At 37.9% G+C, this 70,790-nt stretch overlaps 6 protein-coding genes across 12 annotated transcripts; 3 read left to right on the forward strand and 3 right to left on the reverse strand.

Annotated features, from left to right (window-relative positions):
* Positions 1-3,547: 3,547 nt before the first annotated feature.
* On the forward strand, positions 3,548-8,863 carry LOC125199113 (ferric reduction oxidase 7, chloroplastic-like). Of its 3 annotated transcripts, none has more exons than XM_089063001.1 (7): positions 3,548-3,812; positions 3,947-4,017; positions 4,096-4,296; positions 6,472-6,706; positions 6,785-7,112; positions 7,622-8,106; positions 8,175-8,863. In XM_089063001.1, the coding sequence occupies exons 1-7, from the start codon at positions 3,564-3,566 to the stop codon at positions 8,772-8,774; spliced, it is 2,169 nt and encodes a 722-aa protein (XP_088919127.1). In that variant the 5' UTR covers positions 3,548-3,563; the 3' UTR covers positions 8,775-8,863. The 3 variants fall into 3 exon arrangements, with proteins under 3 accessions (XP_088919127.1, XP_088919121.1, XP_088919125.1); XM_089062995.1 differs by having other exon boundaries at positions 3,550-3,786; positions 3,925-4,017; XM_089062999.1 differs by having other exon boundaries at positions 3,550-3,786; positions 3,973-4,017.
* Positions 8,864-16,479: 7,616 nt separating this feature from the next.
* On the forward strand, positions 16,480-22,482 carry LOC125185605 (ferric reduction oxidase 7, chloroplastic-like). The gene is made up of 7 exons (XM_089063003.1): positions 16,480-16,787; positions 16,904-17,000; positions 17,079-17,276; positions 20,006-20,240; positions 20,319-20,646; positions 21,156-21,640; positions 21,709-22,482. Exons 1-7 carry the CDS (start codon positions 16,565-16,567, stop codon positions 22,306-22,308), a joined length of 2,166 nt encoding a protein of 721 aa, XP_088919129.1. The 5' UTR covers positions 16,480-16,564; the 3' UTR covers positions 22,309-22,482.
* A 138-nt stretch (positions 22,483-22,620) lies between these two features.
* On the reverse strand, positions 22,621-26,095 carry LOC148934030 (endoglucanase 25-like). The gene is made up of 6 exons (XM_089063009.1): positions 25,533-26,095; positions 24,914-25,218; positions 24,184-24,636; positions 23,726-23,861; positions 23,456-23,628; positions 22,621-23,361 (listed from the first exon to the last, which is right to left on the reverse strand). The coding sequence occupies exons 1-6, from the start codon at positions 25,900-25,902 to the stop codon at positions 22,960-22,962; spliced, it is 1,839 nt and encodes a 612-aa protein (XP_088919135.1). The 5' UTR covers positions 25,903-26,095; the 3' UTR covers positions 22,621-22,959.
* Positions 26,096-33,268: 7,173 nt separating this feature from the next.
* MLO13 (Seven transmembrane MLO family protein) lies at positions 33,269-36,245 on the reverse strand. Its single transcript, XM_048126299.2, has 13 exons — positions 36,092-36,245; positions 35,957-36,014; positions 35,676-35,869; positions 35,491-35,607; positions 35,179-35,239; positions 35,000-35,085; positions 34,776-34,850; positions 34,552-34,690; positions 34,417-34,457; positions 34,133-34,333; positions 33,966-34,033; positions 33,831-33,891; positions 33,269-33,761 (listed from the first exon to the last, which is right to left on the reverse strand). The coding sequence occupies exons 1-13, from the start codon at positions 36,212-36,214 to the stop codon at positions 33,546-33,548; spliced, it is 1,440 nt and encodes a 479-aa protein (XP_047982256.1). The 5' UTR covers positions 36,215-36,245; the 3' UTR covers positions 33,269-33,545.
* Positions 36,246-36,671: 426 nt separating this feature from the next.
* LOC125222393 (uncharacterized) lies at positions 36,672-45,831 on the reverse strand. Of its 5 annotated transcripts, none has more exons than XM_048124967.2 (14): positions 45,651-45,831; positions 45,186-45,225; positions 44,908-45,116; positions 43,635-43,764; positions 43,449-43,551; positions 42,434-42,557; positions 41,500-41,565; positions 40,972-41,010; positions 40,457-40,537; positions 40,308-40,355; positions 39,155-39,205; positions 38,978-39,046; positions 37,578-37,820; positions 36,672-37,200 (listed from the first exon to the last, which is right to left on the reverse strand). In XM_048124967.2, the coding sequence occupies exons 3-14, from the start codon at positions 45,052-45,054 to the stop codon at positions 36,949-36,951; spliced, it is 1,353 nt and encodes a 450-aa protein (XP_047980924.1). In that variant the 5' UTR covers positions 45,055-45,116; positions 45,186-45,225; positions 45,651-45,831; the 3' UTR covers positions 36,672-36,948. The 5 variants fall into 5 exon arrangements, with proteins under 5 accessions (XP_047980924.1, XP_088919144.1, XP_047980925.1 ...); XM_089063018.1 differs by having other exon boundaries at positions 45,186-45,253; XM_048124968.2 differs by having other exon boundaries at positions 45,186-45,281.
* Positions 45,832-47,647: 1,816 nt separating this feature from the next.
* Positions 47,648-54,229, forward strand: LOC125220477 (uncharacterized). Its single transcript, XM_048122649.2, has 14 exons — positions 47,648-47,779; positions 47,839-47,923; positions 48,029-48,068; positions 48,154-48,402; positions 48,695-48,794; positions 48,898-48,972; positions 49,052-49,150; positions 49,297-49,413; positions 49,493-49,608; positions 49,710-49,809; positions 49,892-50,229; positions 50,513-52,229; positions 52,924-53,061; positions 53,136-54,229. The coding sequence occupies exons 1-14, from the start codon at positions 47,648-47,650 to the stop codon at positions 53,934-53,936; spliced, it is 4,107 nt and encodes a 1,368-aa protein (XP_047978606.1). The 3' UTR covers positions 53,937-54,229.
* The last annotated feature ends 16,561 nt before the right edge of the window (positions 54,230-70,790 follow it).

Raw genomic sequence — 70,790 nt, forward strand, 5'->3', positions numbered from 1 at the left:
GCGGGCTTGACCCAAAGCGGAAAATATCAAACTAATGTTTGTCGACGCCGACAATCCTGACAAGTGGTATCAGAGCCAGGTTGGCGTCGGGTCTGGTCCGATTTGCGAGACCCATGTTTGAGTGGGTCCGACGATTCGTCTGAGTCGGAGCCCATTATGTGTTTCGATGTGGTTTCGGTTTGAGGGGGAGATTTGCTAGTACAGACCTATCCCACATCGGACATTTGAGGGAAGTTGGAAGGTGTATATAATTCCTGTCCAACCCCAATTAATTTGAGGTCTTTTGGGAGTGACCCAAAAACAAATCCGTGCAGATTTGATCCAAAACGGACAATATCAAACTAATGTTTGCCGATGCCGACAATCCTGACAATTATTCTTACTAATAATCACTTACACAAAACAAAAATTACATTAACTTTAGAATTTTATATATACCTTTTCTTTAGTCACAGTACTCAGATTTATATTTTTGCCAATGATGAAGAAGTAATATTATGTGATATAACGGAAGCTTCTGGATTTTATTTTCTCTCACAAACTCTCTCCATCGCTACACTGTAACACAAATATTAAAACAAGCGAAAAAATTTTGTGTGGATCCGAAAAAATGGTGTCTCTATTCAAATTCAATTCGATTCAAATACAAGAATCGTCAATTTTGGGTAGAGTAGTCACAATTACGCATAATTGAAAACTTGAAGTTTATATTTAAAATCAAATTATTTATTTTAACTAATTGAAAATAAATTAACCCTTTTGCAATCGTTTAAGAAAAAGATTAATTTTTTCATATTGATATCTGCATTATCACTAGGAACATCTAAAATTAAATAAAGCATCGTGGAAAAACTCCATTACTTCTGATTAACAAATATATATACTTCGAAACATTCAAAATTCTAATACACCTATGAAAACAATTTTCCACGCCCCACATACCCATCCCACATGCTTCGAAACATTTAATCCAATCTTGTTTTTGAATAAAGTAATATGTATACACATGTTTTTAATTTAATCCATATTCTTACGCTACCAAAAAAAATAATTAAAAAAAATAAAATTAAGGACACAAAAATCGAGACACAATTACTAGCGCTTAAATTTTTTAAAAATTGTCATAATTTTGGACGCAAAAGGAAGCGGGTCTAAGTTGAGTGCAAATTATCTTAATCTTTTATTTTCTAGTATGTTTCTATTTGTGTCTCCTAATTTTAGTTTGGACACCAACAATAAAGACATTTTATGAAGCTTTGTTGATATAATTAGACACACAAATTAGCGTCCTTATTAGTATTAAAAAATGTCCTTGGCCATTCTTTTTATTATAGTGTTACTGTCATACATTAGAGATAGAGGAAATCTTTATACACTTATGTTCATAAATAAATTGTACTTCCTCCGTTCCTCAAGAATATACACTGAGTTGGGCATGAGTTTTAATGAATAATTGATAATGTAAGAGAGAGACAGAAAGCAACGACGGACTCAGGTGGGGTCGCCCGGGGTCGGCCAACCCCACCACAAGTCCATGAATGTCACCGTGAAGCTAAGAATCGGCCACCAACTAAGGGCAACTCCGTCTCCCGACCCCATGAAAAGTAGCTTCATCTCCATTAATGAAGAAAAATAAGGAAGAGAGTAACCGGTGAAAATTAAAGAAAATAGAAAGGAGATGAGAGAAATACAGAGAAAGTATTATTGTGGAAATGAAAAAGAAGAATAAACTTGGGAAAGTTAAATCCAAGAGAAAGCTTGATGAGAAATAGTTGCAGAATTAGGGAAAGGGAATTGTAGATGAAGATAGGGAGCCGCTGTTTTGCAGCAATGGATTTTATTTATTAATTTAATTTATGTTATAACAAGGTGTACTATATTTAGTGGAGTATATGCTAATTTAATTTATGTGTAGTTGATTTGTAGATCTCGTGTAAAATATTTAAAAAACTTTAGTTAGTGTGTAGTTAACAGTTCTTTTTGTTTTTAGTTGTAGTTAAAAACAATAATAATATTTGTAAAATAACAAATAAATTAAATAATACGCACAACATATCAGAAATTAAATATAAATTGAAATATTAAAAAGTTTAGCACACACTAAATAATTAAATTATACTGCGAAGTTGTATGATGTGTTCATTATTTCTACATACATATTTATTATAATAATTATTTAAAAAAATACTATATATTTTGTAATGATAATAATAATTTAAATATTATATACTATATATTATATATTCTTTTATTCGGCCCCACGAATTCTATTTCTGGTCCGTTATTGACAGAAAGAAAAGGTAAATAAAGTATTGTTACTGAAAATGAGTCTCACCATATTAAGAGAAAATAATTTTCAAAATTAGAAAGAACATATTTTTGTGGGACGAATTAAAAAAGAAATAGTGAAGAGAGTATTTATTAACAAGAGACTTTTTTTTATAAAAAATAATATAATTATAAGAAATTCAAATTAAAATACTGCTACCTCCGTCCCTGAAAATTTGATACAGTTTACTATTTCGGTCCGTACCTAAAAATTTGATACACTTCACTTTTACCATTTTTGGTAGTGGACCCATATTCCACTAACTCATTCTTATTCACATTTTATTATAAAACTAATACTTTAAAAGTAGGACCCCACATCCCACCAACTTTTTCAACTCATTTTCTATTACATTTCTTAAAATCCGTATCGAGTCAAAATGTAGCAAATTTTGGGGGACGAAGGTGGCATGTAATATAAATATAGGTAGTGGGGTTCACCTTGTTGAGTATTGTCATTCTGTGACATTTGACATGGCCGACACTCTCGCTCTCTTGCCATCTTATGAATAAAAGTTCTTCACATCATTATTCATTTAATTAATTATTGAGGTACAATAATATAGTAGGTTCTTTTTACTTTTTTTTTCTCCTTTATTTTATTGGCGTCATATATCTATGTTTAAATAAAATCAAGGAATAATTGCCCTCCATATATTCCCTTAAAAATTCATGCGGTAGTGCTCGATAAACGTTAAAATAATATACTACCTCCGTCCACTAAAATTTGTCTCATTTTTCCATTTCCGTCTGTCCCCCAAAATTTATCCCATTTCACTTTTATCATTTTTGGTAGTAGACAAATATTCCACTAACTCATTCCTACTCACATTTTATTATAAAACTAATATATAAAAGTAGGACCCGCAATCTACTAACTTTTTCAACTTACTTTCCATTACATTTCTTAAAACACGTGTCGGGTCAAAGTGGGACAAATTTTGGTGAACGGAGGTAGTAAATAAAATCATTTATAAGTTTATGTGGTTCAATTTTATTTCTGTCTTTTCACAAATACACATGATGAATATGGCTTGATGTTGTTCGTTATCCCGCCATTACTACATACCAAATTGTATTTTGGTTTTTACTTTAATTTCGAAAATTGTAACCATTTTCTGAAAATAATAGTAATACAGAATTCTTTCTATATATAGATGGAAGCTAGTGGTAGACGAAATTCCATATCCTAGAAAAGCCCTTTTGGCATTTCCTTGAGATTTTGTTAGCCAAAAATGGAGGAGAAATCAAGCACACAGCCTCTTCTCTCAAGAAATGAGAATTTGAAGGCCACATCCAATTTTCTTGTTTCATCAACAAAATGGATCTTGAAAGTTTTAATGTGGGTGATTTTCATTGCATGGGCTTCTCTCATATTTCTCTATCCATCCGATGCTGTCCATCGAGCTTATCTCAAATTGATTCAAGCTATGAACACCCCTATGTTCGGAGTGTCAGGTACTGTGTTTGCACGTGACAGTTCAGTTGGAAAGATAAATAAACAAAATATAATTAAAAAAAATTAAAAATTTCAAGATAGATAGTTATCTACCATATCAATCTGATTATGCGATTTTTTAAATTTTTTTTATGTAGGAGGTGTATTCCTAATTTACAGTGCTTGCTCATTGCGTTTCTTGCTAGCGCGTACATCTATTTACGAGACGAAGAAGACGAGAATGATCACGGGTATGTAAATTTATATTGGAAGGATTAATTGAGCTAAGTGTGTGAATTGGAAAAGAATTGAAGGGTTTAATTATGCAGGAAGAAGAGTAGTGGAAAGCAGGCAAGGCTGAGGCTGTGGACGATGCCGATTCTGGTGGATGGGCCGTTTGGAGTGGTGTCGGCGGCGGAGGTGATCGGAATCGCGGTGTTTACGACCTACATAGTGTGGTCGTTTTATGCAGAAATGGTGAAGAATTTTGAGGTGCTGGCCTTTAAACATATGCCTACTCATGAAGAGAGGTAACCTATCTTCGAATTTTGATGCGCAATTTTCGTCTTGCAATTGATTGTGTCCCTACGGGATGGATCAATTTCACTTTCAAATCACACCTTCGCCCCGCCCCAATAAGTAAGAGATTAAATATATCGCATTTGTATCAAAAATAGAAATGACTCAATGGTAGGGGTGCTTAAACAGTTCTTCGGTTCTCAGTTAACCGGTTCTAAGTTTTAAAATAAAACAGGTTCTGGTTCTAATCGGAACCTACCAGTTTCTAATCGGGAACCGGATTATAATTCAATATTATTTTTTTATTGTAATTTAATATAATATTAAATCTAACTTAATTGAATTGAAGTAAAATAATTTGAAACATTGAATGCTGTTTTGATTTAAACAGTGTTAAATTTGTGAGCTTTGTTTTCTAAAATATATAAAATGTTTAAACCGTGGTACTTTGAATCTACAATTATTTCCCCAATCAATTTTTGATGAACTAATTACTACGAGTAGAGCATCCTAAGTTTGTTACAGTATTAATTTCCAAAAGAAATTATACAAATACAATATCATTTTATATGATAGAAATTTAACTTAATAACTCATTTACGATTTCAACATGTTTGTGAATAATTAATTAAATGTTCTATTATAAACTAATAAGTCACAACAAGATCAATTAGTATTGGAAATTCCATCAAATATTTGTTTAGCCAAAAAAAAAAAGAGAAAATAGAATTCAATTTTAAAACTCATTTTTTAAAAAAATTGCTAAATTTTAGAACACCTATTTTTTATATATAATAATTGACAACGTAAACTAGTCCAACCTACTCACTTGCATCATTTTGACCCATGCATGAATATTATTGCATTGTTGGTTTGTATTTTTTTTGTATTAATTTGAATTTTTAGGTATTATTTTGTTATATTTCTAGATATTGGTTTATTATTTTTTTAGTATTGAAATTTTTAAAATTATAAATAAATTCGGATTAAAATTATGCATCGGTTCCGGTTCGGAATTGGAAGCAACTGGTGCTTAACCGACCAGTTCCAATTCTGATTCTAGGATTTATGAAAAATTAAACCGTTAACTGGTCAACTGGTCCGGTAAAAACAGGAACCGACCGAATAAGCAGACCTACTTAATTTTAATAAAACATTCCAAAAATAAATACTAACTCAATACTAATGAATCAGATAAAATATGAAATGTCAACATATTTATATGATTACAAAATAGTTTAAATTCCAAATAATAAACAAAATATTTATCAAAATACTTTAAACATAACAATAAATTGAAAATTATAAACATAAAGTATGATATGCACTACTAAAATATTTCATTTTCATTTCCAACTTCAATATTACTCCAACTCAAATCTGTCTTTGTTATTTAAAAAACTAAAAAGGCACTAAAAAATTCAAAAGTTGATTCAACTGCGCGCTAAGCCATTTCACCACTGAACTAGCCAATTTTTGGGTTCATAAGTCCAAATGGTGAGCGGTTTATATATTCGAATCAGATCAACATTGAGACGGTTCACGGTTGAACTGGTCTGTTCGACTCGATTTTCAAAATAATTATTGTTTTTCCCTGCTGCTTCATAAATACACCATATTTGTTAATTAATTCCTTAGTTTTAGATATTTCCTCTATTTCATTAAATTTGAGAATTTGGAAGTTTAATGCGAAATTAGTAAAATATAAAAAATAAAAAATATTTCATCTGTCCGCGAATAGGAGTCCTGTTTCTACATTTTGGTTCGTCCACGAATATAAGTCCCGGTTCATAATTACTATAAATGGTAAAGAGGTCTCACATTTCACTACCTAATACTCCCTCTGTACCACAATAAGAGTCACATTTTGTCATTTCGGTTTGTCCTACGATTAGAGTCACATTTCAATTTTTTCCGTAAAAAATAAGTAGCTCACACGTTCCACTGAATCACTTCACTCACGTTTTATTGTGGGACGAACCGAAATGACAAAATGTGACTCTTATTATAGGACAAATGGAGTATTATTCACTAGAGAGACTTACATACCCTTTAACTAGGTACATGGAGATACAACTTAACATTTCATACAAAATGTATTAGGTGAACACATAATTAAACTTGCATTTTTGCAAAGGAAGCTGTGAATGCAAAATAGTGAAGCATCATGTGATCTGGTTTTGTAGGATATTCATGTTAGAACTAATAGGCCTAAGGTTGGGTGTGATCGGATTATTCTGCGTCGCCCTTCTGTTTCTCCCGGTTGCTCGAGGCTCCCTTCTTCTCCGCCTCATCGACATCCCCTTCGAGCATGCTGCCCGATATCACGTCTGGCTCGGCCATCTAACCATGCTCCTCTTCACTCTCCACGGCCTTTTCTACGCCATCGCATGGACCATCGAAGGCCGCCTTCTCGATCAAGTAAGTTCCTTCTATTCACTAAAAAGTGGAGTAGTACTTATATTGTTGTAGTTGTAACCCAAATATTTGATGATGCAGCTAATGGAATGGAAAAACAATGACGTGGCGAATCTTCCCGGTGTGATCAGCCTTGCAGCTGGTTTGCTCATGTGGGTCACATCTCTTCCTGGTGTTAGGAGAGTCAACTTCGAGCTCTTCTTCTACACCCACCAATTATACGTCGTCTTTGTCGTCTTCATGGTCTTACACATCGGCAGCCTCAGCTTATGCTATGCCGCAGCCTCGATATTCCTCTTCATGCTTGACCGTTTCCTCCGTTTCTGCCAGTCCCGGAGGACTGTTGACGTCCTCTCTGCCCGATCCTTCCCTTGCGGCACTCTCGAACTAGTCCTCTCCAAACCACCAAGTATGTTCTTACACTGTCTGCTTTTGCTGATACAGTAATGTCAGTTGGCATCACAAAACATATCAGTTACTGGTATTGAGTCAGAAACTGATATTCATTAATAAATGAACTACTCCCTCCGTTCCCTCATAGTTGAGGCGGAACTTTTCGGCACGGAGTTTAATAAATGAATGTTGAGTGTGTTAAATAAATAGATAAAAAAGTAAGAAAGAGAAAAAGGTAGAGAGAATAAAGTAAAAAAGTGAATAAAGTAAAGAGAATAAAGTAAAAGAGAGTAAAGTAAGAGATGAAAAAGTTACTAAATATGGAAATGACTCAACTACGAGGGAACTTCCCGAAATGGAAAAATGACTCAACTATGAAGGAACGGAGGGAGTAATATTCAGTGAGGAACTGATATGTTTTGTGATGTATTTGCAAATTGATATGGTTCTGTGTTCTGACTTTAAGAAGAGTTCTGAAATTAGTGTCTCCGCATACAAGATGTTTAATTATATATGCATGCGCAGATTTGCACTACAATGCGCTTGGTTGGATATTTCTCCAAGTCCGGGAGCTCTCTTGGCTTCAGTGGCATCCCTTCAGCGTGTCGTCGAGCCCTCTCGACGGTGATCATCATCTTGCGGTGCTGATAAAGGTTTTGGGAGACTGGACTCAGAAATTGGAACAACGCATCTCCGAGAAAGATTCCAAGCTGAAGGTGTCTGTGGAGGGGCCTTACGGCCATGAATCCGCGTACCATCTGAAATATGAGAATCTGATACTTGTCGCAGGCGGCATTGGGATATCGCCTTTCTTGGCCATGCTGAGTGATATTCTGCAACGGATGAATGACGGCAAGCCTTGCCTACCCACAAACGTGCTCATCGTTTGGGCCGTCAAGCAGACGGATGAGCTTCCTCTCCTGCAAACAGTTGTGGGCATGGACAACTTCAACCTCTCCTTAAATCTTGAAATCCAGACTTATGTCACTCGCCAGTCGCAGCCTTCACTCGTAGGTGTTTTCAAGCGTGATTGTGTATTGCAAAATGAGTATCTTGATAATTGTATTTTTGATTGCAGGAAGAGGGTAGCCCACCATCAATAGAGGCAATTAGTCCTGACACCTTCCCTGCGTCCGAGTCCAAGGGGTGTGGAATGTCGGTGCTGGTAGGAACCGGTAACATTTTATGGTCGGGGATGTACGTGTTGGTGTCGACAGTTGGTCTAGCAGCGACGGTGGCATTGGTGAACACCTTCTACGTCAATCCTTACAATGTGGAGTATTTTTGGTATAAAGGCCTTCTGTTGCTCCTCTGCATGACCGTAAGCGTCCTTGTTTTCGGTGGCGTGGTTATCATTTTCTGGCATTTTTGGGAGATGAAAACTCGCAGCGTTCAAAATGTGTCCAACAATAAAACAAAGACGAAGAGAGAGGCGCTGCACAAGGCTTCGTCGAAGGAGCAACAATACCTGAGCACGATTCGTTATGGTCAGAGACCCGACTTTCCTGGAATATTTGGAGCAATGAGAGATCGATGGGGGTGCGTTGACATAGGTGTGGTTGTTTGCGGGCCTTCGACTCTTCAAACGAGTGTTGCTAAGGAGTGCAGGACGCAGAATCTCGGTCGACGATCTAACCAGCCTGTGTTCCATTTCAACAGCCATAGTTTCGACCTTTAAATCATCACTAACTACATGAAAAAATACCCTTACATATGTACTAGGTGATGTGGTGCTTTCCCTTGGTAAACATATTTCAATTTTAAATATGTATATCGGCTGCTAGCCTACAAGTACATGTAAACTAGAACAAACATATAACTCTTTACATGCACCATGCAAATTCACCAATCCCAATTATCAAGATTATTCAACACCCAATTAATGATTATAATGGTTCAACTTTCCCATTATTGACTTTAATGACTTTAGTTGGCCTATATAAACCAATCAAACTCTCCACAAATACAAAAAAAACACCACCTCAACCATGGCATCCACACTCACTCGCAAATCGACCCTAACCCTACTCTTCTCCACACTCCTCCTCTCATCACCACTCCCCTCTCTCTCCTCAGATCCTGATCCTTTGCAGGACTTCTGCATTGCCGGTCTCCAAGCCCCGGTCTCCATGAACGGCTTCCCGTGCAAACCGGCCTCAAACGTCACCTCAAACGACTTCTTCTTTGACGGCCTGGCCCGGGAGGGAGACACCTACATTCTAGCCTTCGTGCACAATGAAAAGAATTGGAAATCCGAGTTACAGATTGTGAATGCGAAGACGATGAAGCTAGAGGCGACCGTTAAGCTTCCTAAGCAAAAAACCCATATCCTCAAATATATGATGAAGAACCATTGACACGTGTGCCTGTTAGAATGTATTTACTATCCCATTTCTTTATAAATAAAAATTATTTTCATTTTAGTTCGTCTCTAAAAATATAGAAACTTTCAAATTTAGGAAAAAATTTCCTCATTCTACATTTATATGCAATCATTTTTTTTTACTTTACCACTAATGCATTAAAACATTTATTATTTCAAAAGTTCTTATTTTAAAAGACGATGTAGTAGCACATTCACGAGAGAAAGAGTTAAATTGATGGAAATTATTATGTGCATCATTTTTTCAAAATTCCAGACATCATAGTACAGTTATGAAACAAAATTCAAACTTTGAGATGTTAATTATTCTTATTATTCAATAAATAATTATACGTAATTTTATATTAGTAGAATTATTGGCAATATTGTGAAGGAAAATAAAGAATAATGACTTGCTAAGTAAATAAGCAAACTAGATAAAAATATCAAAGTGCCGGTTGCTATTTGGGTAATCAATTGTTCTCATTAATGCGGCCTTACCCAGTTTGATGCATTGTTCAACACCTAATAAAAGAGGTGACCTATCACACACTAAATGTTGCTAATAGTCCATTTATTTATATAGATATTTGAAAATGAAAGAAATAATATTCATTTATCACACAAATATAAAAATTATTACTATCAAGTAATGACTTGTTTGATGAAGAGGATCAAATAAATACTTGCCTTAGTAATAGCATAAAATGAGTACTATGTTCTCAAAAGAAAAACATTAGTATTATACTACTCCCTTGTAACCTTGTAGATGAGTCAATATTTTTTACACTAATTTTAGAAAATTCATGATAAATATTCCATTCGTCTCATCTCAAGTGATTGACTATTTTTCGGCACGTATTTGAGAAAAAATAATAATAAATAGTTAAACTGGAGGAAAAGTAAAATAATTAATAGAATAATATATATACGACTTTCTGCTATATTATTCTATCTGTTACTTTACTTCCTCTCCACTTTAACTATTTATTATTTTATTCGCAGAACAATGACCAAAAAGAAATCAATCACTTGAACTGGGACAGAGGGATGAGTTAAAGTGGAGAAATAACAAAATAAGAGATTGAATAATGTAGAGAAGAAATGACTCAACTATAAGAGCATCCACAATGGGTTTAGGCTAGCCATAAGCCAGCCATAAGCTAGCCACAAACTCCTCCTGCCACATCATCAGCAATAAAATTCCTCCTGTCACATCATCAGGACAAGCTACTGGACAAACAATAGGCTAGCCGTAGGCTAGCCACAACAATCAAAATTAAAAAACAACTAAATTTACCGAATTAAACACAAAACACGGAATTAAATTTACGACACATATACGGAAAATTCATTAATTTCATTAAAATAGAAAAGTACATTAATTAAAAAAATTACATAATAAAAAAAATACATAAAACAAAAAAAACTATCGTCGTGCAGTCCTTCGCGCCCACAACTCTTCAATTAAATCCTTTTGGAGTTGAATATGAGCATCCACTTGGCGCATGTCGGCATGTGCCTGGAAGCAGCCGATTTCATCGTGAGGTACCCCCTTCGTACGTTGGAGGTGGCCACGCCGTGGCTTGGACCGGCTTCATCGTCATTGGCTCAACTAGTCAGTTGTACACCTTCATCTTCGACTAGCATGTTGTGCATGATAATACAGGCGTACATTATAGAAGCAATGCAGTCGACATGCCACAAAGCGTTGGACCCTTAACCGCCGCCCATCGAGCCTGGAGCACACCAAAGACGCGTTCCACATCCTTGCGCACCGACTCCTGCCGTTCCGCAAAGTAGGCCTTCATGTCCTCATTTGAGCATCTGATCGTCTTCAAAGACGGGCCACCTAGGGTATATCTCATCCGCCAAGTAGTAGCCCATATCATGCCGGTTGCCGTTGGTGACAAAACTGATAGCCGGATCGACGCCCTGGCACTACTTGTTGAAAAGGGGCGACGAGTTGAGGACGTTGAGGTCGTTGTTCGACCCGGCTACCCCAAAATACGCATGCCAAATCCACAGCCGGTAATCAGCTACAGCCTCGAGGATCATCGTAGGATTCCTTCCCTTGTAGCCGGTGGTGTAGAACCCCTTCCAAGCAGTGGAATAGTTCTTCCACTCCCAATGCATACAATCTATGCTGCCTAACATCCCCGGGAACTCATGCTTCTCTCCGTGTATCCGCATCAGATCCTGACAGTCTGCCGGGGTAGGGCTTCGAAGATACTGGTCCTTGAATATTTCAACGACGCCCTCACAGAAATACTTCAGACACTTCAGGGCAGTCGTCTCACCGATGTGGAGGTACTTGTCCCACATGTCTGTCGCGCCTCCGTAGGCCAATTGCCTGATTGCTGCAGTGCACTTTTGAATAGGGGTGTGGCCGGGTCCACCAGCCGCATTGTGCCTGAAGCAGAAGCACATATATCGACGCTCCAAAGCGTCAACGATACGCATAAACAGCTCCCTGCGCATCCTAAAACGCCGCCTGAATAGGTTGGCGTTAAACTGCGGCTGCTCTGCGAAGTAGTTGTCATACAGCCGCTGATGTGCAGCTACGTGATCCCGATCAATCACTGCTCGGCGGTGGACAACGGGTGGAGGTCGAGGTACCGCCGGCTGCAAGGCCCTTTGTATCAGCCGGTTCATCTCACCGTACGTATAGGCCTCCAATACTTCGTTCATTTGTCGTTCGTACCCCTCAGCGTCCCCACCACTACCACCACTGCTACCACCCGCGTTACTCATTCTGTGTTGATGCTCTTGTACAGAAATTAGAGAGAGAGAGAAAACTCGTTAAAACAAGTGGTGCGAATGAAAATGACGTGAAAATCACGTATATATAGTGTTTCGAAAATTTAAATAAATAAAAAAAAAGGGTTGGCCGATCGCTCGCCGATCGACCGCCTGCAATGGTGGCCAGCCGATCGGCCAGTGCTTGAAAACCGGCGTGCGCTCGCCGAAATGGCGCTCGCCGGTCGCAATGGTTCGGCGAGCGGACCGGCCAGCGCCCGGAATCGGCTAGCCGGTCGCTCGCCGACCATTGTGGATGCTCTAAGGGAACAGAGGTACTACTTTAAGAATATGATTCGTAGCTTCTACAAAGGATAAAAAGTTAATTATAATTGTCCCTTGCATATACAAGATACTTATATTGAGTGAAATAATATGTTACATACCTTATGAACTCTTTTTGTGTCGTTTGCCGCTCATTTAGCTTTTTTTTTTAATTTTATTTTATATTTAGTTTGATTCCAATACATTAAAAAATATTATTTAAATTTATTTATTTTACAAAATTCATCAAAATTGAAGCTTGTTTGTTATTTTATTATTTTATTTGAAGTTATAAAGCAAACGAGCAAATCGAGCTTTTATTTTATAAAATTTTTGAACTTAAAAATGTTAATAGTACTATTTTTTATGTAATAGAATCAAACTAAACAATACAAGCAAAGCTAAACATGTGCTGAACGAGGGTGATACTCCTCACATAAGAAGCTCATATAAGATACGTATAATATATTGATAATCCAAGCAAATATATATCCCAACATTTACGCGGTTGTGCAGATAAGAAGGTGTATAAATCTGAAGTGATGTGATATGATATGGCTATTAATTTGGTAGCATTGAATTAGGAGGCATGCCGATAGGCAATATGTGTACAAGGTTTAGCTGAGTGATTGAGTGATGTTTACTTGGGAAACATACGCCATACCAATTTCTTTCTTACTACAAATGCTAAAATTTCATTCACATTTTATTTTCACTGTCCACCTCAGTTATTATGGTTACACGTCCCACTCATTTAAATAGGCAATGCCGTAGATTAGAGGTGAACATTTTCAGTTCGGTTTTTTACCCAACGCGTATCCAATCGAAAAACAGAAAATCTGAAAATTGAAAATGAAATTATAAATTAGTTTCGTTTATAATTTTGCTATTCTATACAAATAAAAAAGAAATGACATAAATTCATTCAAGCTTGATTCAAAATAATTATACATTATTCAATAAAAAAAATTAAATTTCAGATATTTAATTTTTTATTATAATATTTCCTAAATTGGTGTAGCTAGAATGATTAGTACTAATATATAATTTATGGAGTATTAAATTAGTTAATATTTATAAATTGATTTTGAATGAAAAATATTTAAAAAGTATGTGCATAATTTATGTACATTTATCACCAACAAAAATGAATTAAACTGAATCGATACTCGGAAATATGAAGTATATAGCTGAATGATTATATTTGCTAGTTTTTTTCTAGAAAACATGATTTATAGTTTTTAATCAACGTTTTTAATTATGGAGTAATTCTTTTTAATGCGATGAATTATTTAAAAAATTGTATTGTACTACAATTTTCTTAATTTGTGGTTGACGTTCGGTTAACGGGCCGATGTTTGGATAAACCATTGAACCGATTTTGGTTTTAATAGTAATTCCCAAAATAAAAATATTTCAAATATTTTATTTGTTTTACACTAACTAAAATTATATGTTGTTTAAATTATTGGACTCATTAAATCATTTATTTATATATTGATACCTCGTTGCAGTTTGGCCGAACTCTAAAATTGGTGAAGATTTTGGCATACTTAAGTATTTACACCCCAATTTTATAGATTCATCGGAAAAATAAAATTGTTTTTTTTTTATAAATAGAAAAATGCTCAAGCCATCTAAAAGGCGAGCATTGGGACACAGTTATCAAAAAAGCCCCAACAAAGCTAACAACAAAAGAAAAGCCACAAACAGCGACATCACGGCCCTCAAAGCCAAAAACATACACTAACCCGAAACAAAGGTCTACCTACCATCGCAAACCCACGAACATACCTTGTCGTGTGTTTCGTGCACTGATCCAGCTCCTAATCTCGCAAAGGGGAAGTCCGGACACCAAACCAAAATTGATTTATAATTTCATCAGTTAACACTTATAATTCCAAAACGGAATCAACATATATGAATTTGATATATAAAAATATAAATGACTAATATAATTGTAGAATCGAATCAATTTATAAAATTGATAAAAAAAAATGAAATGTCCATATCGACATTAAATATTTTGTATAGACAATGCTGTCGTGTCGCGTTGTAAATAATTTTAAATATATGGGACAAGGAATATCAATAGAAGCAAAGGGAAATAATAATGAATACAAATGCGAGTCGAGGTCGTTGTCTCTTTATTACACCATATTCGATTCAATAAGTGGGTCCTTCCAGCGCCCGCGTCACTATATAAAAAGATGGTGTGGACTCCGCATCACTATATAAAAAGATGGTGTGGACTCCGCATCGCATCAATAATCACTCCTGTCTCTCTTTTTTTTTTGAAAAAGTCATGTCCATATAATTTAAATTAAAAGCACATTTTATATGGATCATAATAAATATTATGGATAAGCTTGTTACTTAGTAAATTTTTTACAGTCACCTGAAATACTTTATTTAATAAATATTATGGATAAGCTTGTTACTTCAAAATATTAAACATATAGAAAATAAATTTTTTTCAGTCACTTGAAATACTTTACTTTGATTGTGTGATTTGGTTGGAGTTTAAATCATACTCTCTCTGTCCCACAATAAGAATTACACTTTATTATTTTGGTTCGTCCAACAATAAGAGTTACACTTCATTTTTACTAGGGGCGGACGCAGAAATCGTCACTTTATAGGGGCTATTTTATAAAAAAATTATTTAAATTAATATTATTTAGTTCATGGGGGCTTTTGTATAAGAATTTGCGTAAAATTAGTCTAAATTTAAAAACTTTACAAAGAAAATATATTTAAAAAAATCATGTTTATTAGGGGCTTAAGCCCCTAGACCCTCTTAGAATTTTATCCCTTTTCTTTAGTCGTAGGAGTAGTATTTATTTTTGCCAATGATGAAGAAGTAATATTATGTGACATAACGGAAAGTTCTGGATTTTATTTTTTCTCTCACAAGCTCTCTCCATCGCTACGCAGTAACACAAATATTAAAACAAGCGAAAAAAATTGCGTGGATCCGAAAACATGGTGTGTCTATTCAAATTCAATTCAATTACAATCGTCAATTTTGGGAAGAGTAGTGACAATTAATTATGCATAATTGAAAACTTGAAGTATTTAATATTTAAAATTAATTTATTTATTTTAACTAATTGAAAATAAATTAACCCTTTTTGCAATCATTTAAGAAAAAAATTAATTTTTTCATATTGATATCTGCAATATCACATAGAACATCTAAAATTAAATTAAGCATCGTGGAAGAACTCCAATAAAATAATTTGCCCTCACATACCCATCCCACATGCTTCGAAACATTTAATCCAATCTTGTTTTTTACATGTTTTTAATTTAATCCATATTCTTACCCTAAAAAAAAAAGGAAATAGTACATATTCTTGTGGGAGGGTAAAAAAAAAGGAAATAGTACATATTCTTGTGGGACTGAGGTAGAATTTATCAACAAGGGACTTTTTTAGTAAAAATAATACTATAATTATAAGAAATTAAAATTAAAATACTACTGTGTACGTATAAATATAGGTAGTGGGGTCACCTTGTTGAGTATTGTCATTCTGTGTCATTTGCCATGGCCGACTCTCAGCTCTATTGTAACCTGAATCATTGCATTTTATGAATAAAAGTTCTTCATATCATTATTGATTTAATTCATTATTGAGGTACAATAATATAGCAGGTTCTTTTTACTTTTTTCTCCTTTTGTTAACAGAAAATCAAGGAATAATTATCCATATATTCCCTTAAAAATTCATGCGGTAGTGCTCGATAAACGTTAAAATAATATAAATAAAATCATTTACAAGTTTATGTGGTTCAAGTTTATTTCTGTCTTTTCACAAAACACATGATGAATATGGCTTGATGTTGATTCGTTATCCCGCCATTACAACATACCAAATTGTATTTTGGTTTTTACTTTAAATTTCGAAAATTGTAACCATTTTCTGAAAATAATAGTAATACAAAATTCTTTCTATATATAGATGGAAGCTAGTGGTAGACGAAATTCCATATCCTAGAAAAGCCCTTTTGGCATTTCCTTGAGATTTTGTTAGCCAAAAATGGACGAGAAATCAAGCACACAGCCTCTTCTCTCAAGAAATGAGAATTTGAAGGCCACATCCAATTTTCTTGTTTCATCAACAAAATGGATCTTGAAAGTTTTAATGTGGGTGATTTTCATTGCATGGGCTTCTCTCATATTTCTCTATCCATCCGATGCTGTCCATCAACCTTATCTCAAATTGATTCAAGCTATGAACACCCCTATGTTCGGAGCGTCAGGTACTGTGTTTGCACGTGACAGTTCAGTAGGAAAGATAAATAAAAAAAATTAATAATTTCAAGATAGATGAGTTATCTATCTTATCAATCTGATAATGCAATTTTTTTATATGTAGGAGGCGTATTCCTAATTTACAGTGCTCCAGTGTTGCTCATTGCGTTTCTCGCTAGTGCGTACATCTATTTACGAGACGAAGAAGACGAGAATCATGTGTATGTAAATTTATGTTGGAAGGAATAATTGAGCGATGTGTGTGAATTGGATATGAATTGAAGGGTTTAATTATGCAGGAAGAAGAGTGGAAAGCAGGCAAGGCTGAGGCTGTGGACGATGCCGATTTTTGTGGATGGGCCGTTTGGAGTGGTGTCGGCCGGGGAGGTGATCGGAATCGCGGTGTTTACGACCTACATAGTGTGGGCAATTTATGCAGAAATGGTGAAGAATTTTGAGGTGCTGGCCTTGTTTCATATGCCTACTCATGAAGAGAGGTAACCAATCTTCGATTTTGATGCGCAATTTTGGCCTTCCAATCAATTGACTCTGTCCTATATCACTTTCAAACCACACTAAGAATAGAGAATAAAGTATGGCAAAAAAGGCAAGTGAATAGTAAGAGATTTAAGTATGTTTTTATCAAAAGAAAAACTAAGTTCTATAAACGGTCCAACAATAATTACATGACTCAATACTAATGGAACAGATAAAGTATGAAATGTCAATATATGTTTCCAAATATAGTTCAAGTACTATCAAATAATAAACGAAATATTCATCAAAATAATCAAACATAAAAATAAATTGAAACTTTGAAGATTACTGTATGATATGCACTACTAATATACTACTTATTTCGCTTTCACTTCCAACTTTGAAGATTACTGCAACTCAAATCATCATTGTTATTTTAAAAAATTAAAAAACTTAAAAGAAATTCAAAAATTCAAAAACCGGTTCAACTGCTTAGCCATTTCACGACTGAAGTGACCAAATTTTTGTTCATAATAGTCTAAACTCCAAATGGTGAGCGGTCAGTTTGATTCGATTTTCAAAATGCTGTTCCTCTGTTTCTTCATAAATTATTCCTTAGTTTTTAAATACTTCACCCGTCCCACCAAAATAGAAAATTTGAAAATGACGTATTTAAATGTCAAATTGGTAAAATACAAGAAAAAAAAATGATTAGACTAGAAAATAAAGTGCACCCGTTTGAACTAATTCCTAAAATAATAAATATGGACTTTATTTTAGGAATTCAAGTATAATGGAACGGAATAGTCGCCAATCTTACAATTGGATACCAACGCAGAATTAGAGTTTGCCTAAATAATGCTGTGGTTTTTATCTTCAAGTGCGTATATAATGTCTTATGTGAAAATACATGTAATTAGGATATTTCGCCTAAGGATATGCATCATTGTTAGTATTTAAAACCAAAATAACAATGCTCAAAATATGAAAAATGGACAATAGAAACCAAATATTATCCAACAGGTTTATACAACTTGGTACACCGATGAAATACAACTTATTTGTAATTAGACGCTTCATTTCCAAACTTGCATTTATATTTGAATTGTATTTATGAAAAATTAAACCGTCAACTGATTCTAGGATTTATGAAAAATTAAACCGTTAACTGATCAACCGGTCCGGTAAAAACGGGAACCGACCGAATAAGCAGACCTATTCAATTTTAATAAAACGTTCCAAAAATAAATACTGACTCAATACTAATGAAACAGATAAAATATGAAATGTCAACATATTTATATGATTACAAAATAGTTTAAATTCCAAATAATAAACAAAATATTTATCAAAATACTTTAAACATAACAATAAATTGAAAATTATAAACATAAAGTATGATATGCACTACTAAAATATTTCATTTTCATTTCCAACTTCAATTTTACTGCAACTCAAATCGTCTTTGTTATTTAAAAAACTGAAAAGGCACTAAAAAATTCAAAAGTTGATTCAACTGCGCGCTAAGCCATTTCACCACTGAACTAGCCAACTTTTGGGTTCATAAGTCCAAATGGTGAGCGGTTTATATATTCGAATCAGATCAACATTGAGACGGTTCACGGTTGAACTGGTCAGTTCGACGAGATTTTCAAAATAATTATTGTTTTTCTCTGCTACTTCATAAATACACCATATTTGTTAATTAATTCCTTAGTTTTAGATATTTCCTCTATTTCATTAAATTTGAGAATTTGGAAGTTTAATGCAAAATTAATAAAAAATAAAAAATATTTCATCTGTCCGCGAATAGGAGTCCTGTTTTTTTCATTTTGGTTCGTCCACGAATATGAGTCCCGATTCATAATTACTATAAATGGTAAAGAGGTCTCACTTTTCACTACCTAATACTCTCTCTGTACCACAATAAAAGTCACATTTTGTCATTTCGGTTTGTCCTACGATTAGAGTACTCACATTTTCACCACTGAACTAGCCAATTTTTCGGTTCATAAGTCCAAATGGTGAGCGGTTTATATATTCGAATCAGATCAACATTGAGACGGTTCACGGTTGAACTGGTCAGTTCGACTCGATTTTCAAAATAATTATTGTTTTTCCCTGCTGCTTCATAAATACGCCATATTTGTTAATTAATTCCTTAGTTTTAGATATTTCCTCTATTTCATTAAATTTGAGAATTTGGAAATGACACGTGGTTTAATGCGAAATTAGTAAAATATCAAAAATAAAAATATTTGATCTGTCCGCGAATATGAGTTCTGCTTTTTCATTTTGGTTGGTCCACGAATAAGAGTCCCGATTTATAATTACTATAAATGGTAAAGAGGTCTCATATTTCACTACCTCACTCCGCTCACATATCATTTATAACTAATACTCCATGTGTACCACAATAAGAGTCACATTTTGTCATTTTGGTTTGTCCTACGACTAGAGTCACATTTCACTTTTTTCCGTAAATAATAAGTAGCTCACACGTTCCACTGAATCACTTCACTCACGTTTTATTGTGGGACTAACCGAAATGACAAAATGTGACTCTTATTATGGGACAAAGGGAGTATTATTCACTAGAGAGACTTACATACCCTTTAACTAGGTGCATGGAGATACAACTTAACATTTCATGCAAAATGTATTAGGTGAACACATAATTAAACTTGCATTTTTGCAAAGGAAGCTGTGAATGCAAAATAGTGAAGCATCATGTGATCTGGTTTTGTAGGATATTCATGTTAGAACTAATAGGCCTAAGGTTGGGTGTGATCGGATTATTCTGCGTCGCCCTTCTGTTTCTCCCGGTTGCTCGAGGCTCCCTTCTTCTCCGCCTCATCGACATCCCCTTCGAGCATGCTGCCCGATATCACGTCTGGCTCGGCCATCTAACCATGCTCCTCTTCACTCTCCACGGCCTTTTCTACGCCATCGCATGGACCATCGAAGGCCGCCTTCTCGATCAAGTAAGTTCCTTCTATTCACTAAAAAGTGGAGTAGTACTTATATTGTTGTAGTTGTAACCCAAATATTTGATGATGCAGCTAATGGAATGGAAAAACAATGACGTGGCGAATCTTCCCGGTGTGATCAGCCTTGCAGCTGGTTTGCTCATGTGGGTCACATCTCTTCCTGGTGTTAGGAGAGTCAACTTCGAGCTCTTCTTCTACACCCACCAATTATACGTCGTCTTTGTCGTCTTCATGGTCTTACACATCGGCAGCCTCAGCTTATGCTATGCCGCAGCCTCGATATTCCTCTTCATGCTTGACCGTTTCCTCCGTTTCTGCCAGTCCCGGAGGACTGTTGACGTCCTCTCTGCCCGATCCTTCCCTTGCGGCACTCTCGAACTAGTCCTCTCCAAACCACCAAGTATGTTCTTACACTGTCTGCTTTTGCTGATACAGTAATGTCAGTTGGCATCACAAAACATATCAGTTACTGGTATTGAGTCAGAAACTGATATTCATGAATAAATGAACTACTTCCTCCGTTCCCTCATAGTTGAGGCGGAACTTTTCGGCACGGAGTTTAATAAATGAATGTTGAGTGTGTTAAATAAATAGATAAAAAAGTAAGAAAGAGAAAAAGGTAGAGAGAATAAAGTAAAAAAGTGAATAAAGTAAAGAGAATAAAGTAAAAGAGAGTAAAGTAAGAGATGAAAAAGTTACTAAATATGGAAATGACTCAACTACGAGGGAACTTCCCGAAATGGAAAAATGACTCAACTATGAAGGAACGGAGGGAGTAATATTCAGTGAGGAACTGATATGTTTTGTGATGTATTTGCAAATTGATATGGTTCTGTGTTCTGACTTTAAGAAGAGTTCTGAAATTAGTGTCTCCGCATACAAGATGTTTAATTATATATGCATGCGCAGATTTGCACTACAATGCGCTTGGTTGGATATTTCTCCAAGTCCGGGAGCTCTCTTGGCTTCAGTGGCATCCCTTCAGCGTGTCGTCGAGCCCTCTCGACGGTGATCATCATCTTGCGGTGCTGATAAAGGTTTTGGGAGACTGGACTCAGAAATTGGAACAACGCATCTCCGAGAAAGATTCCAAGCTGAAGGTGTCTGTGGAGGGGCCTTACGGCCATGAATCCGCGTACCATCTGAAATATGAGAATCTGATACTTGTCGCAGGCGGCATTGGGATATCGCCTTTCTTGGCCATGCTGAGTGATATTCTGCAACGGATGAATGACGGCAAGCCTTGCCTACCCACAAACGTGCTCATCGTTTGGGCCGTCAAGCAGACGGATGAGCTTCCTCTCCTGCAAACAGTTGTGGGCATGGACAACTTCAACCTCTCCTTAAATCTTGAAATCCAGACTTATGTCACTCGCCAGTCGCAGCCTTCACTCGTAGGTGTTTTCAAGCGTGATTGTGTATTGCAAAATGAGTATCTTGATAATTGTATTTTTGATTGCAGGAAGAGGGTAGCCCACCATCAATAGAGGCAATTAGTCCTGACACCTTCCCTGCGTCCGAGTCCAAGGGGTGTGGAATGTCGGTGCTGGTAGGAACCGGTAACATTTTATGGTCGGGGATGTACGTGTTGGTGTCGACAGTTGGTCTAGCAGCGACGGTGGCATTGGTGAACACCTTCTACGTCAATCCTTACAATGTGGAGTATTTTTGGTATAAAGGCCTTCTGTTGCTCCTCTGCATGACCGTAAGCGTCCTTGTTTTCGGTGGCGTGGTTATCATTTTCTGGCATTTTTGGGAGATGAAAACTCGCAGCGTTCAAAATGTGTCCAACAATAAAACAAAGACGAAGAGAGAGGCGCTGCACAAGGCTTCGTCGAAGGAGCAACAATACCTGAGCACGATTCGTTATGGTCAGAGACCCGACTTTCCTGGAATATTTGGAGCAATGAGAGATCGATGGGGGTGCGTTGACATAGGTGTGGTTGTTTGCGGGCCTTCGACTCTTCAAACGAGTGTTGCTAAGGAGTGCAGGACGCAGAATCTCGGTCGACGATCTAACCAGCCTGTGTTCCATTTCAACAGCCATAGTTTCGACCTTTAAATCATCACTAACTACATGAAAAAATACCCTTACATATGTACTAGGTGATGTGGTGCTTTCCCTTGGTAAACATATTTCAATTTTAAATATGTATATCGGCTGCTAGCCTACAAGTACATGCAAACTAGAACAAACATATTCATATATTTGTACATAAGAAAATATATTTTTATAGTCGTCATGTACTAGTAGCAAAAGGATATCTGGCTTCGATAAATTGATTCCAATATGTGCAAAAATCTGACCCGGCTGTTCTCGAATCAAAGCAAATAACCTCCCATTCATAATTAAAATTTTAGAATGACATGAGTATTATTCCCAAAACCATTCATCAAAAACATTTAAAACAAAACAGCAAATTGGCAGTTCATGTTCAAACTCTGTTGTTCAAAGAATACATGTTGGTGTTGATACATACATATACATACACACTATCACAATTTCCAAGTAAATTGAGTTGGCAAAGATTTTTCTTTCTAGATTTGGACATTTTTCCAAATAACCAGCGCAACCCCAGCTATGTTCCAACTCCGATCTTCAGCCTACTTGTTCCTTCCTTCAAAGTTGAAGATTCTTCCCCAAAATTAGCAAAAACTTTGAGTATCCGAATCGTCCAGTCACACAGCAGAAAGAAAAAGATGGAAGTAGGATCTATGGTTTCCAAGGTGCTGGTGGTGGTGGTGGCGTCGGAAACATGGGTGGCACGGCTGAGAAAATCGTGTTCTTGTCAATGCCGGAAGTCTTTTCTCCAGACAGGGCCACAAGGGCTGCAACTAACCCGGCATTGCCTGCAAGCGTTGGCTCTGTGTAGTTGTAGTTAGAGCGAACATCATGGAAACCATCGTGTTTGTCAGGACCAGCAACCATAGCTCCAACAATAGTGTTAGGGTTCGGCTTGGACGTGTCCCTCCATTTCCATCCTCCCTTGCAGCTATACTTAACCTTGTTCTTTGGAATGGAGGCGCCTCTGTGGTGGACATGCTTCGGGTAGTGATTGCCGAAACCCACAACATAGCTCATCTTTCTAGGATTCTTACCAAGGATATAATTTATCTGGAGAAATGGGAGTAAAGATATATACTAGTTGTTAAACCATTACCAATATAAAAGTCAAAACAGCATTCTTTGTATATGAAGTGAATCGTACCTGGGTCTCTGCAAAGTTACGGAGGATATCTGTTGAGTAAAATCGAGGCCCACAATACCAGCCAGGTGTATCAGCAGCTTTCATGTAGTCACTAAACAAGGTAGCCAGGAAAGCTGCATTGACTGCGTACTGAAGAGGCTGAGGGTTCCCGTGATTTAACTGGATCAAGCCACCTGCTCATGATTATCAGAAAAATCACTAAAACGTCCAACAGAAATAAAGCACTTACTAGTAACTATGCATGAGATGCTTTGTAGAAAATTAGATTACCTCTTGTTCTGTTAAAGGACGTATAATATGGCAGGAATGAGCACATGAATATGCTGGTCTGATTGTGGTATGTTTTCAAAATCTCTTCGTAAGGATAGCCAGGGCTCAGGAATAATCTTAGACGACTCAGAAGCACCTGCCAGGGAAACAAAAGATGGTTGTGCAATTGATTAGCATGGATCCCACACGCAAGAAGTAGACATTAAACAGTAACACTGCAGAAAAGAGACAATACTTTCCCATATGATAATGGTCGATAAGAAAAAAAAAACAAGTTCAAATGAAAAGCAAGATAGCTTTGGCATTTTGGGAGCACCCCTTAAGATCACTGAGGATAATACACAAACTGATACTTGTTAATGTCAATCTAAGTTATACTCCATAAACTAGTAAACAGAAACTTAAGTTGTAGCTAAGTCCGACGTCAGATAGAATATGTTAGCATTTAGGTTGCTTACCTGGGCACCAGCAAGCTTATTTTCCCAACTAAGCACACCATAGTAGGGGCCTCCCCAGAATGCACCTGCATTCTTGGCAATACCAGGATGTGTAGCAAGCTGAAGATACGAATTGTTTCCCGTGGCATAGTACAACCAAGCAGCTCCCCAAACAAACTCATCATAGTAACCTGTGGAGTTATAGAACTTTGCTGCCTCATTACCATTACTGTATCTACCACGCTGATCCCTAGAAAATTTAAAGAGGGTCTTAGCGCCATGGACAAGCTTCTGTGAGTAAGCCTTGTTGTCCTTGAAAACTATAGATGCAGAAGCCAACGAAGCAGCCATCTCTGCGGCCAGATCTGAGCAACTGTGACATTCCTCGACAGGTCTATCGTAATCAATGTCCTCCGGTCGCATCCAACAGTAGTGATCATTTTCTGTCTCTGATGTTGTATCCCCTTTCCCTACCTGCATATAAGGAACTATAGATGCTCAATACTTTTCTTAAGCCCTTGACAATTCAAGTTATCTGGTGAAAACTATCGAGAAGTCTTTTTAAACAACAGAAGCTGTGTAAGGGTGATCGATTGATGAGGATATCCAAAGCAAAAGAATAACTCGTGCCCCTTTCGACAGAGAGCTAAAGAGGCGTAAGACATTAACGGAAGCACAGGATTATCGTAGCATGAATGCATGATACAAGTGAAGATTCATGGGATTGGATTTCCACGGTTCCGAGTTATACCTGTGACACGATTCGGTCGATAGTATCAGCTGTGTGATTAAAAGTCTTGAGAAAATAATCAGTCCCCCACTTGATTATATCTTTGACGTGGTTAAGCTCTCCAGCTGCTTCGAATTTCCCCTTGTACTCAATTACACTCCAACTCAACATCGTCATGGCAAAAGCTTGCGGAAAGTTGAACTTAATTGCATCTCCGGCATCATAATAGCCACCCGACAGATCTTTAAACAGAGTATCAGGCTCGCCGTCATTCACACAAGAGTTGCCTCTCCACGATACATTATTGTGCTTCGGTAGTTTTCCAGCTGTGAACAGGAGCATCATTAATTAGACAGTGCATAACTTGATAATTAAAGACATACAATGAATCATCAATTTATCAGTTTTCTACTGCAAAAGCTGCATCAAATTAGAACATTCCTTCAGATCAAACTCCAATTCATCTACCACAATCATCCAATAGATGACAAACTAGAATAAATTAATAACCTCCACAAATCAAATCACAACAACTCACTAATTCAAATCAGAGAAATCACCCCCAATCATAAGGAAACTCATCAGATGCGAAAAGCATAAAAACAAAATTAAGCAGCGAATCACGTTTGAAAACACTCACAGCGCTGAGCATTGAAGAACATGAGGGCCTTGTTGAGCGCGAGCGTGTAATTATCCGGCGGCGGAGGTTTGTGGTGGTGGCGCGGCACCGTCTTGACGATCAAGGTGATAAATCCGGCTAGTAATCCGGCAGCTAAGATGGTCCCCACAGTCCAGATGAAGATCTTCCTGCTAACAATAATGCAGCCGAGATCCACATACCTCTTCTTCTTCTGCTCACCGGGGCCGAGCAGCCAGCTCTGCTGCGTCTCATCGAGCGGCCGCGACAGCGCCGCCCGATCGTAATCCTGCAAGTTCCGGCTGCGGTCGTCGTCGGTGGCGGAATCGGCCGCTATCTCCAGAGGCCCTCCCCAGGGATCCCTACCGTACATAGTCGCTCTCAAACCAAAATCTTGAGGTAGGTTTTGGATCTGCAAAATCAATGAATAGATCCGGGATCTGATAATAACGGAAGTTTAGAGAGAGAGAAAGTTAGTGAAGTAGGGAGATGGGTGTGTGAATGAAGAGAGAGCTAAAACGGGAAGTGTGGTGGAGTGTAATTAAAATGGATGGGAATTGAGCTGTGAAGTTGCTGTATTTTTTTTTAATAGTACTATAATTATTGAGCGCACAATTATACAAATTGGTATGGTGAAACTGACCACTCCACTAAATGACAGTGACACTCTGTCAAATTCTTACCATTTGAATAAAATAATGGGTTTTCTACAATTTCATTGTGCTGTCGGCACAGTAAGTTCAAGCTAAGTGCATACTTTTCTCACTTCTCAATAATAATCGGGGGCTTCACTTTTTTCCCAATCAATTATTTTTTCCTCCGTTTCACTTCAGAAGTTCGATTAAGGTCGGTACGAATTTTAAGAAATAAAAAAAAAAAATTGGTAAAAAAATAATAGAACGTGGATCTTATTTTTTTATTAATTTTATAATAAAATATGAATAAAAAAAATTAATGAAATGTGGAACCTAATATCATTTAAGGAATATTTCAACTAAGACTCCTAAAGTTGAACACCCAAAAATAGTAAATCGAAACTTCTAAAATGGGACGGATGCAGTAATTTAAAGATGGTTCATTTACATACACTCCACACGCTTAAATCAAAATGCAATAAGGTCGGTTTGTTCATTTAGTGATCGTATAATTTGATAGCCGAAGTTAAAGGTTTTGAGTTGTGTTTAATTTTGTCGTAATGCAGTCTTTAAAATTTATGTATATTCATTAATGAAAAAATAATAAGTTAATTATTCATTGTTAGTACTATGGTTTATTTCGTTTTTCGTTCATACACCTTTTAATAAATAAAGATAAAATATTACTCATTCTTTTTCAACGAAAATAGCTCATTTTCTTTTTAATTTATCTTAATTAAGATGCTTCATAATTAAAAATAAAAATATCTCTTTTTTATTTTTTCTAGTATTACTTTATATTCTCTCCATTTAACATATTCTTGTATAATAAAAATTTCATGTTGTTCAAAAGAAGGAGTATTTTTGGGACACAAGGAGTAATATTTTAATAAAAATTTCGTGCTATTCAAAGAAGGAGTATCTTCTTTGGACAGAGGAAGTAATAATTTTTTTATAGTTACACAGATGGTTACAAACTTACAATTATACATATAATCACATTTTTTATCTCTTGAAGGTGGCATGTCGGCATCATTTTATGCAAATTGGTGGAATAGTGTAGGTGAAGACTTGTTATTGTAAGTTGGAGCGCAGCAGAAATTGATGCTTTGCTTACATTCCACTACAATTTTCTACACTACCCAACGCTATCTTATTAATTGAGTGAATAAAATTTAAATGTTGAAAAAATTAAGTTAATTGTAGTAATTAATTAAAAGGTGGCTAAAGAGAACCTACTCCTTTTGCCCACCGACACAAAAGTTTTACCACATCTCAAAGTCATATATTTGTATTAAACAAACTATAAATTGGGCCCCACAAACATAATTATTTTGACTCATTAGTTGTAATGCAAGATACCAAATTACGACAAAAGGAAGAAAACATTGACAGATAAGGTTGAAATACGAATTAACTAATAATTAGAAATTAAAATTAAAGTAATTGCTTGCTGTCGGTGGAACAATGGTGCCTCTATTAAATACCTAATCAATCTCATGCAATTATATATACGCCCCATATTGAAAGATTCACCCGCGTGCATAGGATCATTTATTTATCTTTTTTTTTTAATAATTTGTGGGAATTAAATAGTTAATAATACTGCGCATCATTATTATAATAACAAATTAATAGTAGCACTTGATTAACCGAAAATTAATGATGCAGCGGTGGCCACGTCAGCAGATATTAAAAAAGAAAAAAAATCTACTGTATTTCATAAATATTCCGCTTATAAATAAAGGAAAAATAATGAAACATGAATTGAAACCTGGTGATATGAAATTGGAATGGGCTTATTTGGTTCTGATCTCAAGAGTGTCACCTTTGGTTGTACATTTTATTAGTATAAAATTCTAAAATCATGTTAATTTCACAATTGATTTGGTTGAACATTTTATTATTTCTGAAGATGAGATATTCAGAATTGTTACTTACCAAATTAATTCTATCAGAAATTTGTCACCTTTGGAGTTCAGACAGTATTCATTTAATTTTTTCTATAAATATACTGTAAATTTATGTAGTAGTACAATATATCCCAAACAATCTATGTTACGATGGACAACCACATAAAAATATTAATGATAAATATAAGTGCTGAAATGTTAAAAACATTAAAGTTGGTAGTATTGCTCTTGTGTTTTTTACTACTACGCTCTAAATTCTTTTATTTTCATTCTTTCCTTTCAGATTATTTCTTTTCAACATCCACAATCATAGTTAGTAAAATAGTAAAAAAAAAGAAAAAAAAAACAACAACAACGATGTGTTGTTCACGGTCCTACATCTACATCAAGACCTCTTCTCTCGCTTTTGTGTATCCGGCTGACCGGCTCGGACCGCCTCTCGTCGGAAAAATCTGTTCCGATCACAATTGGTTACTATATTAGCAGTGCCTTCAAACTTTCATCAAGCTATAACAACAACTAATCTCCACATTCCATAAAAACTATTCACGCGGAGGAGTATTGCATCATCCAACAACTTTTGGAATTATGATCTGTGTACACTCAAATATCACTACAATAACTATCATAGGTTTGCTATTAATCTAATGTGTCTATATATAGACTATCGATCCATACATTAGAGCATCCACAATGGCGGCGAGCGGGCCGACTAGCCGATTTCTGACGCTGGCCGATCCGCTCGCCGAACCATTGCTTCCGGCTAGCGCCAAATCGGCGAGATTTTCGGCGAGCGCGGGCCGATGGGCTCGCCGATCAGCTGGCCGCCATTGCAGGCGGGCGATCGGCGAGCGATCGCCCATCACTTTTTTTTTTGTTTTTATTAAATTTTCGAAACACTATATATACGCGATTTTCACGTCATTTTCATTCGCACCACTTGTTTTAACGAGTTTTCTCTCTCTCTTTAATTTTTGTACAAGATCAACAACACGAAATGAGTAACGCGGGTGGTAGTAGTGGTGGTAGTGGTGGAGATGCTGGGGAGTACGAACGGGAAATGAACGAAGCATTGGAGGCCTATACATACGGTGAGAAAACCGGCTGATACAAAGGGCCTTGCAGCCGGCGGTACCTCGACCTCGACCCGTTGTCCACCGCCGAGCAGTGATTGATCGGGATCTCGTAGCTTCACATCAGTGGCTATATGACGACTATTTCGCAGAGCAGCCACGGTTTGGGGAAAACCTCTTCAGGCGGCGTTTTAGGATGAGCAGGGCGCTGTTTATGCGTATCGTTGACGCTTTGGAGCGTCGATTCCTGTATTTCCGGTTCAGGTATGACGCGGCGGGCAGACCCGACCACACACCTGTACAAAAGTGCACTGCGGCAATCAAGCAGTTGGCCTACGGAGGCGCGGCAGACATGTGGGACGAGTACCTCCACATCGGTGAGACGACTGCCCTGCAGTGTCTGAAGAATTTCTGTGATGGCGTCGTTGAAATATTCCAGGACCAGTATCTTTGAAAACCTACCCCCGGAGACTGCCAGGATCTGATGCAGATGCACGGGGAGAAGCATGGGTTCCCCGGGATGTTAGGCAGCATAGATTGTATGCATTGGGAGTGGAAGAACTGTCCCGCTGCCTGGAAGGGGTTCTACACCACCGGCTACAAGGGAAAAAATCTCACGATGATCCTCAAGGTCGTAGCTGATTACCGGCTGTGGATTTGACATGCGTATTTTGGGGTAGCCGGGTCGAACAACGACCTCAACTTCCTCAATTCATCGCCCCTTTTCAACGAGCAGTGCCAGGGCGTCGGTCCTGCCATCAGTTTTGTCGCCAACGGCAACCGGCATGATATGGGCTACTACTTGGCGGATGGGAACCCTAGGTGGCCTGTCTTTGTGAAGACGAACAGATGCGCAAATGAGGACAGGAAGGTCTACTTTGCGGAACAGCAAGATTCAGCGCGCAAGGACGTGGAGTGCGCATTTGGTGTGCTCCAGGCTCGATGGGCGGCAGTCAAGGGTCCAACGCGTTTGTGGCATGTCGACTGCATTGCTTCTATAATGTACGTCTGTGTTATCATGCACAACATGATAGTCGAAGATGAAGGTGTACAACTGACTAGTTGGGCCAATGATGATGAAGCCGGTCCAAGCCACGACGTGGCCACCCCCAACGTACGAAGGGGGGTACCTCACGATGAAATCGGTCGCCTCCAGGCACATGCCGATATGCGCCAAGTGGATGCTCATATTCAACTCTATAAGGATGTAATTGAAGAGTTGTGGGCGCGGAGGACTGCACGGCGATAGTTTTTTTAGTTTTATGTATTTTTTTTATTATGTAATTTTTTTTGGATGCACTTTTTTTTTATTTAAATGAAATTAATGAATTTTTCTGTATATGTGCCGTAAATTTAATTTCGTATTTTGTGTTTAATGCTGTAAATTTAGTTATTTTTTTATTTTGATTGTTGTGGCTAGCCTATGGCTGGCCTATTGCTTGTCCAGTTGTTTGTCCTGACGATGTGGCAGGAGGAATTTTAGTGCTGATGATGTGGCAGGAGGAGTTTGTGGCTGGCCTATGACTGGCCTATGGCTACCCTAAATTCATTGTGGATGCTCTAATAAGGATTTTAATATAGGAAAAAAAAGGTTTTAAACACCCTTAGAAGTACAAACTACCCCAAATCATACATTTGAAAAAAAAAGTAGAGTTAAATATACATAATTGTACGTATATAATCGAACTTTTTTTTAACATTATACATTGAAAACCGATTTTTAAATATTAATTAATTTAAAATAAATTTCATACTAATAATTTTGCAACTCTTTGAATAAAATTTAAATTTTAACTTAAATATTTGTATATTTAAGAAAAATAATTCTTACTAAATATTGTATAATTAATTCGAATTAAACTCGAAATCATGTTATGTTTGACATAAAATTTCTATATCTCTTCTTTCTTATTGCTACATATTATACAATAAATTACAAAATGAATTTTTAAATAAATTCAATTAAATTTAAAGATATTATATACATGTACAATTTATGTACATTTATCTTTTCTCAAAAAATAATTAGCTTTAAGTTCTCAAACAAATAAAATTATCTAGATGATATTCTAATTTATCTAGGTTTTACACACTAGAAAATTTCATGTAAATCTAGATTTCTCATACTACTACTATAATAGTAATTCTAGATTCTTTCCAACTATAAATAGGACGCCTTCAACCCAGGCATAATAATCAAAGATTCTTACCAACTAGTTTGGATTTTGGAAGATTTTCACTGCTGTGTTTTCAATAAAAATTGACTCTACTCCTTATTATAGTGTGTATTAAATTGTTTACTAGGTGTATATAAAGAATCTCACTGAATAAAAAAAAAACTCACAAAATCGTTGACTTGAAGAGTTAGAAGTCTAAAGCCCTAGGTATACAAGGTAGGCCCACCAAGGCTATGAGCACACGTGTCAACACCAAAATGACGTAACTGCTTAATAAAAATGTAGGGTCGTTAAATACGCAGACATTTGTAAAAAAGGATAGGATATGTGGCAAGCCGTGTACACACAATCTCCATGAATTAATACGTTGTTAAATACGCATACATTTGTAAAAAAGGATAGGATATGTGGCAAGCCCTATAGTGTACACACAATCTCCATAATTATCTTTTTTTTTTTACCAAAACAATAGGCTAATGCTTGGTCTATAAATGCAGTAAACATGTCCATAATGATGTCTTTTTTTGTTGAGCAACATATCTATAAGGTCTGATATTAATGTGTAGATCCAATGATGTATAGGATCTTAGCCAGGTCATAAAAAAAATACGTCGTTTTTATACACACGGCTAACTCACTTTCATTTTTATTTTGTTTTTTTGATACACACGGCTAACTCACTTTCATTTCTTCGCATAGTTTGATAGGCATGATGCTACTAACAATCAAGATCTTGTGTTTACACATGAGGCAATTGATAAAATTTACAAGTGATGCTTACATTTTTATTGTACGACCATGGATGCTCGAAAAATAATAAGTGGGGAGGTGGTTTGGTACAACGAATCAGAGGAGTAGATAGCGAATTTGGATTTTCTTAGTAGGATTTGTACTATAGACCATTTAAATAGTTCTTTTTTAATTCCATAATGCTGAGCAAATAATTCCCTCGTCTTAAGATTTTAGTTTTATCGCGTTGCCTTCCTGACATACCGTGAAATTAGAGCTAAACAGTTGAGTTGTTTTTCTTTCAAATTTCATTTTTGTATTGAAGTTCCATGCAATGTTAATGATACGACCCCATCGACACGGAGCAATATCAAGCTGAGGAGTGAGGACCAACAGGATGAAACAGTTGACAGGTAAGGATGAGAACCAAAGAGCCCATCAAGTGTCCCAGGTAGAATCAGCGGTGAGGAGCTCGAGACTGAAAAGGCAAACGCGGCAGCCGGAGAGATTCCAAGGATATGTAGCCTTGGGGATTATTTTCCATTCCGCAAGTTCTTACTTTATTTTTACATGTTTTATTCTATTTTTGATGATTTGTAGTTAAACTATTTATTTAAATTATTATTGAGTCGTGCGATTATATAAGTTCCATATCGAGTTTTCTTTGCTGGTTCTTTCCCGAGATTAATAGAAGGTCGAACCATCTTTAGGGTCCTAAATAGTGACCTAGTCATATTTTTCCAATTAATCAATAATAAGAAATCCTATAATTTACGTGCCGCCAAAATCAGCCTGACGGAACTGCACACAAAACAAACCCTATCTCCACCGAGCGAGCACTCGCCGCCGGACTTGTTAAGGGGCACACGCTTAACAGTCAATATAGAGAGTCACTACACTCCTAAATCAGGTCATAAGTTTCCAATCTAATGGAGTACTAATATATACTTCCGGTATAAACTTATTTGTATACATTAAGACCAGTCATGAATGGTTTGGCTATAACGGCCACAGCTAGAAGATAATAATATTGATGCGTTGCATGAGGCATGAGGCATTATATTTTAATTTTCTATTCGTTCCTATTATCGCTCATTCACACATAAAAAAAATAAAAAAAAACAATTGCATTTTTGCTTCATATAGATCTTTTGACAAGAAACTAACTAATAGAACCAAATAAAAAAAATGAAGTTAAGATATTGATTCTTGAGTGAAAAATCATTGTTTTTTATACATATCATTGTTATTTATCTTTATATTCCGTTGGAAACATTTACAATAAGTAGTAGTTAAAATAGTGTTTGTTGACATCAAAATTGAAGTCATTTTTCGATAATGAGCAAACCCAACACTAAGTATACTATTTTCCAACTATATGATCATTGTTTTTTAACTTCAAACTCCATTGGAAAACATACTCCAATAGCGCCTTGAAAGAAACTCTACATCATGACCTCATGCATGCCAACAATCTGAAGAATGAAAATCAGATATGAGGATGGCGCGAAGGAGGCAGTTCGATACGAGATGCTCTGCTCCACCTATCACAGGCCGGTTGTTGAGAAAGGCTAACAGGATTCGTAATGTCGATTGCAAGTCTATCCGCACTCGCATTCACTCCCGAATTACTGTCTTTGGCCCAACCCTTAAGAATATCTTGTAGGAACTCGTTGAAAAGCGTCTGCTTGAACTTGCTCCCCATCTGCGCCGTAACACCATATATATAATTTGTATAGTACTTACTACATAAATGAGTCTGTGTTGTTTTTACCTGTGAGACTAAAGCATATAAAGGTAAAGTGCTGTAGCTGCATAGAATTTGCACAATAACCCTGCATAATAAGATTTAGTCACACTAAGAATTGATTGATGACCAAGCTTGTTAGTCTCTGGCTAGCGACATTACCCGATAACGAGCCTTGGAATGATGTAATCCAACCCCTCCATGATGCAAGAATTGAATCCATATGTGGTCTGCCAAGTAGGTAATAAAAGATGAAAATGGATTGAGATTGTTGTTTGATGAATGAATATATATGAATACGAATACGAAAATGATGTGAATTCACTCACCCAGATCCAAAGGAAGAAGGCGATTTCGAAGGAGTTTTGGAAGAGAATGAAATGGATCAAGTAGAGGACGAGGTCGGGGCTGTGGAACCAAAACAGTTCGTCGGAAAGCCTCACTGTTACTTCACCATGATGACTCTCAGCAGCATCCTTGGCTAGTTCACTTATTATGTGCTCCAGTTTTGCTCCAACTATTAGCAGAAGCTGAAATACTCCCAACATTTTATTAAAAACTTCTTTTTTCAAATTCTCCATTTACTATGAAAAAATTGTAGATTTCAACTTACTGCAAGAGGCAAAAATGACATCCAAAAATATGCATGCCAGCCTGCAGTGTTTACAGAAAAACTGAAAATTGAAAAGACATAGTAATAATAATAAAGAATTGGATGAGTGTTGAAAATATAGGTTGGTAGTTTTACCTGCTATGTTGAGAAGCAAAAAGATGACCACAAACAGCCATAAATACCAACTGATTCCAATTATTTTCTTGAAATCCTTTTCCAATGTCCTGAGCATATACTTGTGGAAATCATAATTTTGGTTGTTTGGACAATGCTCCTGTATAAGCAGTACATAAGTGATGATCATCAACATTTTCAATGTACAAACGGGATCAATAGTTGTAAGGGCGAGAGAGTTATACACGTATAAAACCAGAGCGCAGTGCTATGTAGTCCGACTTTGTGACTGAGCCATAAAACTGTTTGAAGAAGGCAACCTACATACAAAATATCAAATGTAAAATCAATCTTTTATAATAATACAACATTCACATTTCTATTCAATGTATGTTTTTAAGCAATGTATCACATTAGAACTTTTCTCATTGAACTTTTGAATCATAAATTTTCTCTGAATGCAACTTACCACCCAACTAATAATAGTAAATTTTCTCCAATAGTTGCCTGCTCGTTCCATGAACCCTTCGAACTGAGCTCGTGCATGACCATGAACTGATTACACAAATATTTCACATTATTTCCCTAAAATGCATAAAAGTTATATTCAAAAACATGTACTATTATAGTATTTTTTTTCAATATAACCTCTATGGCGCCGTGTTGCTTCATTCCTGATTGAAAGCTCCCAATGTCTCCATTGCCTTATCTACAAGCCAAACATATATTCTTCTCATATATGGAATATATTGAAAATATTAGGGGTTAATTGTAGTTTAGAATATGCTTGTTGGCAAAGAGAATGCAATCAATCTATAGGTGTACTAATACTTGAATTATAAGATAAGGATCTTATAATTTTCAACATATCTCTATGTTTATAGTTATAATCTAATAGTTTTAGTAGAGTTGAGGAGTAGAATAAGTGAATGAAAGAGCTAACAAATATGGTAAAGGAACCTTGATTCCTCCGAGAGCCATAGTTGTGGCACAGAAAAACACATAAACGACGGCCATAACAAATATGAAAATGTGGAGCTGATGCAAAGCTTCTAATGACAGAAATTGGGTTTGTCCCTGCAAGAGATGCACACACACATATTACATATATATATTGATAAGAAGAAAGAAGTTAGTTAAGATACCTTTGGACAGTTGGGAGTGGATTCTTGAGCCAAAAGCCTCCTTTGATGAATAGAAAAATGGGAGTTTTCTTGTTTTTCCGGTGCCATTTTGCAAGGAAGCATGATATCGGAGAGATGTTGGGGCATGCATATCTTGCTTATCGGACCTTGAAACACCGTCAGCAATAATGATATGAACCCCAGAAGCATCAGCTCTGCATCACAATTCAGAATCAATCATAGTACTTATTTAACTCTCACAACATCATAAACTATTATATACAAATCCAAGATGTTCAAACCTTCCTTGAGCTTCTGCAGTGACTCAAGCATCGGTTCCTGGTTTTGGTGCTTGAAGAACTGATCATTCACCACAACAAGCAAGTTAAGTTAAATTGACAGGACCACATAGAAAGAGAGGGGGAGCGAGAGAGTACCCTGCCGAGTTTATGAAGAGCACGCTCAGCGATGAATGAGATTGAAACAATGACGAAACAGACAACAGCCACGACCCAAGTGGGTGTGTATTCAAAGGCGCGTCCTGACTCTCCCCCCGCCATTCTGTCTCAAGAGCTGCCACTTACGAAAGTTGAAAATGACAAGAATATATATACAACAAATTTGAGAAGAAGATGAGGAAAGGAATACTCATCATTATAGGAAAAGTGTTTTGGTGGAGCAAGTAAAGAACAACTCTGTTTCTATTCATGCATATCACCACATGCTGTTTTACCCTTTCTCTGTCTTCTTTTTATTCTAAACGGGAAAAAATAGTGATTGCCTATTGTTACAAAGTTTCGAAATTTTGTTAAGTGGCATATTATTACAACATTTGAAAATTCATAGTAAATTAAAATTACATGAATAAAAATATTGCATTACGCTTTTTATAGATTTCTTTCGTGGCCACAAGAAAAGCCTTTTGTGAGACAATTAGAAAATAGTATTGGCAATGGTGTGTTACTTTCGAAAATAACTGGAAAACTTTAGTAATTACAAGGCATTATTGGCCTTCAATTGACAGCAAAACGGAATAGCTGATTTTTCCATTTACAATACAAGGCATAAAACGTGTTCCTATTAAATTATCTCCACTTACAGCAGTTGCCTATTTCAGTACTAAACAACACATCATCTATTCTCCAAGGATACAAACAAATGATTCATACAACAGAAGCATAAAGCATCAGATCCTACTTCTACATACACCAAGTCCTACTCCTAAATCCTATTCCTTTGGCTCTACCACCAGTTTGGAGTAGAACCAAATGTAGAGGAATTTGTGCTCTCTTATTCAATGATGAGCTGAATGTCGAGGTCCTGGTGGTACATACAAAGTGTCACCACAATCGATTGGAGTATGCATAAGAGGATTCCATCTGTCAAACACTATCCTGCCTCCTCGTCCAATCCTTCCACGGAAATTAAATGAACGACCAGATGTGCTATTCGCAGTCGAAAGATCTGATGGCGGCATGATGCCAGCCGCTGCTAGCTTATCTGGATAAAGTGGCTTTGTGAACAGCATAAGTGGCTCATTAGGATCCTGCAAAAACATGTATAAGCACTTTCATACAAGATAATAACTGGGTTCATATGACATAGTAATATTGCCATTCTTTTCCATACTGTAGGAATCTTCATGCAAAGTAATAAGATCATCTAAAGTTGACTTGTTTCTTATGTGATTAGCCTTTTTAGTTTAAATCGAAACAATAATAACTAAAAAACATTACCATATAATATAGCTAAAAGTTTGTGAAGACAACAGAAGTGGAATCTAATTGTGATTAACCAGCATATGCACAATTCATAAGTTCCAACTAAAAAAACTACATTCAATAAAAACATCTAGCCCAACCTAATAACAAGAAGGAGAATATAGTTAGATTTTCCTCAATAGGAAAAAGAATAGAATCTTACCAGCTTAGGCAGCCGCACATGAGGACCACGCCTTCCAGCCTCCCTCCTCATGTTCCCAGAAGGTACCATCACCAGCTTTGGTTCAGTGAAAGGTGAGTTTTGGACAATAGGAGATCGGCCTGGTGGACGACTGTTTGCCACATCATCAGAATCAAAGAACTCATCATCACTTGAACCCACTTTGCTGGGAAAGGATGGCAATCCTGGTATGGCCAAAGAATCCTCAAGAAGCTCGGTTTCATGCTGCAATGTACCAGTGGTAGTTAAATACATCTAAACTGCAATCTTAAGAGACCTCAAAGAATATAAACGTTAAACAACATAACAATAAACAAGGGTGAGAGCATTTTCATTTAGAAGTTAGAACCACAAAATTTTTTGCCAACTCAGCCCAAAGAGCATCAAAGCCATTTCTTGGAGGTCATAAAAATCATCTATATGAAAGGATTATTGAAATTAGTTGCATAGAGATAAAGGGCTGCGAATACCGTGGTAGGTACAAAGGGGATGCAAAATTCTATTTCTACGAGTAAAAGAAGACTGAGAAAAACAGGCAGACTCCAATCAGGGAGCTAAATAAAAAGAATATGATGCTGGACTCTCTTAAACACCAGCATTGTTCAATTAATGTATCCTCTAGTGGCTAAAACACTAAGAGAGAATAGGAACACCAAATACATATAATAGAAATTACTCCCGTTCATGAATCCTCCCGAAAATGTCCCAAAAATAATAATAATCCACTAAAGTTTTGCCTAATCATATCAGCTTCAGCACCATTCCCCAATATTGGATCTAACACAAGACAACTTATTATATTTCCATTATTCAAAAGAAGGTGCCATTACATTAATTGTTTAATCCACCCAGTTTATTATCTTTTATGCATCTTCTTTATTTATTTCATTTGTTTATAGCTTGTTAATGTTAGGAAATACATTGACGAAGTATACATGAGGTTAAGGATATACTGGATGGGTCTCTAGAACAGAAACACAGAACCAGTGATTTAGGATCAGAAAAGTAGTTTAAATCTTTTGAAGATTTTAATGTATATTGCAGAGCTCAAAGGATCTAGATTAATTCTAGTAACCATGAAAGGGAAATTTGTTAGTTTAGGCACAACACTGAATCTTGAATGAAAATATAAACCCTTACAATGAGCCATTACTCATTGTGACAGACCTAGCCTTAGTTTTCCATAACTTGTTGACTCCTGATATTTTTGTATTGAAGCTCAAGTTACAAATTACAGCATTTAGTTACTGGTCATATCAAATTAAGGTTATATAATCAGCTAGCTTATTGCAAAAAGTTATGAGTTTTCAACTAATTTAAGAGACCATATAAAGGGAGGCAGTTCTCAATAAATAGATACTTGCACAAGTAGCAGCGCAAACCTTGTATGTCATCTGAAGTCTTTGAAGACTGATCTCACTCTCCACAACTTCACGTTTCTTCTCTTCTCTCTACATATAACAGACAGTAAAGAAATGGATCATCAAACAAGTTTCTAACATTATATAAAGGAAGAAGCCAGAAATAAATGGAGCTGCTGAACCATTGAGCAGTGATACCTTGATCAAAGCCTCAAGAATAGTCTTTGCCTGATCGAGATTGCGCCTCACCTATAAAAGTGAAATGAAAAAACAGAGCCAAGTGAATAACTGCAATTACAAATTGACATTCCAAAAAAAGTACTTCCATGCATTCATAAAAGGTGGGAGTTCACTGAAAATTAGAGAGGAACTGAGGAACACAGATAACAAGAGTGACTTAGATATGCAGCACACTTATGGATTGACCACCAAAAGCAATGGCTCGAGAAGAAAAGTCAAAGCCTTTGACCACCAAACAGAAAAGAGAAAATTTGTATCAAGCAATTCTCAACAAACTATCAGATGTTATGGAACACACAAAAATCCACTGAGGGTTTGCCCATTGCTAAATACAGGTGAGAGATCGAGAGGGAATAAGTACAGTGAGAAATGAAAGAGGATTCTGATAAGAAAACAAGATTGCTTGACGTTGTCAGAAAGAAGCGGATGGACCACAGATACTGTACAACAAGCATAATAATATACATTGGTGCTACACAACAAATATTAGGTTTTGTCTGTTGGAACGGATAGTATTAAACTGCTTTATAAAACCCAATAGACCACAACTGTAATTGTAATTCACTTAGGTCCAAAAACTGTTCCATTACAGGAAAACAAAACACGAATAAAATCCCCTAAACCCCCAATTTATATTAATGTCCACTAGTAATTATTCCATTTAGTTTCCATGTTATTCTCTATATTGTAAAAAACAAAGGATCTTAGTTATAAGAACATAAGCTATCAGGAGCAAGTCATTTATACAGGATGTTCCAGTCTCCAGCTAAACCTGATGCAAACTGATTCTGTACCAACTATGTGATACTTAGTTTCCTTAAGCAGGCATATCACAATAACATGAAACATGAAGTAATAGACAGACAATTTCCATGTCAAAACAAATATCAATGTCAATTATTCCTTATAGGCAGAAAGTACGACAAAATATTGATTTTCTCTGGAAAGAGGATCAGTAAAATCTTTTCAAAAAAATGATGTAATTTCCTACTCGTGGTTTTGAAAATCTATTACCAATATTATTATTCATTCAATCTAATTTTTTTATAAACTGCCTAGCAAATAAATTAGGAAAACCCTGATTTAAAACTTGAACAGAAGTTTGGATCACCTGGCGAAGCTTTTCAAACGACTGTACATTGTTCTCCCTCCTTTGCATCTGTCCAAAGGGACAATATAAGTCCAACAAGCATGCAACATAGAATATATTACAAAAGCACATGTCAACATGTGCAAACTGTGTCAAAATAAACCTCATACCCTTCGTGTGTGAAGCTTGTGAGCTTTCTCCCTTGGCCTAAACACATTATATGGATTGGTGTCATTGGATGGTGGGGGTGGCTGTCAAGCACGTAAACAACAATTAATAGGAGCTCAAACTATATGCAATAGAATATAAATCATCTACATGACTAGGGTAAGGGCACAAAATGGTTGAAGAGTGCAGCTCAGAAGGCAAAATGGTAAGAGAATTAAGGGGGAATACGATTGATCCTAAAAAACTTTGCAGATCATCAGCAGCTAAGTTTAGTTGATAAGAGGCCGAAAGTAAACGAGCTCATGTACACCCCTTTCGGTTGTATAACAGCACAGGCAACAATTACAGCACTAGAGTACCAGGTCTTAATGCATTCATGTAATAGATAAAAGCATGCAGCATTGAATACGTATTGGAAATGGTACAAATCATTGCCTAATATTTTTATAATAATCAGCTATAGTTGATCATGTGTTCACAGTAACAGAAATAGATAAATGTAAGAAAGAAGTCTAACCTGCAAACGTCTGAGGATTGGTTTTTGCCATCTCTCACGCTGGCAGAGATAAAGATGGAAACAAAGGAAAATTAATTGAATTCAGGACTCATTTCAAGCTAAACCTTGCACTTTTTGGGGAAAAGAGGGTCACAAAACAGCCAGGTGATGTACAAAAATCAAACCACTAGCATACTGAAATTTGGCAGTTACATTTTTTACTCTAATTCATTCTGGGACTTTATAATTAAAGTTCAAAGTTCTACATTCATAATTCTTAATCTGAATGAGAAAGAAATGTGCTAAATATTGCATAAAAGACTACCTCCCTTTTTCACTCACTCACTCACTGTGTGTGAGCTCTCTTATATATCAGATTCTTCCAAAAGACATTTACATAGGGAGTACTTCACAAGTTCAAAAAAAGGCCATAAGATATTGATGTAGTCATCAAATAGACCTGGACACTTGAATTTGCTTCCAGATATGATACTTTTACCAAAACAATAAAGTTCAATTTACTATCAATTTATGCAATTTTCCCCTCACCTTTTCTTTCCAGTAACTGTAAATAGCCCGGAAAACTCCATACTCAATTGAGAGTGATTGCAATGCCTAGCATGTGAATTAACAAAAGATTAGGATCTTAAATAAGGGCATTACATGTCAATGAGATAAGAGAGATACGAGACAAGCATACTTCATCAAAATATACACAAGAACCAGAATTACTTCCATTACCCAAATTTGTATTTATATATCATTAAACCGGATGAAATGTAACCACATCAATATTTCATAGTAAGTCATAACATTACAAAATGCAAATAAACAATTCAATATGGCACTGGAGTAAATGTGACACAAGCAAACTACAAATATTAGTCAACCTGGTACTCACTGATGTGAAGGTCCTGTCTCACTCGGATACATAAGATCTAGGGTAATGATAAGCATCATTATTCCTTGATTACCATCAGTTTATTTTATACCACAGGGCCTTTCACAGAATCCCGGAAACTATTAGGAGTTTTGAATAGTCTGATCCATACTTGAAATTATGAAATGAGAATCCTCCATAACAGGAAGGTAAGCCTCTTTTGGTACAAAGATAAACCATCCTAAACATTAGTATGTACATTTTCTCTTAGTCTTGCTACAAAAATGAAAAAGAATCTAATTGCCTCAGCAAATCAAAATCACTTAATAGGCCAAAAGCTATAGATAGCAGCGTGATATTAGAATAAAGGCAAGGCTGCAAATGCAGAGGCTAACAGATGGTGGGATTGCATTTGTCTATATGACTATATTCATGAAGGGAGTGAGACAGATGACAAGTAAACAAGTGCAATGCCTTTCTTGCAGCCAGTGAAATTTACCATCGAGAAAAACAATATTGAATAACAAAATCAACACACTTAGAACCACAGGATCAAAATGATAACATAAACTTTGAATCACTAAAAAGAACTGGAGCATTCACCTCAACAGCAGCATCAAAAGTTAAAAGCACAGGAATAGGTGAGCTAAGTGTTGGAGTAATAACCCCTGCTTTTTCACGAGCCCTGTGATCTAAAACCTCCAACTTAAAAAGTATTGTTTCCAATCTGCACCAAAATCAAACAAGCCAAGCTAAGCAAAAAGTTCATAAAGAACCCTGAGAGAAATAGAAAATACATTAAGCGATATTTTCTTAACACCCTTAAATCTTTAGACACCTCCTCTCTATCCCTCTAGTATGACAAATATGATATTACAAGCAGCAAAAGGCAGCAATTGTTCAGATAGACTCAAGTTGTGAAATGAAGCTTGGAACGAATAGAAAATATTTGCAACTTCGTCATATCAAATGGAAACATTTAATTGTCCTGGACAGATTTTGAAATGAGTCTGAAACAGCAATAATCTAAATAGGGGCTAAGAATGTGCTAAGAGTACAAACACATCATAATCCAAACAGCAATTCACAGAACTTGAGCCACAATTTTTCAAATAAGAAGCATCTAATAACAGACGACCTGTTACAATTAGTACTCCCTCTGTCCCATGTTACTCCATTTTCATTTTAGGTCGTAAATTTGGGATTGATTTTTTAGTGTAGTTAAATTAGTATTTTAAGTGTAATGAGAAATCATTTAATAAGAGAACACTTTATAACTCTATTACATTAATTAAAACCCTAATTCTTACTTAAAATAGAAATATTGTAGGTAGTTTGGGACAAGCTGAAATAGAAAAGTGCAGGTAACATGGGAATAGAGGGAGTAGTAATCTTCAAACTTTTAGTGAAGTTACAAGTATAACAGAACTCAATACAAACCACTTCAATTCTTAATGCTAGTAATTAAGCATAGGGGCTTCCTGCAACTGCATTCCCAGATAATATTACAAGGAGTATGCCCGCAACAGGTGAAGAAAAACAAATATTAAATTGAAGGATTGAACAAAGTTAAATAATACAGACTACAAAGGGATTATAAATACGAAGAGATGATTACTTTTCAGCTACAAGATTTTTTCTTTCATTGTTGAACTCGTCAAGCCAATCTTCATCCTCATTATCAAGATCATACTCAACAAACTCTCCAATTTCAGCCCGAGCTGCCAGTAATTAACAATGCTATAATGCATAAATAAGCAAAGAGAAATGTTCAAAACATCAGCAGCCTACGAAGTTGACTTACCTCCCCTTGCTCGCAGATATGACATGGGTTGACTAAATGTACGAGAGTAGTCCCGTTCATATGTATCCACAACCACAAACTCAGGAGTTGGTATTTCTGAAGCAAGTTTCTTGGAAGATACTTGTTGGACCTATTCAGTTATATTAGTGGCATGATTAAATAATCCATATATCCTCTCATAAAAATCTATATAGTAGTATTACATTATATACAACAAACATAGTTCATTTGTCTAGCAAATTGTAGCACGCCAGTTTAAAATAGCATTTAAAGAACCTTGATTTGTCAGTTACTGTTAATAAAGAAGCAAAGCCCCATATTCCTCTGGAGCATCCTCATAAGAGTATCACCTAAACATTGTTCTTTCACGACTTACAAAATGGGTGGTCTTGCCTCTTAATTGGGAGGAATTGGGAGTAAAGGATAGGTTATATTATGAAGAAATTCCTCAACCATCATTGGATATCTAGTGATTCACTAATTTGCACGAATACAAATTCTCCAGTCAGGTCCTACTATTCCTTCAGTGATGTGGCAGAATGCCATACTTGTGAGTGTGCTCGATTAGCAAATTGTATTTAGATTAATGCAATTAGATTCAATCTATTAAGCATCACTCAACCAGGTTTACACCATCCCTACATCCATCATCTGCAAGATCCAGAAAGTTTTAACTCCTCCAGAGGTCCTCCTGGTACCATTCAATTGAATCTAAGAACCTCATCCCTGAGATTCAGCCCCAGTAACATGATCTAACTTCTTGCTTGGATTGAGAATATCACACTCACAGAAGCGAAATCTGAAGAATTTGCGATCTATGCACTACTATAACATTTTCTCTATTTAGGACGACAGAAAATTCAGCTGATCTTGTTCTGGAAACAACACTACTTCAAAATGCAACCGAGAGAACATGACCATAACGAACTATAAATCCTAATCTTCAAATTGAACCTTTAAGTTCTCCGATCATCAAATCTGTTCCACCCATGTGAATGTGGTAGACCCTCATGGCATAGATAAAGAAAGGGGAGCATTATTGTAGTAGGATTGCTTGATATACAAGTACTCTAAGAACAATAATAGTTTTTTGTTCTTTGCAATGTGACAAGTATTGCTAATAATAATTTTCAAAAGGTTAACTGAAATCTATCTCATAGAAAATTGTATACTCCTGCATATTAACATATTAGCTGCATAAAACATACTATATATTATAATCAGTCAATGAATCAAACTAGAACATATTTCAGCTTTCAATTAGATAAGTCACCTCATTATCAGCTTCTGCGAGACGGAGTATCTGGGAGTTACGAGTGGAAGTTGGAACATCATCATCCTCGAAGTCCTTAAAAGATTTTACAATGGGAAGCTTCTTGTTAATGTCGAGGGGTCGAGGCCTAAATGAGAGTCTAGTCATAGCATCAACTCAATCCCAACTTGGCTAGTTACTCTTTTCTCTATGTGCCACCACTCGTCCCACTGAGACAACAGAATTCAAATATGACAAAAGGCAAGAATTGTGATTACCAATTTCGGCTAAAAGCATACCTGACAATCAATTGCCATGCCCCATAGTAAACAGCCAGAGCTACAATGAAGTAAAAGGAAGCAGAGGACTACATAAGCTCGTCAAATTGCAAAACCCTAATTAGTTGCAACCATTACTACATTAATACAGAACAACAGAAAAATGGAAATCAACATTGGTCTTTGGTGATGTGTGAATTGAGTGTTTCACTGTTCAATTCCCACTTCCAAAATATGTTACAACCGATATAAGTCATAAGAGCATATTTTCACCCACGAAATAGCCATGAGTATGTGTTCCCCCCAGCGTGAAGGAGGAGACAGCTATGATATTGAGGCAAACAGCAACTTTGCGAGCCAATTGAACCAAAACATAAAATTCTCGAGAACATTGCCTCATTAGAAAGCCTAATTAAAGATTTTCTCAATCACAGAGCAAATTCGATGCAAAAGAACGTTGTCTAGGTTTTCACGATTCATACTTACAAGCTGAATGTGGGAGTAACTATGTCGTTGGCGGAACGCTCAGCGGCGTCGAGACCAAAGGCTGAATCGTCGGCGGCGGCCTTCGAAACGGTGGCGTCTCAATCGGGAGTGAATTTTTGATCTGATACGCCTGCGACTCCGCTTGCAGAGTGTGATTTTAGGGTTCAATTTTTTGTGGTATTAAATTATAGATTACATATTAAATTATTCTTTATAAGCATATAGAGATATTAGTATTCGACAAAACTAGAAAGATAATTTTGTATTTTAATTTATAATTAAAAGTCCAAAAAAATAATGTGCATGAAAATTATGATTCAGTCACTAAACTCAGTCTAAAATTTATATACTTGTACTCATTCACGAAAATATGGAGTATTTTATATTTTCATACTATAAAATAAAAGGTCCAAAAATAATGTGCATGTTTATTCAACCTTCTCAAATTACGATAGCAAAGAAAAATATGATTCAATCACTCAAGATTCAGTTACTAAACTCGTCTAAAATCTATATACGTGTACTTATTCACGAAATTATGGCGTATTTTATATTTTCATATTACAAAATAAAAAGTCCAAAAATAATGTGCGTGTTGATTCAACCTTCTCAAATTACAATAGCAAAGAAAAATATGATTCAATCACTAATGTGCATGAAAATTATGATCCAGTCATTAAACCCGTCTAAGATTTATATATTTGTACTCATTCACGAAAATATGGAGTATTTTATATTTTCATACTATAAAATAAAAGGTCCAAAAATAATGTGCATGTTTATTCAACCTTCTCAAATTACGATAGCAAAGAAAAATATGATTCAGTCACTCAAGATTCAGTTACTAAACTCGTCTAAAATCTATATACGTGTACTTATTCACGAAATTATGGCGTATTTTATATTTTCATATTACAAAATAAAAGTCCAAAAATAATGTGCGTGTTGATTCAACCTTCTCAAATTACAATAGCAAAGAAAAATATGATCCAGTCACTAATGTGCATGAAAATTATGATCCAGTCATTAAACTCGTCTAAGATTTATATACTTGTACTCATTCACGAAAATATGGAGTATTTTATATTTTCATACTATAAAATAAAAAAGTCCACAAATAATGTGCATGTTGATTAAATTACGATAGCGAAGAAAAATATGATTTAACTACTAAACTCTGTAAAAAACGTATACTTGTACTCATCCAAAAACATATTTTATATTTTAATATGTATTAAAGGTCCAAAAATAACGTACATATTGATTCAACCATCTAAAATCACAATAACAAATAATTGAATCAGTGGAATGTGGGACCTACTTACTATTTATGGTAAAAATAAAGTGTGACTCTTAATTGGGGACGGACCGAAATGAAAAAGTGTGACTCTTAATTGGGGACGAAGGGAGCATTATATAGGAGTACTACTCACCTTGGATTTAGTTCAAAACAATCCTTAGTTTTTCTTGTAGCGATAACATATAAATATAATATATTAAAACTCATATTTTATGAATATATATTTTGTTGTGCAATGATAGAAAAATTAGTAGAATATAAATTATATTATAGTATATTGATTAATGGTAGAAAAATTAGTAAAATACATATTAATATATTGATTAATAGAGATAAGTATAATAAATTAATGAAGTGCGAGATATATTTATTTAAAAAATAGAAAAATATAAACGAGATATAAAATCTTTAATTGAATACCAAACAAAATTTGGAAAAATAAAGATATTTTATTGCACTTGTATATATTTTGGTTCCTTTCATTATTAATATTTCATAATGATGGTGACAGATCCTTGAACGTTGGAATTCAGTTTCCTATTTTCAGTTAGATCACTGAATTCCGCAGGAAATGCTCCCATGTTCTTCAGCAACCAAAAGAGCTAGCAATGCACTTGCTCATCATCACTTCCAATCTCTTTCTCTCTAAGTAGACGCATGTATCAGCAATGACTCAGTAGATCAACCAGAGAATACAATGATGCGGTTAAGGGCGTTCCGCCCGACCAGCGAGAAGATCAGGAAGATCGAGTTGCACCCAACACACCCGTGGCTTGTCACGGCCGATGATGACGATCACGTCTCCGTCTGGAATTGGGACCACCGCCAGGTTTATTTCTCATGCTTTTTTTTTATTTCTCATCATTATTACTTATATGTCACTGGTAGGTGATCTATGAGCTGAGGGCCGGTGGCGTGGACTACAGTCGTTTGGTTGGAGCCAAATTGGAAAAGCTGGCCGAAGGCGAGTCAGGTATGGCCAAGGCTTTCAATTCAATTCAAACTTTATATGTATTGCAAAGATCATCTATTTTCTAAGCTGGATTTGATGCGACGTCGTTCTATCTCTACACTTCAGAGCCTAGAGGCAAGCGTGCAGAAGCTTTACGGGGTGGGAGGTATTATTTGATATCTAAATTACAATGCCTTCATGGAATATATTGTCTGTTTGCTAAGTTGAACATAATTCCATATTGTTTGTAGTGTTAAACAAGTTAGCTTTTACGATGATGATGTAATTTACTGGAAGTTGTGGCAAAATCGCGCTGCTGCATCTGAAACTCCGGTAGCTGTCAACAACGACTCTCCACCTTTCAGTTCCCCTGCCCCGTCAACGAAAGGGAGGCATTTTCTTGTAGTATGTTGTGAGAATAAAGCTGTGTTTCTGGATTTGGTGACAATGCGCGGCCGTGATGTACCTAAGCAGGAGTTGGATAATAAATATCTTCTATGGCAAGTCTCGAATCTATCTACACCATGTGTCCTTATCATTTTTATCTTGGTTCACGGCATGTATGCATATCAAACTTAAAAGAAAATGTGCATTTCTTTCCTATAATCTGTATCATAAATTGCTTTGTTGTTTTTGAAATTCCTCAAGTAGTCAAGTGTCACCGCCAGTGATAACAAGAATTTCCAAATTGTCAATTTAGAAGCTTGTTTAATTTTGTTTTCCTATTTGAAAAATAACTGAGAGTTGATTATCAATGAAAGACCACATTTTTTATCAAATAATTTTTTACAGTATGGAATTCCTTCCTAGATCAATTTCCAATGACGGTCCTTATGTAGCCTTTGGTGGGCCAGATGGAGTGATTAGAGTTCTTTCATTGTTAACTTGGAAGGTTTGTCCATATAAATCTTACTTTTTTCTTATGAAATTACTCCTTCTGTGAGAGTAAAAGTGAAGATTAGTAAAACTGTATTAGGTTCATGGTTTCGCTGCAGCTTGCTCGAAGATATACAGGAGGTCATAAGGGACCAGTTTCTTGTTTGATGACTTTCATGGCTACATCTAGCCAGGTTGTTCAAGAGTTGCAACATTTTAAAGCTATTTTGGTTATTTATTTGTATATCACACTCTTATGTGCTTTTGAACCAGGGTCTCTTAGTTTCTGGTGGTACCGATGGATCGCTTGTCCTATGGAATGCAGACTGTCGTCAAGATTTAAGGGAACTTGTACCTAAGCTAAGTGTAAAGGTAACTATCATCATAATCCCAAATCTTTTTCTTCTTTCCATACTTGTTTTCCTTAGTATTATACAGCATGAAGATAAAGATTTGTTGCTTCATGCTACATTGACAATTGATACTAAAGGAATTTAGCCTTGTTATGCTATTATAAGGCGCATGATGGTGGGGTTGTTGCTATTGAGCTTTCTCGTGTGGCTGGTGCTCCGCCAAACCTCATCACCATTGGTGCTGACAAGACCTTAGCTATTTGGGAAGCATCTTCATTAAAGGTTTAAGTGAATTTTGCACGTCGTTTCATTTAAAAATTACATTCCATAGTCCAACCCAACCCATTCTTCTCATTTCTAGGAAATTCGAAGAACAAAACCTGTCTCAAAATTGGCTTGCCATAGTGTGGCATCATGGTGTCACCCTCGAGCACCAAATTTAGACATCTTGACATGTGTTAAAGATTCACATATATGGTTAGTATACTATTGCCAGCATTGCTCCAAATCCTGAACAATATGTACAATTTTTCAAATCGTCTTAATCGTCTTGGTATTTCACATCAAATAATGGATAGGGCGATCGAGCATCCTACTTATTCAGCCCTGGCAAGACCATTATGTGAACTCTCTTCATTAGCCCCACCTCAGTTGCTTGCATCTCACAAGAAGCTTCGGGTGTGACTTTAAGTTTCCCTAAATTTTCGATGGCTAGAAATTCGATTGCTGCTAACTTGTATGCTTCAAATTTACAATGTAGGTTTATTCTATGGTTGCACACTCTTTACAACCTCATCTTGTTGCTACTGGAACCAATATCGGTGTGTTTGTTTGCGAATTTGATGCCAAATCGCTCCCGCCAGTAGCTCCACTCCCATCGCCACCAGGAAGCCGAGAACATTCAGCAGTCTATGTAGTTGGAAGGGAACTGAAGGTGCTACAGTTTCAGCTGTCTAACAATCCATATCCAGCTACTGGAAGCAATAATTTACTACATGAAAGACAAGAACAACTACATGTGAAGCAATCTAAAAAGAATATCAGTACAACTGTTCCGCATGATTTTTTCTCAATTGTTTCTATCAGTTCTTCGGGGAAGTAAGTATACACATTAATCTTGTAACTCATGGCTTATTTCATCTTGCTTTGTCATATTCTCCAACTTTTCAATGTGCTGTGTGAATGAACTGTGATATATTTTTCCAACTTATTAGTTTAATCATTGTCTTTATTCTTGTTTTTTTTAATAGTTACACACGGTCAATATTTATGCTTTAATTTTGTCAATTTGAATTAACCTAGAAATTCTTTAGCCTACTCATGCTTATTTTTCTCATATATGAAGCTGATGTCATATACTTTTATTTTGTCAATTTTGAAGGTACATGTCAATTGTTTGGCCTGATATTCCCTACTTCTCAGTTTATAAAGTTAGCAACTGGTCGGTTGTTGATTCAGGTAGTGCAAGGTTTTTGGCTTGGGACTCTTGTAGAGATAGGTTTGCGTTGTTGGAATCTGCATTACCAAGAAGGGTGCCTGTAATTTCTAAAGGTGGCTCATCAAAAAAAGCAAAGGAAGCTGCACTTGCTGCGGCACAAGCTGCTGCTTTGGCTGCAGCTACAGCAGCGTCGTCTTCTAGCGTTCAAGTTCGTATATTGCTTGATGACGGAACATCAAACATATTAATGAAGTCAATTGGTAGCCGAGGCGAGCCAGTTACTGGTTTGTATGGGGGCGCTCTACTGGGTATTTCCTATCGGACATGCAGAAGATTTTCTACGTCGACAAATCATTCCATGCCAATGCAAAAAAGTAAATCCGCGTCTTCTTTTAACACCGTGGATGATGGAGAAAGATTATCAGCTGATGCATTGCCTCACAACTTCCAGTTATATAGCTGGGAAACCTTTCAGCCTATTGGTGACCTTTTACCTCAACCAGAATGGACAGCATGGGACCAAACCGTTGAGTATTGTGCTTTCGCCTATCAACAATATATTGTCATATCTTCCCTACGCCCTCAGTTTCGCTACTTGGGAGACGTGGCAATTCCATTTGCTACTGGGGCTATTTGGCATAGGAGACAGTTATTTGTTGCCACCCCAACCACAGTTGAGTGTGTCTTTGTGGACGCTGGAATTTCTCCTATTGACTTAGAAACTAGAAGAAAGAAGGAGGAGATGAGGGCTAAAGAGGCACAAGACAGGGCTGTTGCTGAACATGGAGACTTGGCATTAATAACAGTAGATAGTCAACAGGTGATGCCACAAGAAAGGACAACACTGAGACCTCCTATGTTACAAGTTGTCAGACTAGCTTCTTTTCAGCATACCCCTTCGATACCCCCTTTCTTAACGTTGCCTAAACGTGCTGATAATCATACATTTGATCCGACAGAAACGGAAGTTAAAAAAGTTAATGAGGTTGCTGTTGGTGGTGGTGGTGTTGCAGTGTCTAATACTAGATTTCCCGCAGAACAAAAACGGCCAGTTGGACCTATTGTTGTTGCAGGGGTCAAAGATGGTGCCCTTTGGCTGATTGACAGGTATATGTGTGTTCATGCAATATCACTTAGCCATCCTGGTATCCGTTGTCGATGTCTTGCAGCCCATGGGGACGCTGTTAGTGCAGTAAAATGGGCTAGTAGGCTTGGTAGAGAACATCATGATGATTTAGCACAATTTATGCTTGGCATGGGTTATGCGACGGAAGCACTTCACTTGCCTGGAATATCAAAGAGGTTAGAATTCCATCTGGCCTTGCAGAGTAATGATCTTAAGAGAGCCCTTCAGTGCCTTCTTACTATGAGCAACAGCACAGACATTGGACACAAAGTTCTGGGGTTGGACTTGAATGACATTATGAATTTGTCATCAAAGAAGGAAAATGTCGTGGATGCTGTTCAAGGAGTCGCTAAATTCGCCAAGGAGTTTCTCGACCTAATTGATGCTGCTGATGCTACTGGACAAACTGATATCGCACGTGAGGCTCTCAAGAGACTAGCTGCTGCTGGTTCGGTCAAAGGAGCTCTACAAGGCCATGAGTTGAGAGGTCTTGCTTTATGCCTCGGAAATCATGGGGAGTTAACACGGCTCAGTGTAAGTATATACTACTTTTTATTTGTTTCTCGTTAGATAAATATTATTTTTTTCCCACAAACTTTAAACTTCGCATATAATATCACGCATTTAAATAGTTGTTGAATTTTTCCCACAAGCAACAAAATAGAATTACGTTAAAATGAAATGGGTTATCATATCTGGTTTCTAGGGATTTTGTAATCACGTCACTATCATTTTTCAGTGGTAACCATATCTTATCTTATTGTTGTAATAACAAATAAAATGTAGTCGTCGGATTTTGTCGTTGGTGGAAAAATTAAACAACTACTATTTAAGTTCGTAATATTAGGGGTGCGTTATATTGCTAACTATTTAAATTGCTAACTCTGTTAATTCATCAATACAGTGCATTAAAAATGTCAACACAGTGACATTAAAATGTCAACACATAATGTCACTGTATTGACATTTTTAATGCACTGTATTGATGAGTTAGCAAGTTGGCAACTTTAAAAAGTTAGCAATTGATTACACCCCGTAATATTATATGTCAAGTTCAAAGTTTGTGGGATAAAATAAACTTTTGAAAAGTTTGTGATATTAGGCGTCAATATCCCAATAATTAAATATATTTTGAGATAACCTAATTGAAAGTGTTGTTGTGAGAATTAATATCTCATAAATTATTGTTGTGTTGACAGATTGCACTCTTACATGTTTGTTTTCGCAGAATCTGGTAAGCAGTTTGATATCTATTGGTTCAGGAAGAGAAGCTGCTTTTGCAGCAGCTATTTTGGGGGACAATACTCTCATGGAAAAGGCTTGGCATGACACAGGGATGCTTGCTGAGGCTGTGTTGCATGCTCATGTATCATCTCAATCGCTTACTTTATTTATTCACAATCCTTAATTATAAACCTTACTTTTTTCGTTTTACGTTAGGCTCATGGTCGACCTTCGCTAAGGAGCTTAGTTCAAGAATGGAACAAGAATCTGCAACAGAACCTGGAGCACAAACCACCCACAAAAATGGATGCTGCAGCTGCATTTTTGGCTTCCCTTGAGGAATCCAAGATCACAAGCCTTCAAGACTCTGCAAAGAAACCACCGGTCGAAATTCTGCCACCGGGCATGGCATCTTTATATGGTCCTAATCCTGGTTCAAAGAAGCCCGGTCTTGCCTTGCATACTTTGCAGAAGCAAGTTGGCAACCAACTGCTTCTAGAAGGGCCTACTAAGACACCCCAAAGTGCACCCACTTCTGCTAACCAACTGCTACTACAAGGGCCTACTACCGCTAACCAACTACTACTACAAGGGCCTACTACAACACCACAACTCGCATCTACTTCCTCAGAGCCACTGCCCTCAACTGAATCTGATATTCCAAAGGACTCTATCATGGAGGCTTCCAACGCATCAGACTCACTTGCTGACTCATCTGTCGGTGCACCGACATCTGAACAACCTGATTCTACAAATGCCAAATCGGATGTAGAGCCAGATGCTTCTGTTCCTCCAGTCACCGAGTCAGGTGATCCAAATGCATTAGAATCAGATGGTAACACCATGGAGAATCAAGAACAGACATCATCTACAACAAGTGTTCCAGAACAAACTGAAATAGAATCTATAACAAGTGTTCCACCGGCATCAACAAGTTTTCCGGAACCAACTGATAGTCCAGTTGTCACAAGTGCAAGTTCTCAAGAATTTAAAGACCAAGACCCACATAACTCTTAGACCTACTTTACTTAAGTTGAGAGAAGCTTGGTTGTTAGATGCTTGCATGCATCAAAATTTGAAAATAAATGAACTTGTGCAAATGATGTATGTCTCCTTATTAGAGCATCCACAGTGTCGGCTAGCCGATTCGCGTCGCTAGCCGATCGGCTAGCCGAACCATTGTAGTCAGCCAACGGCGAATCGGTGTAAAAATCGGCGTAGGCTAGACGATTAGAGGGTGTTGGCCGATGCACTGGCCGCCATTGTGGCGTGCCGATCGGCCAGCGCCAATTTTCATTTTTTTTAAATTTTTTTTGAAAACCTATATATACGCGATTTAAGTTTCATTTTCGTTTGCACCACTTGTTTTAACGAGTTTTCTCTCTCTCTAAATTTCTGTACAAGAGCAACATCGAGGGATGAGTAACGCGGGTGGTAGTGATGGGGATGCTGAGGAGTACGAACGGCAGATGAACGAGGCTATGGAGGCCTACATGAACCGCGAGATGGAGCGGTACATGCGAAGGGTGGAACAGCAGGCGGTACCTCGCCCTCCACCGGTTGTCCACCGCCTAGCAGTGATTGATCGGGATCACGTAGCTGCACATCAGCGCCTATATGACGACTACTTCGCTCCGGACCCGCGGTTTCCAACAACCATGTTCAGGCGGCATTTTAGAATGCGCAGGGAGTTGTTTATGCGTATCGTTGACGCTTTGGAGCGTCGATATCTTTATTTCCGCTTCAGGCACGATGCGGCTGGCAGACCCGGCCACACCCCTATCCAAAAGTGCACGGCGGCAATCAGGCAGTTGGCCTACGGAGGCGCGACAGACATGTGGGATGAGTACCTCCACATCGGTGAGACGAGTTCTCTGCAATGTCTGATGTTTTTCTGTCAGGGCGTGATTCAAATTTTCGGTGAGGAGTACCTTCGAAGCCCTACCCCCCAAGATTGTCAGAATCTGATGCAGATGCACGGGGAGCAGCATGGGTTCCCCGGGATGTTAGGCAGCATAGATTGTATGCATTGGGAGTGGAAGAACTGTCTGACTGTCTGGAAGGGGGCCTACACGACCGGCTACAAGTCAAAGAATCCCACGATGATCCTCGAGGCCGTAGCTGATTACCGGCTGTGGATCTGGCATGCGTACTTTGGGGTAGCCAGGTCGAACAACGACCTCAACGTCCTCAACTCGTCGCCCCTTTTCAACGAGAAGTGTCAGGGCATCGGTCCAGCCGTCTCATTTGTGGCCAACGGCAACCGGCATGCTATGGGCTACTACTTGGCGGATGGGATATACCCTAGGTGGCCCGTCTTTGTGAAGACGATCAGGCACGCAACGGATGACAAGAAGGCCTACTTTGAGGAACGACAGGAGTCGGCGCGCAAGGACGTGGAGCGCGCATTTGGTGTGCTCCAGTCTCGATGGGCGGCAATTAAGGGTCCAACGAGTTTGTGGGATGTCAAATGCGTTTCCCAAATATTGTACGCCTGCATTATCATGCACAACATGATCGTCGAAGACGAAGGCGTACAACTGACTAGTTGGGCCAATGACGATGAAGCCGGTCCAAGCCACGGAACGGCCACCCCTAGCGTATGACATGGGGTACCTCTCGATGAAGTCGGCCGCCTCCAGGAATATGCCGACATCCGCCAAGTGGATGCTCATATTCAACTCCAAAAGGATATAATTAAAGAGTTGTGGGCACGGAAGACTGCACGGCGATAGTTTTTTTTCTTTATTATGTAATTTATTTTTTTAAATGAATGTAATTTTTTTTAATGCAATTAATGAATTTTTCCGTATATGTCTCGTAAATTTAATTCCGCAATTTAATCGTAAATTTAATTCCGTAAATGTAGTTGTTTTTGAATTATTTATTGCGGCTGGCCTATGACTGGTGATAAGGCTAATTTCATGCATCGGTTATATTGTGAAAAACGTTACATTTTGCTGGGTCTAACACGGTTTATAAGCCAGGTGTGTGACAGACTCGCTAGATCAAGGAGGTGCTGAAGGAAACAATCTAGCGAAGGAATGAAGTAAAAATGAGCAGAATCTAAGAAAAAAGAAGGCGTGAAGGAGGGTGTCAGTAGCTGAGGGCAACAAAGTCTATCTATACCTCGCTGGGCCCCACTCCAACGCCTATAAATATAGGAGCATGCAACACACAAAAAATCACTTTTTTTTTCCGCTCACACACACAACACACACTTGGGAATGGGAGATCTAGGGTAGTTTCGGTTCCGAAGGGGTTTTTCTTTAGAAATTTCAGTCGCAACACCGTCCGCGTGAGGGCGAAGATATAATCTCTTTAATTTTTAGTTTGTTTTGCACTTTTACGGTCGAACTTCACTTTTGGGAGTCGACGCAGTTGTTGATGCTACTGATTATCTATTCACTTCTGTTAGTTTGCGTTTATCTGTGATTTTTCAAGTTGATTTACGTAGATCCTGCTGTTGAGGTTTTATTTTGACAAGTTATATGTCGATCTCTGTTTTTGCTACTGTGGTACTCGATCTGGGAATTTGATGATAGATCTGTGGTTTGTTGATTGATTGGAGGTTGTTGTTTAAATCTGAAGTTATGAAATGTTTCTTTTGGTTGGAGTTTGTGTCGGACGCTTGGATCCGGAGTGGATTTAGCGTCTGAGGTTGGATCCGAAGTGAGGAGGTTGAGTTGTGCATGGATTTTGAGTTTTCGCTTGCTTTCAGTTTTGCTTCGTCTAGCATCTGTAGATCTGTTTAGTTCTTTGTTATTACTCTTTAAAATGGTTTAGATTCAATTTGCTCTGTTCTGATTTCGTCCATGTTGTTTGTCTTCTGAGTTTTTACGCAAATTGGTTGAAGAAGATGATGTCGCTGTTAGTTAGTACCAGAGTTAGTTGTTTTGCCAGCTTTTCGTCCGTACTCTGCTTTTTCAGTCATGGTCCCCACAGTCAGTTTGTTTCTCAGGTCTAGGTAATTAGAGTAGTTTCTTAGATCTAGTGATTGTTCGGTTAATTTTCGTGCATGCTTTTGCTGTTTCGCCTAGGTCTAGCTGTTAGCGTAGCAATTTAAATTCCCAAGTCAAGTTTAGTTTCCTCAACCCAAGAAAAAATGCGTGGCAGCAGCCGATCCCAAAAAAAACAAGTCCAAATCCTTGAACATGATTATTACGCATCCATCTCTGTGGGATCGATCCCTACTTCCCTATGCTAGGTTTAGTAAAGTGGTTGAGGGTTTTTGAAAGAGTGCTCTGTGTGTCCGACGACTAGGATTTTCCGACGACCAACGAGTTCCTAGACCGCGTGATCTAGTGGATTTGCTGGACCAAGGGAACCTGTTATATTCTTTCTGTGCGCACAACGTGTTATCGGCCTTTCAAATGGCGCCGTTGCCGGGGAATCAAGGGTCTGGTAACCAGTACAACAACCATCAGGGGAATCAAGGGTCTAGTATCCAATACAACAATCATCAAGGGAATTATCGTCAGAACCAGGGTCAAGGGCCAAATTCTAATCAGTTCAACTCCAGACCACAGAGGAGTTTGGATGACATGGTCCACGACCTAGTGAATTCACAGCATTTCATGCAGAGTAACCTGCACTCCAATAATGACGTGGTGCACAAATTACAAGATGCTCAGTCTGAACATAAAGCCGCCATAGATATGATGGCAAAGCAACTGTCCCAGATCGCAGTCTCCTTGAATGAAATGCGGGGAAATGAAGGGAAGCTTCCTGCCACCGTCAAACCGCCAGACCGAGCAAACAATAGTCAAATCACCTTGAGATCTGGGCGGGGTTATGAAGGACCGACGTTGGAAATTGACGAGGAGGTGCCTATGCAGGCTAGTGAAGAAAAAAAGAGTCAGCTGTATCAAGAGGACAGCTCTAGACCCAGGGAATTCCTTGTTCAGAAAGACCTCCAGAAGGGAGATTTAGAAGGATCCCTACCTCGACCAAGAGACCCATTCTTCCTAGACCCAGAACCTGAAGAAGTGAGCAAGGAAGGAAACAGGGGAGTTTATGAAACCCAGGCTGGGACTTCCACAAATGCAGTAAAGCGAGCAAAGCCATTTCCATACCGAGGGGAAGCGAAGAAGAAAAAGGATGATACAGAGGATCTCATGGAGATTTTTAGCAAGTTGGAAATCAACCTGCCATTCTTGCAAGCCCTAAAAATGCCTGCTTTCAGCAAGTTCATCAAGGAGTTCATTGCAGGGAAGACCAAGCCAGATGGGAAGATTGTGATCAGGGAGAATGTGTCTGCTGTGATACAAAAGAGAAGGATACCCATCTCTCTAGGGGACATCAAAGTCGAGCATGCTATGTGTGATCTAGGGGCGTCCATTAATGTTTTTTACCGCTTTCGATCTATAAGAAATTGACTGGAGTAAGGATGGTTGCTACCAAGGTAGTGATCCAGTTAGCAGATAGAACTTGCATTTGTCCTGAAGGTGTGTTGGAAAATGTTATAGTCAAGGTGCATGATTTTCTATATCCTGCTGATTTTTATGTGATCAATATGAATGATAATGAGTCTGCTGAGTCTAGTGGTGTACTTTTAGGGAGACCATTTTTGCGTACCGCTAAGACCATTATCGATGTCTTCGATGGAACAATTTGCTTGGATTATAACGGGGAGAAGTATACTTTTAGCATAGATGAAGGGATGAAAAGGCCTTTAGATGTCGAGAATCTCTATGCTATTGATGTTATTAACCCTCTGGTCCAAGAATATCTTGAGACAGAATTGATACAGGAACAAATTGACAACTCAGAGTTGAGTCATTCGATTGACAGAGAAGTTGTAGGATGGTGTGCAGCGATGAACACAACGGAATTGACAGATGAGGAACTCACGGAGGCCATAATGGAATTTTGCAGAAGCCCCGAGTCAGCCAAATCTAAGGGATCGGCTCACGTGGCTAGTCTGGAGAAATCTCCTGGGTCTGAGAAGGAGGCATTGCCAGAAATTGCGGAAAAAAATCCCTTGCCCCAGGAGACGAATGGAACGAAGAAGGAGCTGAAGACACTTCCACCAGGCCTCAAGTACGCTTACTTGGAGGAAAATGAGACATTCCCTGTCACACCCCCCAACCCTTATGACATATGCACTTACTATAAATAAATTCAAAATTTATTTATAAATAATCCACACGTCATGTAAATAAAACACATATATTATATAATTTCAAATTTCAAAATCCAACATTTATCAGGTACATATTCAAAATATTCTGAACAGTAGTGGGACCCTCTCACCACTCTATATACTATACATTTATCTACATGCAAAAATATGATGAGGAGGAGAAGGTTGCCAAAACACGTCAGCCGCCGACCCTTCTCTCCTCAGTGACATATGTTCATGACAATATAAATGCTCATGAAACTTATGTATCATATGATATACATGAATACTATGTCCCAGCGGGATTCTATGCCCGCTCTGATACCACCTAAACTGTCACACCCCCAACCCTTATGACATATGCACTTACTATAAATAAATTCAAAATTTATTTATAAATAATCCACACGTCATGTAAATAAAACACATATATTATATAATTTTAAATTTCAAAATCCAACATTTATCAGGTACATATTCAAAATATTCTGAACAGTAGTGGGACCCTCTCACCACTCTATATACTATACATTTATCTACGTGCAAAAATATGATGAGGAGGAGAAGGTTGCCAAAACACGTCAGCCGCCGACCCTGATAACATGTGCAATTCCTACGACTCTTCTCAACCAAATACTTCACTCATATCTTATTCCTGAAAAAAATTAGTGGTTTATATGAGCCACAACTCAGTGTATATAAACCTTACCTTTAATTCCACATCTCAAAACTCAAACATATTCTTTAACCAATATATAAAACAATAATCAACAAATATTAAAATAATTCATATAAATATGCATATGCCCCTCTGTTCATTTTATTATTCTGTGACAGTTCAAGCCTGGTATCTGCCCGAGATTTTCAATATGCCACTGTGATTTGACCCGAAGGTCCCACTATGATTTGACCCATAGGTCCCACTGTGAATTGACCCTTAGGTCCCAATATGATTTGACCCGTAGGTCCCACTGTGAATTGACCCGTAGGTCCCAATATGATTTGACCCGAAGGTCCCAATATGTCCACTATGATTTCAGATCCAAGACATGACTATCACAGATCCTCTTTAATCAAATGATTCAATTAATTCCAATACCATATGCAAAACATATCTATTGCACCAATCACATATCCACGTCATATTTCACCATCAATATCAAATAACACATAATTATATCTGAGTCACGTCATATAATCAAATTATTAACTTTATTTAACATCTAGCAAAGAAGCACGTAAAATATGTAAAATTAAAAGTGTGATTTATACACACCTGATTAAGATAGGTAAACTACTCAAAAGCTCGATTCCTTCTCTTTGTTTACCACTCTCATATATATAGTTGTTGCTTCAAAAGTCTAAATATTTTTCTCTGTACCTTCCTCAAATTCCCCCTCTTTCATTCTCATGAAAAAAAATAACAATATATATATTCTACAGTCCTAAAACATGGCATGTGCGAAACTAGGTGACTCACTTATTATTTGTTATATTTTTATAAGGAAAACACGTATAAGTGAATAACTAAAAACGTGTAATTTTGTAAACACTTGAGCTGCAAACTAATGCATGAAAATACTCATTTTCTATGCCACGTACGTATGCATATTTGTTTAATATTATAACCTTAGTCTATCCAAAACAAAATATATAAATATGTATATGTGTAAAGTACGTGCATAATAGTAGTACTATATTATCTCATGCACATATACACACATTACTACACGTACACATGCATACAAATTTAATTTAGCTATCAAAAATTCACGTACAAAATACAAACTTATACATATAACATATAATTATCCAAATAACACAAAAAAAATATGCAATGATAAATAAATCAATAAAATATTTAAATAGGCAAAATGATGCATGTTTTAGGTCATGGATGTCACATTCCCTGTAATATTCAACAGTGACCTGACCAAGGAGCAAGAGAAGAGGTTATTGGAAGTCATCAAAAGAAACAAGAAAGCAATAGGGTGGACTCTCTCGGATTTGGTAGGAATAAGTCATGATCTTTGTATGCACCACATTCGTTTTGAAGAAGGTGTGAAGGCTCATCGAGATGCACAACGAAAACTGAATCTGAACATGCGAGAGGAGGTCCTAAAGGAGGTGTTAAAATTGCTTGCTCTAGGGATTATCTACTCCATTCCGGACAGTGAGTGGGTCAGTCCTGTCCATATGGTGCCAAAAAAGTCTGGAATACAGGTTGTTAAGAATGAAAAGAACGAGCTGGTGCCCACTAGACTAGTGACAGGGTGGAGGATGTGCATCGACTACAGGAAGTTGAACGAAGCCACGAAGAAGGATCATTTCCCTCTACCTTTCATTGATCAGATGCTAGAAAGACTGGCCGGCAAGCAGTACTTTTGTTTCCTTGATGGATACAGTGGTTACTTCCAAATTTACGTTAATCCAGAGGACCAAGGAAAAACCACGTTCACGTGCCCCTTTGGTACCTATGCATACCGAAGAATGCCGTTTGGATTGTGTAATGCACCGGGAACCTTCCAGCGGTGTATGATGAGCATTTTTTCGGATTTGCTGGAAGTATGCATTGAGATATTCATGGACGATTTCACCGTATATGGGAACTCATTTGATACTTGTTTAGCCAGCCTTGACCTAGTGTTACAGAGGTGCCAAGAGAAGCATTTAGTATTGAATTTCGAGAAATGCCATTTCATGGTGACTGAAGGCATTGTCCTGGGTCATGTGGTTTCGGAGAGAGGGATACAAGTGGACAAAGCAAAGGTCGATGTGATATCAAAGTTACCATACCCTACGAACCAAAAAGAGGTAAGAGGCTTCCTAGGTCATGCGGGGTTTTATAGGAGGTTTATCAAGGATTTCGCAAAAATCGCGCAACCACTCACTCGGTTGTTACACAATGATGTGGAATTCGTCTATGACGAAGAATGCAAAAAGGCATTCCAGTTGCTTAAGGACAGGTTAGTATCAGCACCAATTATCAGGGCGCCAGACTGGAACCATTCTTTCGAGATAATGTGTGACGCGATGATTTTGCTGTGGGAGCTATCCTAGGGCAGAAAATTGATGGAAAAAGCTATGTGATCTTCTATGCTTCCAAGACGCTGAATCAGGCTCAGTAGAATTATGACACCACAGAGAAGGAAATGTTGGCTGTCGTATACTCGTTTGAAAAATTCCGACCCTACCTCCTTGGGTCAAGGGTTATAGTCTTCACGGATCACGCGGCGATAAAGTACTTACTGGCTAAGAAGGAGTCTAAGCCGAGATTAATCCGTTGGGTGTTACTGTTGCAGGAGTTTGATTGGGAAGTAAGAGACAAAAGAGGAACGGAGAATTGAGTAGCCGATCGCTTGAGCAGAATATATCAAGGGGAAACAGAAGAGGCCATACCCGATGCCTTTCCCAAGGAGCATTTGTACTTTCTTGAGAAATTTCCTAGACCACTCGACTGGGAAGCAGTTTTGGCTTTAACCGGTCTAGGGGAATCGGATAAGGGAAAGCGCACATTGAACGCAGAACCGTGGTTTGCTGACTTAGCCAACTACTTGGTCACGGGAGAGATGTCAAGTTCAGACGAAGTTTCCCGGGCCCAGAGGATGAAAATTAAAAGTGAAGCCAAATATTACTTTTGGGACGACCCTTACCTGTGGAAAATGTACTCAGATCAAGTGATTAGACGCTGCATTCCCGAATGGGAACAAAAAGATGTGTTAATGCATTGCCACACTTTGGCATGTGGAGGTCACTTTGGACCGAGGAAGACAGCGAGGAAAGTTCTGGACAACGGTTTTTATTGGCCGACGCTGAATAGGGATGCCTTTGAGTTTTGCCAATGTTGCAAGAGGTGCCAACAGACGGTGGGAATTTCAAGGAGGGACGAGATGCATCAGGTCCCGGTGATCGTGTGTGAAATTTTTGATGTGTGAGGAATGGACTTTATGGGACCGTTCCCATCATCTTGTGGGAATACGTATATATTGGTTGCAGTAGACTATGTGTCCAAGTGGATAGAAGCTAAGGCCACCACAACATGCGAATCGAAGGAGGTGGCAAAATTTTTGAAGGCCAATATTTTCAACAGATATGGAGTTCCCCGGGCCATCGTCTCAGATCAAGGAACTCATTTCTGTAATCGCACCATCGAGGCTCTGATTAAGAAATATGGTGTTCACCATAGAGTGTCGACTCCGTACCATCCCCAGTCTAATGGCCAAGCAGAGATTTCTAATCGCGAGATCAAGGTGATATTGGAGAAAACAGTTAATCCATCAAGGAAGGACTGGAGCAAGAGGCTCGGAGACGCATTGTGGGCCTACAGAACTGCTTTTAAAATGCCTATTGGAATGTCGCCTTATAGGCTTGTGTTTGGCAAGATGTGTCACTTACCTGTTTGTATTGAGCACAAGGCGTACTGGGCAGTGAAAGAGTTGAACATGAAGCCGATAGCTTGCGAAGAAGAGAGGAAGTTACAATTGCAAGAATTGGAGGAACTTCGGCTGGAGTCATTTGAGTTTGCCATGTGGTATAAAGAAAGGACGAAGTTATGGCATGATAAGAATCTCCGGGTCAAGGAACTTCATTTGGGACAGAAGGTGCTCCTTTTCCAATCCCGGCTCAAGCTAATGCCAGGGAAATTGAAATCCAAATGGATTGGCCCATATACAATCGTTGGCATCCGCGCAAACGGAGCAGTGAGGGAAGTGCTTCTAACTCTGTCCCTTTCCTTGTCAATGGTCATAGAGTGAAAGTCTATAGGGATAATTCCGAGTTGTGTGGGGTGGATGAAGTTCCACTACACGCACTCCCTACTATCTCCTAGATGGACGAGGAGGTATTCTCGATGAATTCCTGGGTCAAGTAGTAGGTTAACAATTTTGAAAATACGAACTGAACCAGGGAATCTCGGGAATACTCTAAAGAAGTGTGTAAATAGTTTAATTATTTTTCAAACTAAAGAAAATCCAAAAATATTTTCAAAGCACCAGACTCCGAAGGAAACCGATACTTTATACTCTAACCTTGACCTGGGAGTCTGGAACCTTCAATTTTTTTAATTGTATAAGTGTAGGGTCATGATCAAGGGAATCAGCTGGAGAAGAATCTGAAGGAAGAAGTTAAGGAAAGCTTGAAGGAAGAAGTCAAGGAAAGCTTGGAGGAAGAGGTCAAGGAGGGACGAAGATAATTTGAATTTCAAAATCTGCCGATAATTATGGGAGTTGTACGGTTGCTTACATCATGCCTGCAACTGCACCATCCTTTCATCAGAAAAGCAACCGTCGCTTCTCTCTCTCCAATAATCCCGAATCGACAAAAATCTGATTTACTCTCCCTTCTCTCTACTTTCGATTCTCTCTCTAAAATACAAACCCTAACCAAAATTCGACCCAGTTTTTATCTAATTTCAGATCTGCAGTGATGGATTCAACCCAACTCACCGGAAGTTCACAAAGAACGGTGTACGACCCAGCCCTGTTAGCGGAATTGATGCAAAAATTGGGGAGCGTCGAGAAAGCAAAAGAAGTCTATGCCCTGTTCTCCGCTAGCCTAATGACGTCCGCGCCGGTCATACCACCACTGACAATTCCGGCAGACTCGGCTGCACAACTGGCGAATCTTCGTGAAGAAAGGCCGCAAGATTCTGGATCTCAACATGCAGAAACCGCTTCACAGGAGGCGGATAAAGAGGAGGCGGTGCACGAACGGCCAGGGGATGATGGACCGACGAACGGTGGGACAATGGTGGAGACAGAGAAGCAAGGCGACGAGAACCCTGATTTTGAAGGTAAGGAAGTTGGTGAAGGGGAAACCCCTGTTTTAGATGAAGTTGTGGAGGGGGAAACCCCTATTGTGGATAGTACGATTGAGGGGGAAACCCCTATTGTGGAGGATGTTGCTGAGGGGAAAACCCCTGTGGAAACTGGGGTTGCGACCCCTGAACTCATGGAAGAGGGGGCGACCCCAAGTGGTGTCTGGGGGGAGAACCCCATTTATATTGAGGGGGCGACCCCGATAGTGGAACATGAGAGGGAAACCCCGGAAAAGTTGTTGGAAGAAGCAAATCTACTTGCGACTGAAGTACCGGAGCCCGAGGGAGGGCTAAATTTGATTGTGGACCTGGTGGGTGACCAGGAGGAAGATGAACCCAAGATAGACGAGAGGGCTGAAAGGAGGCGCACCAGGAGGAGTCTCCTCGATGAAGTCGATGACTTAGTTCCTGATGCTGCGGAGGCAGAGGAACGCCGCCTGGCCAAGGAAAGGGCGAGAAAAGGGAAGGCGGCGGCGACCTCATCTACTCGGTCAAGGAAAGCTCCCTCCGTCAAGGAGGTCGAGGAGACCCTTTCCCCTATGACCGAGGATCCCTCTGTCGAGGAACAAGACGAGCCTACCCCTGAGCCCGATTATGAATCTGAAGAAGCTGAAAAAGAGTCTATTCCAGGACGTCCAGAGGTCTGGTTGACTAAAGAGCTGCTAGAGGAGATGAGGCAGTTCGACGATCAGAAGAGGACCACAGTGTACAAGGAAAGATGTAGCGCCGGGAAGATGGCCAAGTCTGGGAAGCAGTACAGCTCAAGGGAGCTTAAAATGATTGCATGTGACAAGGAATTCCGCGCTTGTATCTATTCGATAGGATTTGAGTGGTTACTACAGCACAGCCAGGAGAGGGTGCCGATGGATCTAGCAAGGGAGTTTTTCTCCACCTTTCGATTAAAGAACACCACTGATCTTGACGCGGATTCAATAACGTTCAGGCTTTTCAATGATGAATATGAGATGAGCATCCGGGACTGGTCTCTGCGAATGGGATTGTTTACCCAAGCTGAGGATGAGGAGGGGGCATGGAATGAAAGGATGATCGGAGTGCCGAAGAACACGCCGGGTTTCAAGGTGTAAACGGCATGGGAACTGATCACTCACCCCAAGGCGGGAACGTTTAAGTCCAGCTACTCCAAAGCCTCTCACATCGAAGACCGGATCCTCCGCTTTGCTCAGACGTTTATCAGCTACAACTTGATGGGAACCGCTAATTCAGCTCTTACAACTACCGACCTTTACTTCACATGGTGCATGGCGAAAGGCGTGAAGGTGCACCTAGGTTATTGGCTGGCTCAGGCATGCCACCAAATGACGAGCACCCCTGCGCGTCATATGTATACCTGCCACCTCCTCGACGCCTACCTCCAACGAAACATAGAAATGAAGATTGCCAAAGCAGCTCCTTTGGTAGTCATGTGCGAACCCCCGGAGGTGTTCAGTGTTGATTTTTTTTCAACAAGGGGTTGCTGCAGACTCATGGCGCCAAGACCCTCTTCTACTCGTTAGGAGACAAGGTAAAAGCAGAGCCTGAGGAAGCCATGCCAAGTGAAGAGGTTGAAGAGCTACGTAAGGAAGTCCAGGATGTGAGGAAGGAGATGCAGTTGATGAGGAAGGAAATGATAAAGGAACTTGGTGGGATCATAAAGGAATTGAACGGGAATCGGGAGGAAGTGAAGACCCTGAGGGGCAACATTGCAGATTTGGCGGTGAAGTGCGCCAAACAAAATGAGCGAATGACGGAAGTGGTGGAGCTTTCAATGAAGATGTTGAAGTGGTTGCAGCAGACACTCCCCTTGACCCAGTCGAAGGTAACTCCTGGGTCCAGCAGTGAGGTCAAGCAGCCCATCCAGAGCAGTCCCTCCGTCAATCGACCGCAACAATCGATCAAGCAGTTGATCTCCCCACCCGTTCCCAAACAAGTTCCAGCCCCACCTAAATCAAAATCTCTAGTGAAGAAGCTAGTACCCGACCAACCAGAACAGGAAGAGGAAGAGCTGGAGCAACCAGCAAAGAAGAAAGTGAAAGTGACCCGACCCGGAATCCCACCCCAGTCTGGCTCTCGAGGGAGCTAGCCCCAGAAGTGAATCACCACCCCATGACCAAGTAACTTTTATTTTTCTTACTTTCAGTTATCTGTGTTTGTTTTTGTTGGTTATTTGTGTTTTGTATTTGTCTATGTCTTCTCCCACTTAGCCCACTGCGTGGTCTAAGTGTGAGAAGTTTGTATTTTATGTTTTGTTGTGTTTTCCTCCCACTTAGCCCAATGCTTGGACTAAGTGTGAGAAGTTTTTGTTTTTATATGATCTGTTGTTGGTGCTGCATTGATTTCTCTGTTTCCCCCCTTCACAACGATGGCTTGGGGACAAGCTTGAGTGAAGTGGGAGGGGGAGAGGAGTCAATGCATGAATTTGTCTGCATGTTAAGAGTCTTTAGGTCTAAGTTTTGTTGTGTCGCATGAGCCAGTGAATATAATACGACATGATCCCCTTAGTGAAAGTAATTGAAATAGGAGGCGTTTCAACTTAGAAGCTTTTTCCTTTAATAAACCAAGTCAATCTGAGTGAAGCGAGAACGATGGAGGATGCCTTTACTTACTTAGTTGTGAAGCCCTACTATAATAGCGAGTTATAAGCCTTAAATAACTTTGAGCTAACGCATGTTTAAGGGCCGCCACTGAATGCTTAGGGAGAAGAGTTGTGAAGGAGAAAAAAATAGGGAAATTGGGTTATGAAGGTATAAGCTGGACGAAGTCCAGGGTAAGGTGTTATAAGCTGGACGAAGTCCAGAAGAGAGGGGGAAATGGAGGAATAAGCTGGACAAAGTCCAGAGGAAAAAAATGGAAAAAAAAGGGAAGAGAAAATAAAAATATATATATATAAGGAGGAATAAGCTGGACGAAGTCCAGGGGGAGTTGTCTAAAGGGCAGGAACAATAATAGCCTGACCCGGAAAAGGAGGAACTCTCATAACCCGACGCTTCAGTGTTGTGGCAATAACTTAAGAGAGAATAGATCCTAACATCCCTGGTGAGGAATGAGTGATCGAGTGAATCCAACAATTGGGTAAGTAAAAGGCTATCTTGACGAGCTGACAGATTGGCTAGGTAGAGGAAGGGAAAGGGCCTATTTGGAGGAGTGCAGCCTGTTGGATTGACCTTAATCTTGTGGGGACGGTTGCCTAAAAGTTGAAGCTAGCTCATGCATATGTGTTTATGTGTTTGTATGTTTTTTAAAAAAAAAAAAAAAAAAAAAAAAAAAAAAAAAATTAAAACTGTTTTAGTTTTAAATCGTGTCTAGGTCTAGGAGTCTGTCTAGAGTCTAAAGAGTCGGTCAGGGGATAACCTTGCTTGAAATTCGCCTTATTCTTTTTCCTTTCTCTTGTCTTTATACTTGAGGACAAGTATGGTTTAAGTGTGAGCAGTTTGATAAGGCTAATTTCATGCATCGGTTATATGGTGAAAAGCGTTACATTTTGCTGGGTCTAACACGGTTTATAAGCCAGGTGTGTGACAGAATCGCTAGATCAAGGAGGTGTTGAAGGAAACAATCTAGCGAATGAATGAAGTAAAAATGAGCAGAATCTAAGGAAAAAGAAGGCGTGAAGGAGGGAGTCAGTAGCTGAGGGCAACAAAGTCTATCTATACCTCGCCGGGCCCCACTCCAACGCCTATAAATAGAGGAGCATGCAACACACAAAAAATCACTTTTTTTTCGCTCACTCTTAGCTCACACACACAACACACACTTGGGAATGGGAGATCTGGGGTAGTTTCGGTTCCGAAGGGGTTTTTCTTCAGAAATTTCAGTCACAACACCGTCCGCGTGAGGGCGAAGATACAATCTCTTTAATTTTCAGTTTGTTTTGCACTTTTATGGTCGAACTTCACTTTTGGGAGTCGACGCAGTTGTTGATGCTACTGATTATCTATTCACTTCTGTTAGTTTGCGTTTATCTGTGATTTTTCAAGTTGATTTACGTAGATCCTGCTGTTGAGGTTTTATTTTGACAAGTTATATGTCGATCTCTGTTTTTGCTACTGTGGTACTCGATCTGGGAATTTGATGATAGATCTGTGGTTTGTTGATTGATTGGAGGTTGTTGTTTAAATCTGAAGTTATGAAATGTTTCTTTTGGTTGGAGTTTGTGTCGGACGCTTGGATCCGGAGTGGATTTAGCGTCTGAGGTTGGATCCGAAGTGAGGAGGTTGAGTTGTGCATGGATTTTGAGTTTTCGCTTGCTTTCAGTTTTGCTTCGTCTAGCATCTGTAGATCTGTTTAGTTCTTTGTTATTACTCTTTAAAATGGTTTAGATTCAATTTGCTCTGTTCTGATTTCGTCCATGTTGTTTGTCTTCTGAGTTTTTACGCAAATTGGTTGAAGAAGATGATGTCGCTGTTAGTTAGTACCAGAGTTAGTTGTTTTGCCAGCTTTTCGTCCGTACTCTGCTTTTTCAGTCATGGTCCCCACAGTCAGTTTGTTTCGCAGGTCTAGGTAATTAGAGTAGTTTCTTAGATCTAGTGATTGTTCGGTTAATTTTCGTGCATGCTTTTGCTGTTTCGCCTAGGTCTAGCTGTTAGCGTAGCAGTTTAAATTCCCAAGTCAAGTTTAGTTTCCTCAACCCAAGAAAAAATGCGTGGCAGCAGCCGACCCCAAAAAAAACAAGTCCAAATCCTTGAACATGATTATTACGCATCCATCTCTGTGGGATCGATCCCTACTTCCCTATGCTAGGTTTAGTAAAGTGGTTGAGGGTTTTTGAAAGAGTGCTCTGTGTGTCCGACGACCAGGATTTTCCGACGACCAACGAGTTCCTAGACCGCGTGATCTAGTGGATTTGCTGGACCAAGGGAACCTGTTATATTCTTTCTGTGCGCACAACGTGTTATCGGCCTTTCAACTGGCCTAAATCTGATGTGTCAGGTGGATTTTTAGTGCTGCTGACGTGGCAGGGAGAAAGAGTGGCTGGCCTATTTCTATTGTGGATATTGGTGGTTCGTATTTCAACATTGCTATGTTTTTGTTGACAAGTGTTTGTTGAAATCTATACTAATATAAAAGGAGAGTTGTTGATAAATTTACGTGACTGCCACTCTGACACAATATAGGCGGGAAACATCATGAATTTTTTTGCAGTATTTTATTACTATTCTGTTACACAATATATATATTCTATTACATACTCCATGAAAGGAGAGAGACGGTTGTTCCAGCTCCACTTGGCTGTTTCCAATGAGAAGTACCTGAAAAAAAATTCATGAGAATGTTAGTAAAGCATTTAGGAAATAATTTTTGCAATAAATGATTATATATTAGATAAACACTTTTATGAATTGTTTCCTATAAAGAAGGGACAATAAATAATTGAGTTCTAACTATGTTAAACTTAAAATTTTTTATAAATAATTGAGTTCTGACATAAATTCGTTATGTCATATGTAACTGAAGTGATGAAATCTTAGATAAACTACTGAATTTATATGTAACTACTCATTATATTCACATAATATTTGAAAACCCTTTTATACTAATTAGTTTTTTACCTTTTGTATTATCTCCACCTCTTCTTCTTTCTTCTTCATGGTATAGTTATTCAGATTCTCAATCTTGAATCAATTCCTCATCTGTAAACTATAATGTATTTATTAGTATGGAATGGATTTATAGGTGAAATTAAAGATTTTTATGAGTAACTTATACATTATTTAATCATATTCATTTATAATCTATTGAGTTTTAGATTTCATACCTCTATTATTTGTATAGATTGGGTTTCCAAGTCACATGTGGCGGCTACTAATAGTAGGCCGGTGAATCTTTTTATCTAATATTTTATTTGTTACCATAAGTTTAAGTGTGTTTTCTATATTTACAATTTTTAATCTTTATCAGCATTTAACTTATTATTTTTAATCAAGTTATTATTAAT

The sequence above is a fragment of the Salvia hispanica genome, chromosome 1, assembly GCF_029641045.1.
Source record: "Salvia hispanica isolate PSC_SH4W2 chromosome 1, Shi_PSC_v1, whole genome shotgun sequence".
Classification (NCBI taxonomy): Eukaryota; Viridiplantae; Streptophyta; class Magnoliopsida; order Lamiales; family Lamiaceae; genus Salvia; species Salvia hispanica.

Excerpts from the sequence above, each read along its gene's own strand:
- LOC125185605 (XM_089063003.1), top strand. The coding sequence starts at position 16,565 with ATGGACGAGAAATCAAGCACACAGCCTCTTCTCTCAAGAAATGAGAAT. Across the intron at positions 16,788-16,903 it reads CCCTATGTTCGGAGCGTCAG|GAGGCGTATTCCTAATTTAC; the intron begins GTACTGTGTTTG and ends TTTTATATGTAG. Across the intron at positions 21,641-21,708 it reads GCCAGTCGCAGCCTTCACTC|GAAGAGGGTAGCCCACCATC; the intron begins GTAGGTGTTTTC and ends TTTTGATTGCAG.
- LOC148934030 (XM_089063009.1), bottom strand. The coding sequence starts at position 25,902 with ATGTACGGTAGGGATCCCTGGGGAGGGCCTCTGGAGATAGCGGCCGAT. Across the intron at positions 23,862-24,183 it reads ATAAGCTTGCTGGTGCCCAG|GTGCTTCTGAGTCGTCTAAG; the intron begins GTAAGCAACCTA and ends TTTCCCTGGCAG. Across the intron at positions 23,362-23,455 it reads GTAACTTTGCAGAGACCCAG|ATAAATTATATCCTTGGTAA; the intron begins GTACGATTCACT and ends CCATTTCTCCAG.
- MLO13 (XM_048126299.2), bottom strand. The coding sequence starts at position 36,214 with ATGGCGGGGGGAGAGTCAGGACGCGCCTTTGAATACACACCCACTTGG. Across the intron at positions 34,034-34,132 it reads CCTTCTTCCTTTGGATCTGG|ACCACATATGGATTCAATTC; the intron begins GTGAGTGAATTC and ends CCTACTTGGCAG. Across the intron at positions 33,892-33,965 it reads ATTCCAAGGCTCGTTATCGG|GGTTATTGTGCAAATTCTAT; the intron begins GTAATGTCGCTA and ends CTTATTATGCAG.
- LOC125199113 (XM_089063001.1), top strand. The coding sequence starts at position 3,564 with ATGGAGGAGAAATCAAGCACACAGCCTCTTCTCTCAAGAAATGAGAAT. Across the intron at positions 6,707-6,784 it reads AAGGCCGCCTTCTCGATCAA|CTAATGGAATGGAAAAACAA; the intron begins GTAAGTTCCTTC and ends TTGATGATGCAG. Across the intron at positions 7,113-7,621 it reads AGTCCTCTCCAAACCACCAA|ATTTGCACTACAATGCGCTT; the intron begins GTATGTTCTTAC and ends ATGCATGCGCAG.
- LOC125222393 (XM_048124970.2), bottom strand. The coding sequence starts at position 45,054 with ATGACTAGACTCTCATTTAGGCCTCGACCCCTCGACATTAACAAGAAG. Across the intron at positions 39,206-40,307 it reads CGTTTGAAAAGCTTCGCCAG|GTGAGGCGCAATCTCGATCA; the intron begins GTGATCCAAACT and ends TCACTTTTATAG. Across the intron at positions 39,047-39,154 it reads TTCTTGAGGCTTTGATCAAG|AGAGAAGAGAAGAAACGTGA; the intron begins GTATCACTGCTC and ends TGTTATATGTAG.
- LOC125220477 (XM_048122649.2), top strand. The coding sequence starts at position 47,648 with ATGATGCGGTTAAGGGCGTTCCGCCCGACCAGCGAGAAGATCAGGAAG. Across the intron at positions 47,924-48,028 it reads GCTGGCCGAAGGCGAGTCAG|AGCCTAGAGGCAAGCGTGCA; the intron begins GTATGGCCAAGG and ends TCTACACTTCAG. Across the intron at positions 53,062-53,135 it reads AGGCTGTGTTGCATGCTCAT|GCTCATGGTCGACCTTCGCT; the intron begins GTATCATCTCAA and ends GTTTTACGTTAG.